General features: G+C 41.2%; 1 protein-coding gene across 1 annotated transcript; it reads left to right on the forward strand.

Moving 5' to 3' along the window:
• The first annotated feature begins 2690 nt into the window (after positions 1 to 2690).
• On the forward strand, positions 2691 to 57229 carry TRIM24 (tripartite motif containing 24). The gene is made up of 19 exons (XM_066549721.1): positions 2691 to 3084; positions 23461 to 23579; positions 32223 to 32370; positions 34316 to 34448; positions 35751 to 35867; positions 36879 to 36993; positions 37625 to 37771; positions 40344 to 40461; positions 41726 to 41991; positions 42622 to 42786; positions 44274 to 44453; positions 46170 to 46305; positions 47378 to 47450; positions 48729 to 48897; positions 49446 to 49744; positions 52688 to 52820; positions 53782 to 53856; positions 55062 to 55211; positions 56245 to 57229. Exons 1-19 carry the CDS (start codon positions 2691 to 2693, stop codon positions 56452 to 56454), a joined length of 3147 nt encoding a protein of 1048 aa, XP_066405818.1. The 3' UTR covers positions 56455 to 57229.
• The last annotated feature ends 14860 nt before the right edge of the window (positions 57230 to 72089 follow it).

Below are 72089 nucleotides of genomic sequence, written 5' to 3' on the forward strand. Positions count from 1 at the left end.
CAAACTTTGCAGGAAACATAAATCCTATTATTTTACTAATCTTTGGGATACTGCCTCACCGGGATCATCATTTGCAACAGAGCATCTACTCAGTTCATTCACAGGGTGATCTTTGTACCATTACACAGTATTGCTATTTTCCTATGCTGACATCTGTTAGAGAAATAGTTCATACTAGTTATGGGAACTACCTAGTTTGATGATCTTATGACTTGCTATTACTCCTCACAAATGTATTATTTACTGAGTTTCTGATCATGTTTGCTCTCAATACTAATCAATCAATCTTCAGTTATTGCCTGTTCCTCAACAGACCCTTTCTAATGTCGTTTTTGCTAATTTTCACCTTGCAGAACCTGTACCATCCTCCTTAACTTTAATTCCAGAACCCGTTTCATCATTCATGGCATGCTCTCAGCCTGCAAGCTGCTATCACAGTGGATTGTTAGCACATCATCATAGGATGTTGGATAACCAAACCCGTGGTGGGGAGGAAAGAGGACTACAGGACTCTCCTACCACGTGGTGACTCTTAGTAAAGGGACAGAGGCAGCTGGACTGGGAGGCAGGAGGTGTACTTCAGGAGAGCGCTTCTGGAGGCATTTTTCCCTTGTGTGTTGGCAGATCATGGGTTGAGAATGTATGGCTTGTCCCTTCCATTGATATTCTTAGTCAGGGAATGACATTTATTTACCTCTTAACAATTCCTCATTGTAAAGCCAAATCCGTTCCTCCTCCCCAAAACAACCTGTGGTATTGTTCTCCGGTTACCATGATAAATTATGCATGTGAGACACGCTGAATCATGACAATGCTCCTGTACACAGTTGTTCCTTGTGCTGGAGAAATTAGTATTTTGTCATGTACGGCTTTATCATGGTCCTCTTTATTATGGGACCAATGTTAGGGTTTTGGAGAAATTGCTAGGAAGTGGGAAGTATACTGGCTGCTCTGGGAATTTAGGCACAGACATCTGGAATATTCTGAGAGACATCTGGAATATTCTGAGGAGCTTGGACCTGGTTTATGGTTGATCTAGCAACCAACGTGGTAGATCTAGCTTTGTCTCTGCATACTTCATAGTAGCTCACAGAATCACAGAACAGTTTGGGTTGGAAGAGACCGTAACTATTATCTGCTTCCACCCCACCCTACCATGGGCAGGTCACCGTCCACTACACCAGGTTGCTCAAAGCCCTGTCCTGATAGATAACACAGAGAAGAGAAATTTTCAGTTCTCCTGAAGTTACTGGATAGAGCTTAAAGACAAACTAACAAAAAATGATAAAAGAATGTAAAAGTGTGCACACAGGATGATAAACATAGCTGGAACCAGTAGATAAACAGATAATGAGAATTATAGTGGCTTTTTGGGCCAAGTTATCTAAAAAGAAGCAACAGCGCATGCCCTAAGATAAGTTCAAGGAAATGTCATCTGTAATATGGGGGGCACTTGGTGAGTACAACTACCAAAAACCCCTTCAGACAACCCTCTAGGGACATTAAAAGACTTTGAGTAGGAGGAAGCTGCATGCAAACTAGTTCTTCGAAAAGTGATGTTTATGTATCAGCCAGAAGTACACTGTAATCAATATGTGTATGATCATGATGGAATAAATACCTTGTTCTACCTTCTGGACACGCATCAGATAAACAGAGATATCCTTCTGATGTGTCCAGCACTGTAATAAAGAATGCCTGCTGTCTGATACTCAAAATTGTGTTAGAAAGTTTTGTTGTCTGATTTCAGTATCGGTCCAACATTGCCTTGAACACTTCCAGGGTTGGGGCAGCCGCAGTTCTCTGGGCAGCGTGCTCCAATGTCTCACCAGCACAATACTAAAGTTGTGTCAATAAAATGTTGTGTCTAAACAAGAATTGTTCTTTTCTGTTGTATCTTTTTAATTGTACCAGTCACCAGTTAGCTTCAGTCAGGTAACATGGCTGCATGTGGTAGTATTGCTGTGATCCGCCAAGCCAACAAAACTTACAGACTCTCACCTGCACACAGGGCAGGGAGAAGGGTGACCTCTTTTAAGCCCTGTCCAAGGGACAAAGACCTCTCACACAGTCACAGAACGGGTCAGGTTGGAAGGGACCACAGTGGGTCACCTGGCCCAAGCTCCCTTCTCAAGCATGGTCATTCTAGAGCACATGGCACAGGACTGTGTCCAGATGGTTCTTGAGCATCTCCAGTGAGGGAGATTCCACACCCTCTCTGGGCAACCTGCGCCAGAGCACGGCCACCCACACAGTAAAGTTTTTCCTCATATTCAAGAGGAACTTCCCGTCCTTCCTCTCACCCGGACAGAGCCAGGCAGGCACCCAGCTGGGCGGGAGCGGTCACCGGTACCGGGGAGAGGGCGGGGCTCCGCGGCGGCCGAGCCGGTTCCCGCGGGGCGGGCGGGGCAGCGCTCGCCTCACGTCGCGGGGGCGGGGGCGCGGTCCCGGCGGGGAGGGGCGGGGCACGGGCGGGGCGCTGGGCGGGGCGCGGGGCGGGGCGGGGCGCTGGGCGGGGCGGGGCGGGCCGCGAGCGGCCGTTGGCGGCGCGGCGCGGCGGGGCAGTCGCTGCCGGGGCGGGCGCACGAACGCCCGCGGGGTGGGGGCCGGTAGGCGGCGGCGGCGCGGGCGGGAAGCGGCGGGGCTGCCCCGCCTCCCTTCGGCTCTCCGGCGGCGGCCGGCGTAGGACAATGGAAGAGGCGGCAGCGGCGTTAGCAGCTGCAGCAGCGGCGGCGGCGGGGGGGCCGTGCCCGGCGGACCGACCGGGGGCAGCGGCGGCGGCGCTGAGCGGGGAGAACGAGGCCGAGAGCCGGCAGGGCCCGGCGGAGCGCGACGGGGACGCGGCCCCGCTCAACCTGTTGGACACTTGCGGCGTGTGCGGGCAGCCTATCCAGAGCCGGCGGCCCAAGCTGCTGCCCTGCCTGCACTCGGTGTGCCAGCGCTGCCTGCCGCAGCCGGACCGGTACCTCATGCTGCCCCCCGTCCTGACCTCCGCGGCCGCCGCCGCCCTCAAGGAGCCGCCGCCGGCGGCGCCTCCCTCCTCGCCCGTCTCTTCGCAAGCCTCACCGCTGCACTGCACGCCCAGTAAGTGCCCTTTCTTGCCCGTACCCCCTTTGCCCCTGCCTGGGGATGCTGCCCCCTCCAACGCCGAGGCCCCGTTTGAGGGCACGGGGAGCTGTCGGGACCGGGTGCCGTGGGCCGGTGCGGGTGCCCGGCCGCGGAGCTGCCGGGGCACGGAGCTGTCGGGACGGGAGCTGCTCGCCAGCGCCAAGGCTGGCGGCCGGGTTGTGCTTCGGCTTGGTTTGTTTTAATCGTTATTTTTTTAAATTTCCCACCTCGCAGGGAGGCAGAACTACTGTGCTTTCCCAGGACCTCTGTGTGCGGGTGGAGAGGGGCGGTGAGAGCCGGCCTGCCGCTCCGGGCCGCGGGTGCGGGGCCGGGCAGCCGTTATCGGGGGAGCCGGGAGGCTTTGGCCGCTGGCCGGCGGAAAAGCTGAACGCGGGCTGATAGCAAGGCTCGAAAACGTAGCGAGAGCACAGACTCTTTATGAGCGGTGTTTGGAGTGCGGCCGGAGGGGAGTCCTGCAGGTGTCATCCGCCGCGCCTGGGCGGGGACCGGGGCGGCCCAGCAATAATAACACTTGTCCGGGCCATGGGCAGCCTGCATGGCTCTGCTGATGCGTTCATGCACCACTTACTCGCTAATTACCGCGCCGAAGGAAGAATGCTGCGAGGAAGTTCTGTTAAGCTCATGTACTGACACAATAGCCTCTGTCAATGTGTTTGAAAAGTACATGTCGCTGTAGAAGGTGTGGAATAAACGCCTTCCGCTCGAAACTACTTTCCTAATGTTTTTGGGGTTTTTTTCCCCCTAACCCTCTTAGGCTAGGTCTAATGGATCACTTGGTTTTGTTAAAGGCAGTTTCGTCTGAGAAAAAAGTGCAAACAAACATCCTGTAGTGGTAACTGGTTAAGGTCTTGGTAAAACTCGTATAGGAAAGAGGAAGTGTGATGGAAATTGAGCTAATCCATAGGTATTAGTGGAGGTTGTACTTGCTGGAATGTGTAGCGGGGGCTCAAGTGAAAAGTAGTAGCTCCAGGTTGACGTTTTTAAGTCCTTTAAGTGGACTTATTAAGCTTGACCATCCTGCCAGAGTTCTGACCAAAGATTACCATTTAATTATATAAAGTGTTTGCAGCAATTCGTAAAGGAGACACCCCTCTTCAGAGAGAGAAATATTTGGAACAGCTAGAGATTTGCTTCAGAATATCTGAGAAACTCCCAAGTATGTTAACAGGATGTGCTGAACTCTTCATCTATGTGAATGTCTGTGCTAGTATATTCATTCAGTCTTTAATTGTAGCATGTAAAGTCTGTCGTAGTCAGAGTGCCTAATCAAAAGTTACAGAGTGGGAAAATCTGTAGGACCCAAAGCTTATATACTTAAGCTTGATTGATTCAGGACGTGTTATTGCTCATACATCTATGAGTAGAAAAGGGAAATTCTGCATGGGAGGAACAGAAAAACACAGACTCTGGAGTATGGTGAGATACTTGGAAATAGGAAAGAGGGCATAGATACAAGCTCAGGAATTTGCAAGGTAGTGTAAGAGGCAATACCATCATTGTCTTCTGAGATAAGAAGTCATGAACAGTATAGGTCCATTCCCAGATGTTCTATATAAAAATAGCAGAAACAGGGATCTGTAGCTGAATGAGAAATGAGGTGCATCATAACAATTAAAAGATTAGTGCTGTTCAAACATCTGCCTGATAATGAATCACAGCAACAGTAAGCTTGTAGCTCTGTTCCCTCCTTTTGATTGTGAGTTGGTTCTGTATGAATGGTTTCACAGTACATACTCCTTCTCATTCTGCAGATTTGCAGACATACTGTATTTTTGGTGACAATTATTTTTACCCTCTTGACTTTTCTCCCAAGCTACTTTCATGCTTCCATACTAGAGTTCATTGTCCAGTTGGAAGAAGAAACTCACACTCACCTGGAGGCATTTTTTATATCTTTACTTGTCACGTGTTTGCCCTGGTTAAAATGACAGGGATGTATAGTAGCTAGCTATGGCCAAACTTGGTGAAGTGCATTGTCTACTTTGTTTTCCAACTGGTACAACAAAACCTGTGAATTTGAAGTTAGGATTGGGAAAATACCCACCTGTTATCATCCAAAACTGATTATATAGAGGAAATTTGTTACAACTAGAGGAGTTCTTAAATTCTCACAAGGAAGAAGGACCAAAGTGGTGCAAATCTGTCTCTTCTGGTAATATATTGTGCAAAATGCTTAGGAGGAATGACATGAAGAAATGAACGGAAGAGTATAATCTTAGAAAGCTGGATAACAAATGACTCTTCTGATGTAAATTATGAAATTACTGTGACTAAACTGAAGAAATAAGCATCAAGGAAGCTGTTTGTGCTGGAAGGAATGTCCTAAGTAAGGAACACAATAGAATTGCAAATTTTGAAAATGTCCTGAGAGATAAGCAGACCTATGCTGCTTGCACCTAAGCAGACCTATGCACCTATGCTGAGCACTTGAGTTGCACAAAAAGAAGCCTGAAGAAAGATTGGTACAATTGAGTCTGTCTTGAGCAAAACAGAGGATGTGATTTGAAAAGTGCTTCACCAAACCAGCCTTGTGTGTTGTATGGATACTGAAATTAGCTGAGAAACAGGCAGCTGAAGAGGTTGAGCTTCAAGTATAATCTGGAGAGACTTTTTGTCTCCATCGAACTGTTTCCAAAAAGAAACATTTGTTCACTTTACTGGAATAAAGTGTGCCTTGAACTTCCAGCATACAGACGAGTTTATTTGTTGGCTCTCTTTCTGTGAAGATTCTAACAACTAATTAAGGAGCTGTGAAAGAAAAGACTTCAAGCTTAAAGTGAATTAAGAGTTCTGGAGTTGCTCACTTGAATACAAGATTCAGTATGGATGACAGCAGACGCGTGGCACGACATACAGAGGAGTTTCATGTGAGAAATGTTAACTATTATTCCTCTTGCAAAGGCAAACTAGTGGAGAGGCCAGTTGGCGTGGATATATTCTATACTGCCACATGCACTCAGTTTTGAAGTAGAATAACTTCTACAGAAAAGAAAACTTGGAGTTTCTGATTTCTCTGCCATTCCTGAAGTTGGAGGTGTTGAAGAATCATCAGTGTGTCAGACACCAGTGGTTTTAGCACTGGAGAGTTCACTGCTTTCTGAATGTTCAGTGGTAGTTTATTTGCTATAGGTGATAATTTTGGTGCTGCACTGCCAAAAAATTGGTTGTCAGACAGAACATTATGGACTGCAGGGAGTGCTGCAAAGAGCAGTTCTGTAAAAGTGACACTGGCTTGTGAGCAAGTATCTACAGCCACCTCTACTAACTATTTGGCTGAGTTCATATGGGTTTTCTTTTTGTTCCTCGAATGGCCATTCTTTACTGTCCAGTTGTGTGAGTTACAACTGGAGCATACCCAAAAAATGCTGCTATTAGAAGTCTGCCATTTGCCCAGATTTTGTCTGGGCTGCACTTCAATTAGCAAGCAGTGGCCTGTACGTAAAGGGTAGTGTTTGTAACATGCAGACCCTCGTAGTACTGGGTCATTCTGGAATTTTGGAATGTGAAATAGGTACATGAAAGCTGCGAAGTTAGAGATTGAAATTCTATCCCTTCTCAAAACTTTTAAAGTTGCAAGTAGCCTTGTTTGTTCTTTGTCATTAATCTGTACATGAAATAGTCTTGGAACTGGTGTGGGGGAAATACTTGTGAATGGAAATGGAATGGAATGGCATAGCAAAGTTTTATGCAGCTATCATCATGAAATTTTACTAATGTCAATGCCAAAATAGTAGAGGGAAACTTTTTTTTTTGTGACTAGTCTGTAGCAAACCTGCTAGCAAACAAATTTATATGAAGCTGTTAGAACCATATAGTATTTGGACAATCCCATTATCTAAATTCTTGGGGAGTATCTGGACTAACATTTTAAATATATTCAATACATGCTGTTAAATAAGGAGTAAATACTTCAGAGTTACTAAACAAGGTTTCAGAGGTGTTCATGTTTCAGGTTGTTACTTCCCAGAAATATTTACTTGGCAATACAGTTTGAAATTCTCTAATGATGCTATGAAGACCTTACCCTTGACATCCCCCCAGATATGTGGACGGCATCTGCTTGTTTATGAAGTCCCACAGGCAGTCCTTTTACAGATAGGTTCAAATGCTTTCAACTTCTCATCTGATCTTTACATCTGGACTTTCTGGTGTTATCACTTCATTTGACCTTGAAAATACAGCTTTTGACATGAACTTAAATTTTGTTACTTGTTTCTTTAGTTACTTCACTCCTTTAGCTGGATAGTTATTGGGATTCTTCTTAGTTAGTTTGAAGGATATAATAACTTCATTTGAGGTTCTTGTGGTGAAGTTCAATTTTTCTTCCATGTCTTGGTAGTCTAAGAAGACTTAAGATTCTTTTTCTAAATCTGCTGCTACAAATTATTATTTCCATTTCGTCCTTGATATTGCCACTTACTCTAAGTGGATTCTCTCCATCTTTGCCATTACAAAGAGCCCATATTTTGTTTGTGTACACTCACACTTTCACAAGCATGGTTGCATCCTTTTCACAAGGATCATCTTGTTTTTGCTGTGGTGCATCAAGAGATGAATTGTTTAATCTCCAACATAAGGAGATTTGGGAGTGCTAATATTTGGAAGTAGTGTATGTTATAGGAATATGTATAGGAAAGACATGTCTAGTGTTCATTCTGTTTTGGATTTGTGCTTACTTTGATTTGAAAATTCCCAGAGCCCCAGATATTGCATATGTGAAATGAATTTAGCATTGTTACAGGTGAAATACAATATTATTGTTTTGACAGCCTGTAATAGACGAATCTTTTGGTTAAAAAAACCTAGTAAAAGCTTAAAATATTAATATAAATATTAATGAATAGAGAAAGTTCTTATTTTTCTAGTTATAATATAATACCCTTCTTTTAGAGAAAAGTATGCTCTCGAGATATATACCATGGGATATGATACTTACTGTACAAGTGTAATTTGAAGTAGGGATATATTTGCCAAAAGTTACTGCTTTCTCTTCTACCAGGAATTCCATAAAAATCTGGAGGCATGCCTATACAGCCTTTATTGAGGCAGGCAACTGCATGTTGTGGAAATTAGCTTGAATCATGCTTGCTCTGATATATGATTAATGTAAGTATGTAGTAGATGTTTATTGTTTTATGTATGCAGAGTAGTATTTCTAGGGTAGTTTGGATGCATTTATGTTCTTGCTTCTTTCACCCATAGAAAGTGGGAGATTAAAAAGCTGAAGCCATCAGGAACATCAGATGTGTGGTAAAACAACTGCAGTTACCAAGCTTGTTCCAGTTGGAAGCCTTAGAGAAATTAGGCTGTACAAGTTATCAAAATAGGTGTATCATTGTGTGAAACTTCTTTTCAGACAAAGATTTCTATCCTCAGAGGCCAACCTAGCTCTGTTTCAATACAAAAGCAGCTAATTATGTCTCTGGTAAGCAACTAGTTTTAGCAGTGGAAAGGAATTCTAAATCATAAGGTGAAAGGATCATAAGGAAAGCAAATATATACTAATGTATTAAAAATTCTCAGGTGTGTCTAACTGAAAATGTATTGGGTTGCTTTAATGCTTATAGTAGAGATATCTCTTAAGAAAATATCTTGTCTGAAGAGCAAGGGAAAATAATAGTGCATATGTTCATGAAGAGGCAAGTGGAAGAATGTTTTTGTGGGCGAGCTTATTCCTGGGAAAAGTGTTCTGAAGAACTACTCAGTTATGCAGCAGGTCTGCTGAATTCCATGAGTGCTACAAAGTGACCACATTCTCTCAACTTCACCCAGTTTGTTAAATCTGAGAAAGACATTTTGTTGAAACTTGATTCTGAATGCAGTATTGTTAAAGAAACTTGTCTTTTGTACAGGTAAGTCTTTATGCCAGCATTGTGTGTGTTTGCTGAGGTGCTGTAGGAGGAATTTCCATATTATTTAATGGAATTTCCCAGTAACAGTAAACTTGCAAAGCTGGTATTTTGCCTGTTGCATCTAATCTAAGAACAAGCTAGGGGAAAACCAAAAGGAACTTAGGTGAATTCTAAATAGGACTGTATTTCAGGATGAGTAACTGACTAGATGAAAAAATCCATTATTTCTGAAATTGGAAATTTAGGCTTTTAAAACGTTTTTGCAGTAAAATTATATACTTTACTACAGTAGTACAGTGGTTTGACCTTGGATGGATGCCAGATGCCCACCAATTTGGCAGATTTAAAGGACACAGAAAAAATGGTTTCATAAAAATTCTGGTGATGCTTTTAAAATTTACCTCAGCAATTAGGTAGCTATGGAGTTGTATATGCTTAAAATAGGTGCTTGCAGTTCAAATGTGCTTTGAAGGCATCAGTGCCATAGTTGAACTGACCAAATCTATTTTTTACCTGCTGGCCAGAGAGTATGTGTAAAACTCTTCCTTTGCCATCAAAGAAAGCATGAAACAGTTGTGTAAAGTAAGTAAGAAAATGACACAATTTTTTACCAGGAAACAGTCTTGTAAAACCAGCTATGAAACTGAAGGTTGAGCCAAGGAATGTCCCTAATTACTTGATACTGTGTCTCCAGTGATTCAAGTAAATGCTTATTTGAAGCTTTTATGTGGGACAAAATTGTGTATTACCTTACATACATTACTAACATGATAGAGGACTGATGTGAAACAAGGTTTCTAGTTATTTTTGAAGTTTATCAGTGGGCTATGGGAAAAAGATGACAGTAAGCAAGGCTCAGCTCTTTGAACTGCACTCATGGGTTTTGAGGGCCCTTGGATTTGGGTCATGGAGACATCCTCATTTCAAAAAAGAAATATGTAACTCTGGTGCTAAATCCTCTGTAAATGGGAGTACATGGACAGGGGAGCGAAGCCATTTGCCTTCTGAATGCAGAAAGACTGATTAATAACTAAGTTGCCACAGGCAACTTTCTATTAAAATGGAGAGTTTCCCTTTCAACTGTAGTCCCTCAAGTGAATATAGTCTGAATTTGAATAAAACAAGACTAGTGCAAATACCCTTTGAACTAAAATGATTGCCTAATTTGAAAAGTGACTGTATAATTTTCCCAGTGAGCTAACACATCTGTCTGGACTGTGCTCATAAAAAAGAAACAGGGCTATTTTAACATACATGCTGACTTGGAAACCCCCCTGTATTTTCTAGGATGCCTACATGAGGTCAGAAAGCATTTAATAAAACTTACTTGATTGGCTTCATATGTTTCTAGGCATGTGCTCCAGAGTCTGAGCATGGTCAAGGATGTGTGGAGCTGAAGTTTGCTGAACTAATGCTCTAATCCAGCCCTCACACAAGTTCATGTTGTGAACCTGCCACATCAGGGTACTTGTAACACTGATGCTCTTAGGGGAGGGAATGCTGGCAGCTGCACAGGGAATCAGTAGGTGGAAAGACAGAGGGAGAGAGCTGCAGCACTGCTGGGACTGGAGAATGAGACATTTTAAAGTAGGAGCAAGGTTCTAATTTTAAATGCAAGGTGCAGTGCCTTGACAAAACAGCCCAGCACCAACAAGTCTGTTACTAGAAATAAGCAGTATGCAAAATTGTCCTGAACAGCAGAAGTGTGAATTGAAACACATATTTTTTTTCTATCATGGACTTTGCTTTAAAATGAATAAAGTAGTTGCTGAAGTAATGTAGGAGTGTCAATTACATGCCCTTCTCACCGGTTGGTTTAAGAAGGGGTAGCAGCTTTGAATCTTCTTTGCCTTTGGAAAAACTTTGATGATTTGTAACTATCGTTTCAAGAGTTTTCAAGTAAAAGTTGGAATTCATAGCATTGCCCAGCTGACAGTAGAACAGAAAACCATTTTAGTCTGAGGATAGTAGAACAGAACAGCACAGCCTTGCAGGAATAGGTAAAGGATGTAACTTAGGCAAACAGAAGTCATGCAAAAGGCAAGTAGGATGCCAGCTCAGCTCTGCAAGGCTGACAAAGCAGAAGTTACAGAAAAAAATGATACTGTGCTTACTCAAAAGTGGGGGTCTGTGGCCGCATTTCTCTTCACAGAGAAAAGCAAGGCACGACTTCCCAAGGATATTTCTGGGATTCACATGCTCAGCCATGGCTGCGAACTCCAGCCAGCCCAGGCTATAGCCAACATTGGATTCACCACTTAGAGTAAAAACAGGGCAACCCTGACGAAAGGGAGAAAATGATGAGGAGGACTCCATGGATATCAGAAGGCTAATTAATTACTTTATTATACTATATTATTGTGTACTATACTACACTACGTCTAAACTGAAACTGCACAAGCACTCAACTCAACTGCATGGAATCTCATGACTGTCAGCCAACAGTCCTGACACACACGTACACTCACACACACGTGGATTCAATTGGTCAATGAATCAAAACACTCACACCAGAATCCCATCAAGCAAATTCCTTCAGGTAAATAATCTTCCTCAATGCATTCCACTTGTTCCAAAACACAGGAGCAGTAAATGAGATAAGAGTTGTTTTTTCTTTCTCTGAGGTTCAGAGAATGTGAATCCCAGAAATATCCTTTGGAAGTTGTGCCTTGCTTTTCTCTGTGAAGAGAAATGTGGCTACAGGGGTCAAGGAACAGTCACTTCAAAAGGACACTGGACATTGAGGGCCACTGAAAAAGACCCCCAAAGTGCCCTGTAAGGACTCCCAGTGAGGGGTGGGACTGTGTCAAATAAAGTAATACGTATACATGAAGTAAGGGGGGATAAGTAATGAATATGCCATCAGTGTGTATGATAAAAACCTGTTTGCTCAGGGAACTTGATTAGAGGAAGGATCCTCCAAGGGACCAGCGCACTGCAGTAGAGTGCTGCTTTGTAATACTTAAAACTTGTTAGATAGTTTCTGTGTGTCTGGTTTCAGTATCAGCCCCAAAGTGATAAATTAGGGTAGCAGGCAACTCATCAGTTGGATACTGAGATAAAGACAATCTGTTTAGCAGACAAGCTGTGTTTAAAGAATGTAGAGCTGTATAATGATGGGTAGTGTCCCATAGCAGGACCTCAGAAATGGCTAAGTGTCTGGGAACTTTGAAACCCTGGGGGTATCATGTCTGGATTATATTTATCTCTTTTGTGTGTTTACAGATTCCTACCTTTTCTTGCTTAAGCAGTTGGTTTTCAGCACTCAATAGTTCTGTTCCTTATTTGCTTTTGTCTTGTTTAGGGGCCTTTCACACATTAGCAGCTATTGTTCTCACTTGTTCTAGCTGATGGACTGGTTGTTGAGCTTACTAACTACAGACTACTTGGCCTTCAATAGTTCAGTTTTATCTTCCCTGTGGGAGTAGGGAGAAGGGACTGTGAGGGTATAACCCACTGGTTAGCATATATGGGAAATCACTAAACTTAGAGTACTTAGATTGTTTAGTTTAATCAACTGTTAAAGGAACGTTAGAACTTCTAAAGGAGATAAAGTTTTCTTCAGTCCCTTCTCTATGCAAGAAACTCAAACGTGGTTTCAGAGCTTATGTGTTAAATGTTGTCTGAGTAAGTATTACCTCAAAACAGGCACATGGAATTCTTTACTTGGTTAAACATAGGTGGTGTTCAGATAGAGCTGCTAGCATCTCTTGACTCCCATACAGATAAACTTTCTTCAAATATTGCACTCCAAGTTGTTAAATAGAATGTTTATTTTCTGCTTCATTGCAAAGGCAGAGTCCAGTCTTGTGAAAGAGTGTTCAGAAGTTTCTGGAATGGAACATGTGGGAGGACCTGTGGTCTTCCCTCATCTAGCAGTGAATTTTAAACAAAAAAAGAAAGAAAATACTCTTATGTTTGTCATAACTCCTAGCTGTACCAAAACAATGACTTGCAAGTATTGCTTTTATCACTCAGTAAACAAGTATTTGATATATAGAGTGTTGGCACAGGCACCTTCAGTAAAATTGTGTGCATCTTGATGGATTGTGCAGGGAGACAGTACTCTTGCTTTTTGCTTTTCAGAAATGGCCTTATAGTTAGAAGCAAAGCCATGATTTGTGGTAGTAGCTCATGTGTCTTCTAGATTATTATCACAGCCATTGACACTCAACAGGGCCAAAGAGCTCTCCTCAAAATAATGATTTTAGAAGCTGGTTTGGCAAAATGAAGATGACTTTGTTTATGGGTATCCCAAATGGATTCAGCTGACGGTCCTCTTTGCTGCATTCCACCCTTTGTGCAAGAGCTGAATGTAGTCTGGATTCTTTAAGAAACTAAATGCTAATCTCACATCTTTTAAAAGTCCATTTAGCAACAGCATTATTGTATTGTGTTCCAGTCTGATTGTTTGTATTGTGTGGGCTTTTTTCCTTTTCCCTGCTCCCAGTTCCATTGCGATGAGGTCAGATTTAAAATGGTTCTTTGGCTGCCTTTTTGACTGATCTAAATTTTTGAGACTATGGTGTAGGTGTTGTAAGATGCAGGATGTTTGGCTTCAAACTTCTGCCAGAATTACTGTTGTTCTGGCTTAAAGTTGTGGCTGGTTGGTTTTGTTTTTCATTTCTCATTATGCCAGATAAGTAGATAAGGAACCACAATGCCATGGTGGAACCCTTGTGATTATTCCTTAAAAATAAAGAAGGAATAGAAGTACCATTCTAGTTCATTCTCAAGCTGCTATTGGATGCCAAGTGTAGTATTTCTACAACTTCATTATCAGTCCTTTGAGGCAGTATGGTGCAAGAAGGTGGAAAGAGATTGAGTGAAGAACAGAAGGTATATAAATGGCACTTATGAAGACCAGTTTTGGTAGAAGATGAATTTTCTTAAGCTTTGTTCTTTGTGCCAAGTGCCATGCTGGGAGAGCTCCTTTGAATGAGTTGTTCTTTAGTTCTGAGAAAATAGAGGAAACCATAGGAATACTAGATTTCCTCAGTGGATGTAGATATCCATTCACATCAGCCAACAGGCTCTGGCTCATGGTTCAGTTACCTAGTGCAGATACAGCAACAGGAGATACACCACGGGAACATAAGCAGTATCACTGCTGGCTCTGTAACCTGCTGTTTTCTGAAAGCTGTAGGGTAGCTGTTAGAAATCCCTGTTGTTCTTATTTGACCAATTAGTTCATCTCTTCAACCCAGAAGGAATATGTTTTATTAGTTACATTCAGTAATTTCCGTATTGATGTAGTGTCAGAGGAGATGATAACACTGCTTCTTAATTACTGCTGCTTCTTGCATGCTGCATAGCCATGTGTGAATCCCACAATGCTTATATTGCTCCAAATTGGTACTCTTAAAGCTATGTGGGAGCTGGGAGAAGCTGGGCACCTTGCTTTTTGAACCCTTACAATGGTGCTGTGGCATACTGGGCACATGTAAGAGAAGAATATAAAGTGAGCTGGCTCTTTATTCCTGGCCATCTACACCCAAAAGTGCAATCCCTGTAAGTTGCAGTATACTTGGAGGATATTCTCCTCTTTTAATGACTGGTTTTAGAATATCAGAGGAATTCATGCAATTGAAGTGGATGCCCAGTAGTGGATAAGAATACTACTATAGTTACAGGAAAGAAGTGGATGTTTTTAAGGTGTAATTCATCTGACGAAGTGAAAACATCTGCTTTAACAAGGAGACTACTCATGACCTGTTACCTATGTCTGCAATGAAGGGAACTTCATTTAACGTTTAGATGAATCCTGCTGAAGGTACTAAAACTTGGCAACACTGCAAAGAAACTTTATCCATTTTTCAGGTGTAAAATTCTATTCTGTGGAATAGAATAAATAATATAGCATAATAAATCAGTATTAGTTTTGTGCTGCCATTAAGAGTTGCTTTTTCATAGATGCAAAAATCCTGCCTGCAGACAAGCTTTGTTATTGAACAGCTTTTAAATATAACATGTAGTCAGAATAGGCTGGATTTGGGAGTCTTGGGTTATATTACTTAAATGCATTAAATGGCTTGGAGCTTTACTTTTTTATTCCATTAATAATGCCTTGCAGAGCACTCAAACTTATCTGATATAAACTGTAGGAAATAGGTATCTTTATTTTTTTCTCTTATTAGCGTGGGAATTTTCATCAAATATTTTTTGTACTTTTCATTATCTCTGTCCCTGTCAACAGCAAGCTTTAAAAAAATAAATCTAGAAAATTTTAAAATATTGCCAGGTCAAAGTATTTGTTATAGAACAGATTTAATTGCAGCACAGATTCAAAATGTACCTTTAAAAATACTCTGAATTTATTGAGAAATACATAAATTCCTCTTTTTTGCTGTTGAGTATCTAAGTGTTGGCCAGTGTACTTGGATGATAAGTGTGCTGTTACTGTATTGTCGTTGAAGAATATATTGAAGAGACATTAATTAGTAAAAAAATCTCTTCTTAGTAACAATTAGCCCTTTTTTCCTCTCCACCCTCTCACCAAACAAAAGAACCTAAATAAAGGCAGAGCCCATTATTTTAAACCAACATATTATTTCTATGTAATTTTAAACATCCATTCCCTGCACAAATACTTTACAGATAAAGTTGATGGAATGTTCCATTACATTTTGCATCACTATAATCTGTGTTTTGAGATAGTTTGAAGGAAACATAACAAGAGATCTTGATGACTTCTGAACTCTGTCCTTGAGGAGAACCTCAAAATAAATATCCATGTAGCAGAATATGGACAGATGCCATGAACACTGCAGTTAACAAGTTGATGGCTCTGAATACGGACACTTGAAGATTTTAAACCAAGTTTTCCTTTGGAGCTACAGACTGCAGTTTGGTAGGGTGCAAAGATCTGTGTGCCTCAGTTGTGTTCTCCAGCAGGAACTTAAGATCACAGTATCAAAAATACATGGCATAGAATAGGCGGGTAAACTGCAAGTCAGCTGTCTGAACTAAAATATCTTCTGCCATTGCTGAATTTTTGGGATGCCTGTAATATTTTAAAAATGTCTGGTAAATGTACTGCACAATCCACAGGAACCCTATTTCCTTCTGGAATAGTAGCTGGAAGCCAGGCAGGATATTACCTTCAAATTAGGGATGTCTGTTTAGGCACCTGAATTGCTCCCCTGAGCCTAGTGGTGGGGAAAATGAGGGCCAAGAGGGTAGTTTGCCAAGTCTCTTAGGTAGTTTCCAGTTTCAGAGTGGTGAACACATTGAGAATGGAAGCAGACTGGTGAGGAACAGGTTGCAAGGATGCATCTGAGCACTTGAAGAAGAGAGGGAGTAGTATGAGCTAGTCAAAGGCCTTGAGTTGCATTATCAGTCCTGTTTTAGATGACATTTATAGTGAAAAACTCTGACTAAAGCCTGTTACCTACTGTTGTTTCTACTACCTACTGTTGCTTCTAATTTGGTTCCCTTAATATGATCCAGATTCTTAGTAGTTATTTTTTGAGGCTTTTTTTTACCTTTACATCTGTTCAGCGTTGATGGGAATATTAAGGTAGCTGGGGCTAAATAGAAGAAGTGGGTGAAACCCTCAAGAGTGTCACATGTTGTTTCATCCTTTCAACAAAGAATTAAAAAGAACTAACTCTTCCAGTGCCTGAGAAGGGCTTGGTTCTCTGGGTTGGGACTGGCTCTTACTGTCCAAATTACACTCTGCTAACCTGCTATTTTTATAGCTAGGATTTCTGGGAATAGAGGCATTGTACTGCCACTGCTGAACTAACAGCTGGTGGTAGATGAGAACTCAAAAAGATGAAGGCCAGAGTATGAAATGTAGCGCTCCAAAGAAATGATTATTAGGTGTGTTGTGCTGTAAGGCAGGGTTCATCTTCATACCAGAGATTCTGACAACAAATTTTTTTTATTCCAGTCATTTTTTTTTTTTTAATCAATTATTACCTGTTAACATGCTGCTATTTATGGAGGAAGGTACTAATTTCCTTGTTCCAGAAACACATGGATACAATGGACTTGAGCACTGTTGGCAAGATCCAAGAGTATCTGCAAAATGGTATTTTAGTAAAATGTATAAATCTAAACAGTATTAAGCCCACTTTTAAAATGAAATACTTGGCTGCTCAGAGAAAACGATGCAAGAATATCCCAGAATCTTAAACATGCTTGCATGTTATATGTCTGAATTCATTACATATCATTTGGAAATACTTGATAATTTCAGGACTGGAAAGAATGTATTTTAATTTGGATGAAAGAAATGCTCATCACAGTCAGCAGTGACAATTGGCTTGTTGGCAGATTCTGCATCATGGTTTAAGCACGTTCATTGCAAGACAGTGAGAGTTTTTGTTCATCATCTTGGACTTAAACATTGTCCATCCCACAATAACAATGTTTCCTTTTGTTAGCACTGTGACACTTCTTATAATTGTGTTGAAGAAAATGCCTTGGATGGCTTTGGATGTGGATGTAAACTCTGCCACCAGAATTTCTTAAGGTATTCAGAAGTGGCTGGAGAGTCAATCCTTGCAAAATTTACAATTTTTGAAGTCTAATACACGCTATGTAAAATGTTTGAGGATTGGGCATATATAGCAAAAACAATGAACCATTTCACAGAGCAGCTGAAATATTTTAATTCAGCTCTGCAGTGCTTTCCAAGAAAGTCAATGTACTGCAGCATAAAAACTGGCCTGTAACACTCTTCCACAGGGGGGATTACAGCTAATAGTCTTTGTCTGGTTTTCATTTATTTGCATTTTAAAGGATTTAAAATAATTTAAATTTACAATTAATTAATTATAATTTTAATAAACTTTTTGCTAGATTGGTGGTGGGTTGGAATGTTTATGTCTTGGCAGTAGGTGCCAATTTTCCCTTGAGATGTGCCTCTTATTGGTTTAACCTATCTCCCCTCTACTAGCAGCAGCAGGCTGTCACAACTAGATGGGAGCAGCTTTTTCTGGAACAAACTGGTTTGAAGAAGTTGCCAATTTTGCAGCACCAGTAGTGGCTTAATGAGAAGCAAGAGGAAAGCAGTAATTATTTTAAAAATTGATTCAGACATTATTTCACAAGATACTGCCTCTCAAATTAAGTTTTCTAAGTGTTTGTTCTTAACTGGGAAACATGACCTGTGTAAATATAACCTTCTTACCCTCAAACCCATGCATTTTAATGAAAAGGCTTGCAAGTATTAATGGTATCTATAGAAAGAGCAAGAGGAGAAAAGAATCTGTAGCTCACAGTAAGAACACCCTAATTTTCTGTGTAGTTAAAAATCTTATAGCTGGTGCTGCCTTCAATCTCTGTCATACCTTTTATTAGTTTTAATTAGCATGTCCATGTTTTAAACATTTTAACTGGATGTGTAACTTGCTGCTGATATTTTTTTGTTCTGAAATCTGTATGGTTGGAATTTCAAGCAAAACATCTGTAAAACTGGGAAAGATTGCTGCACAAGACCCTAATTATTTATTCTGTAATGACTATGTCGTTGCAGGTAAAATTGCCAGTTGCTTCTGAGCACTCTATTTAATAAAGAGAGCTCTCTTTCAGAGAACTAGTGGGTTTTTTGACTGATTTAATCTGAAGAAAGGGAACTATTAAATCCTCCTTTTTTTAGTAAAGCACTTTGCATCTACTAACAAAAATACTCTCTTGGATCTACAAATGATCATCCAGTGGCTTTATTAAATTGGCTCTGAAACTTGTTTGCAATAGTGAAGACGCAAATGAGTCAAAATTGGGGCAAAGCAGAGCAGTCTCCTCCTATTGTCTCGGGATGCTTCAGTGGTCTTGAATGTGCTTCCAGGAAATTGAGTTTGGAGTTGGAAATAATACTGTATAACCTATAAATCCATTCCACTGAATGGCATGAGATGCCCTTGTGGATGCAGTGTGTAACTTGTGAAGAAGCCTAAGAATGGGCCATGATTTTTCCTACCTAAAATGCAGTTTAGCATTCCTTTAAAGAGGTGCACGTGTTATGAGCCTGTATACAGTGAGGGGAAAACACTCTTCTCTCCTGGAACAGCCCCATTGAATCAATATTGCAGTCCCTAATCCAGCTCAGTGCATGGCAGCACAAATCTTTTTTGTTGTCACAGGATAGAAATGAATGTGAGGCAACCAGCATTGCTACTCTTGTAGCATTGTGGTGTCCTGGCCTGGTTCAAGCAAAATCTGAATGTGACATTCCACAACTGCTTGGTTTTTCTAAGAATGCTGCTCAGAAGGGTGGAGGTCTTCTCTTTTACTCCTATGTAAGAGCCGCAAGGGCTTGATGCAGCTCCTTTTACAGCTGAAAAAACAATGCTCCTGATGCTAAGATCCAGCTATTGAGATGTGCCTCTGCCCAAATTAGGGGTCAAACAAGATCATACACTGAAGTCCATAATACAGATTTTATTTCATGGACTGTCAGGGAGAAAGGTAGAAAGAAATGGAAAAGAGAGCAGAGAGATCAGATAATCACCACCTATAGATCCAGTGGTGTCTTTTTGATCCTTCTTCACCCTGGGCTTCACTCGTTAGTGGTATTTTCCAGGTCTTTTCACTATTCATACATATTAGCAAAGAAACAAATTACTGCTCATTGGCTACACAGTGCTACTATTCTATTGGTTAATTGATTCCCTTGCTTCTAATGCTAATTAGTCCTTGTACTCCTTGTACTCTTCCTCTTTGTTTGAGTTGGTGGTCGATCTCCCCCTGCTGGAATTGCATTTTACCAAGCCCAAGCTGATTTCAGCACAGTTGCTGAGCTGGCTTTCCTTGTGGCCCGTAAATTCTGCAGTTGTGTGACAAATTCTTCTCCCGCAGCTTTGTTAATCTCCCCCTAGAGCTGAGATAACACTCAGACAACAGCACCCCTTTTATCTTATCTCGGGTTCCTGCTGTGGTGGCTTACCTTACAATCCAAGTTCCAGGTATCCAGGGAGGCATTTTCAGGTGGCCTCAGTGGTTGGTAGTGGTCACAGATTTCAGCTTTTCCAGAACTTGGGGTGATCTTTCTTTGGCCAGTGACATGCATATGAGCAGTTGCTTCTTTACACACATTTCCACAGTGGGAAATTATGTTGGGATGCATTACCCAGAATGAGCTAACCAGGTCTCACCTCTGCCAGGCCTGGAGATAGCACTATCCTGTCACTCTATTCTGTCCTGATCTCATGGCAAAGTCAGCCTGGGGCTGTGCCAATGTTTGAGACAGGCAACTGTGTTAACTCCTTCCACCTGGCACAAAGGAGCAGATAAAAATGTGGGATCTGCTCACTCATCATCCTCACAATTATAATGATGATGATTATGAAACTCCTCCCAACTTAAGTCATATGTTATCACCTTCTTGTGTTTGCTCCATTACAGAGAAATAAGAATCTTATAGAATTACTTTGACTAATAGAAACCCTGATACTTGAGGTTTTTTGGTGAAATTCACCATCCTGAGGTTGACTAAATCTGGGTTAAAATTGATTTGTGTAGCAGTCATCAATTCAGGATTATAACAAAAGCAAGTTTACCCTCACACAGTGGTGGAGGAAACCCCTGACATAAGGCTAGACAGCATAAGGAATTCTAAAGAAGAAAATTCATGAAGACTTCGGGAGTTTTAGGCAATTTTCCCTTTTTTTCCCCTTTTTCCATGTCACACTAGAAATTCTAAGTGATTTCTTGAACAGGTAGTTGGCATACGTTGGCAAGTTCTGTTGGTGAAAAGGCATGTTAAATACTTGGTTTGTCTTGATATGCTTCCTAATTTCTTGCCTCCCCTTCCTTGTCTTCCACATTTTCAACTCAAGCTGACTTACAAACCCTGGTTAATGCTGCTGATCTTGTTCAGTGGCTCCAGGTTTACTCTTCAGTAATGGTGTTGTCCTCTTCCCATATTTGTGCTGCTTCTCATGTTGCTTCACTGTAGTCAGTAGTGCATTTGGGCAGTGAAGCAGAGCAGGGGATGAAAGTAAAGCTTGGGAGAGCAGTAAAAACACATCCATGCCTGAATTGGTTTGCCAGTCTCATTCTATGTCTATACCCATCTCCCAAACACTTGCAAAGACCAACTCAAGACACCTGTGTTGACCTTGATAGAAGGAACAGAACATCATGATGCCTTACATGTCCAAGTAAGGGAACAATGTGTTTTAAAGAAGTAGATTAAATAATGTATAAGTAGGCACACAGGATGCTCCATTTATCCAGTGGATAAATAGATAATGAGGATTACAGTGGGTTTTGTGGTAGCTACGTATCAAGAGGCAACAGTGAATTGTTGAATTCTTAAGAGAAATGCAAGGAAAGGTCACATGTAACACTGGGGGCTGTCAGGGAATACAATCACCAGATACCCCTTCACAGGACCCTGTAGGAACACGAAAGGACTACTCTTCCTAGGAGGTAGATGCATGCAAATTAGGTCTAGAAAAAGTGATGTGTATGTATTAGCCAGGAAGTAGGCTGTAATCAATATTTATGATCATGATGGAATAAATATCTTTTTTGTAAAGTTTCATGACACATCAGAGTAGAGGAAATAACCTGTGTCCAGTGTGCTGCAATAAAGAATGCCTGCTTTTTAGTACTTTAAATTGTGTTAGAAAGTGTCCTCCCTAGCTTATTTTGGTATCAACCCAGAGCACTGTGCTTTGTCAGGATCAAGAATGAGCAGTGAGGGAACCGGGAGAGGGTGGTTTGTAATTGGTGCTGTTGAAAAATGTAAAAAATAGGTTTTTTTGGAGAGTGTGTAGATTGAGTATTAGGAGATGTGTTCACTCTTGACTGTAAATTGATTTGCTTAATTACAGGAGAAATTCAGTACTTGCAGTTCTGCTAGCTACTTGACTTACCAGAACTGAATTTCTCAATTATCCTTGCAGATGATGATATAAAAAATGTTACAAAATTTGTAGCCAAAAAATGGAATTTGTATATCAAAGGAAACTGCACAAATGTGTATTGAAATGCAGACTGGTAAAATGGCACTTAGAGTAAAATCAGGCTTAACATCATAGCTGTTCAAGAGTAAAATCAGGCTTAACATCATAGCTGTTCAGATGAAAGTGAAATGCCTTGATATCAAGTGAAAAACTGGTTGCTGATTTTCCAGAATAAGAATTGCTTTAGTAAAATGGGTGGACTTTTATTAAAGCACTGCTTTATACTGAGTTGCCAGTTAAATCTTGAACATCTGTTGGAAGAATCTTACGAAAAAGTTACCTAAATCTTGTATGAAGCAATTAGAGTAAGGAATTAGGTTCTTCTGCAGAAAGTGAAATATTTAATAGCTTCTGTACTTTTACATTTTATTGTAAAAATAAAACAGAAACTGCTTTAAGCCACGCTGGTTTAGTTAAATATGCAAGTGGTGAGTTATATACTGGTATTGAATTCATTGGGTTAAACAGGTTAAGCAGATCTTTTTTAAGGCCTAAATCTGTGTTTCCTCACAAATGGGAGCTGAAGGTCTAGAATCTATGTCAGTGTAAACTTGCATGACTGTTCTACTGTAGACTTTTTGCATGTGACTTCCATGTCCTAAGTGATTATTTCAGCCTAACTTAATTTCAATTGCTTCCTTTTTTGGTTGTAATGACTACAGTAATTTTCTTCAAGCAAGATATCAGTGCCTAGCATTTTAGAGATTTTTCTTGGACGTTAAAAACAAGCCTCAGTGCTAATAGGACATTCTTATTTTCTGCAGTTAGAAAAGTTTCTGCTTAAAAATGTTTATATGGATCTTTTCCATTTCAACCCAGTCTACTCACAGCTCAACCCCAAGTTTTGAACATTACTTTGTCCTTTCCATTCTGTTGAAAAGACTAATTGTTTAAGCCTTTGTGTTACTGGTTCTCAGCTTTCTTCAACCCGGAGCCTAACTATGTTTCTGTCTGAGAATTGCACCCCATTGTGTCTTGCAGAGGAGAGGAGGGAGAGAGCCCTGCTTATTTATTCCTAAGTTTTTATTACTTTTCCATGCTTAATATGAACATAGTCATGATATTAATACAGGTCAATTCTTCCTTCCTACAAGTCACCTCATTAAATTTGAATGTACTGCATTTGTGCTCTCATGTGACATGGATCAAGGTCAGTCACGTCACGCTGCTGGCGTGTGTGTGTGTGTGTATGTAATACCACTCAGTGTCCCTTGTTAATATTCCACACTAATAAGTGTTTACTTTAATCCATTCTACAGCAACAAATTGTCAATGGGAATATGTTCCCTTTATAGTAAAATAATTATTTCTTTATGAGATTAAGGCAAATTCCTTATGGCATTGAAACAAGAAAATGTTTGACCTTGGATGATAGTATGTCAACGAGTAAATGTTACTTAAGTGATAAATGAGAATTTTCCTTTTCTTGCTCACACCTTATTGACAGGAAAGTAATATAACATCCTTTCAAAATTATTTATCTTTGCAAGTTGTCTTTAAAATTATTTAATATATCTTAGTTTGTGCAAGCATAATCAGATTTTCTTTTTTCCCCCCAGTCGGTGTTATCCGCTGTCCAATTTGTGGTCAGGAATGTGCAGAGAGACACATCATAGATAACTTTTTTGTGAAGGATACCACAGAGGTTCCCAGTAGCACAGTAGAGAAATCAAATCAGGTAAGTGCATTAACATGTAATCAAGTTAACACCTTTTGGACATGTGTGCATATCCTTGGCTTCTTGCTGTGTGGCCTTTTTGCTCTTCATATGCAGACAGAACTTCAACTATTTAGACATCACATGGGGTAGCTACTCTAGAAAATCAGTTGAAATGTATGAAAATACATGTGAAGAAGGTGGTTATGTTACCCTATACTATTTTTAATTGTTGATATAAACTTGCATCTTAATAGCAAAAGATAAAAGTAAGGAATAGGCATTAGAATGGGAATTTCTGTACTTTGGACAGGGTACTTGAAGCACTCTCTGAAGCAAAGATTTGAATAACACTGCACCAGGAGATCTAAATGGACTTTATCACATCACTGACAAAACATGGCATTAAATAGCTGGAGTCCTGTTGCCAAGGAAGAGGCTCAAGATGCTAACGGGGGAGAATGGTATATTGTAGGGGTTTCTTGTTTGTTTTGCTTATGTAGGTTGCCTCTTCTTCCTTTTGCAGTCAAGTAATAGCCATCTCATAAAAGCTGCTTGTCTGAAAGAACAGTAATATTGGGGGGGTTTTCAGAAGGCAAGTACTAGCTAGTGTGGAAGCAATACCAAACAAATAGTCACATCTGTGTAGGATCACAATTGAACAATCTCTGTTAGCAAAACATTGCATGTCTTCATTTTTAGCTAGTAAGGGAGTATCTCATGCATCTCTTCACTCAAGGACATTGTATTAAACTCCAGGTTGCTATATCAATGTGGCTTGCATTCCAACTCATGCCCTAATATTTGGATGGTGGTCTCCTTTTATTTTTGAAAATTCCTCTTTTTCACTTTCCCATTTTAGGGGAGACTGTATCATTGGCTCTTGAGCTGTTTGCTTCAGAGGCAGTGTCTTAGAGGTCCTTTGTTGTGCCTTCTGCTCCTTTCAAGGCTTAGCTGGAATTTGTGCTTGCGTGTGGGAACAGCCACATCTCTTGGGAGCAGATGGCAGGAGCCAGTCAGGTTTGTGATTCCAACTCACTGGCTATTGAAGGCATATGTGGTGTCATCATCTCTGAGGAACTGAACTTGTGTCTTGCAAGCCATGAAACTGTTCAGATTTTAAGGAATTTTGAAACTGGATTTCTGAGAAATGATAGACCTTACCAGAAACTGAGCTGTGAGTTGCTGGAAGTACAAGCTGTCTTTTTGCAATGTAGGACTGTTTGAACTTGGCTTTTTTTTGGATTTGGCAAGGGGAAATGTTTGTTTTTTGTTTGTCCTCTGGGAATTGCAGGATAATATATGAGTTTTGCAGATGGTTGTGAGATTTACACAGGCTTCCAGTACTGTACAGTAAGATTGACAAAATGAGTAGTCCCTGTTGAAAATTTGACCATAACTTTTATAGTGACTTTAAAATTAGGAAGAGAAGCAAGATGGCAAATAATGTTATGCAAAAGCAGTCCTAAATGTTTGGGGTTTTTTTGAGAGGGTGGGACTGTCCCATAGCCTCTGCTTAGTTATATAACAAGTCCTCAAAGTTACTGCTTTGGGGAGTGGTGACAGAAATGGATTTTTTTTTCCCTTGGGAGTAGTAAACAATTTTTTCAAGTCTCTGATGACCCCCTCTTTCCCCTCACAATATTTTTTTTGCTTCCTGTGAAAGGTAAGTGGAGAATTCCGTTCACTGAGTGGTGTGAGCATTTGTCAGGGAGGTTTTTGAAAGCATTTGTGTTTCCTTCAGATCCTTTCTAGACTTTGGTCTTACTCTTCCATTCCATATTTGTTTTTCCCTCTCCCTGACACAAACCAGCAGGTTTGCACTTTGAAAGCAAGTCTGTTCTTCAGCTAAGGTCCTTGGCTGAACTCAGCACACTTTCTGTAGCAGTTGAAGGCAGACCAGCAGACTTTGCTGAACCAGCAGAATAGGACATTCATGTGCTTTTTTTTTGACTTTTTTCTAAAAAAAGGGAGTTAGATGTTTTATTAGATGCCTGCTAAGTGAGTTACCTCTTGGAAACAAATGATGTGCAGTTTTCCTCATTTGAACAGATTTATTTTGGTATGATAATGAAACTTTTTGTACATTCCTTTGTACCTTGACATAAGAAAAAAGCTACACTGTTCTGTAAATGTCTCTTTTGTGGAACAGCAAAGTTAAATCAATAATAGTTAAACTGATTAGTGTACTGCCCAGGGGGGAATATTATGAGGTTTAAGGATGATACAGCTTTCTAATCAGCCTGTCTTCTTTTGCCTTTGAAGGAACAAAGAGAAAAGCAAGAAAATTTGGCATTAGCATAGGCAACAGATCAGAGAAATTAAAGTAGAAAAGATACTGACACTTGCAGGAAGTACTGCATCAGAGATCATCCAAATTCTATCCAAAACTGTGGCTATTTTATAGGACTTTTTCTACTGAGATAGTTGATTTGTCTTAAGTAGTTTTACAGCTTTATTTGATTGATTAAGAAATTAGAATTGGAAGCAAGGCAAGGGTTTTGTGCAAATATTGTTGTGGCTTAGAACCACTGGTCTGTATCTATGATTAGCCTTATATGTGTGTTGGCAGGAAGGACTGTTTTGTTTCAATCCAAAAGAGACTGTAAAAGACCTCTTGCAAATGAAATGTTTGATTGTTTCAGATTCAAAATAGTACTTATGGTAAAGCAGTTTTTAGCATACTGAATTAAAACTGCAGGAGTGAATGGCATATCATGGAGCCTGGCATTGTGGGAAGAGAAAAATAAGTGGAACCCATGAAAGTTCTGTCCATCAATCTATAATCATGTTTATCTTTCCTGAGCCTGATCTGAGAAGTTCAGTACACTACTGGCATAGCTGTGCTTTCTAGCAATATCTGCTGAAAACTTCAGGAGCACAAGAAGTGAGCATGAAGGAAGTAGAGAACTCGAATTCCCTAGAACATGTTCCACAAGAGCTTTCCTGGGTAGCATGAAAGGTTTTTTGCTGGCTATTAGCATAGGAAACTTTGCAAAATAAAAGAAACTCACAGGAAACACAGTAGTTGTGTAGGTTGTGGGCAGCTAGGACATAAATATTTTGGAAGAGCAGATGCTTTATAATTTTTTTTTCACATTGTGATTTATTGAAAGACTTGGCAAAATTATCAGCTTCTAAAGAGAAGTTTGAAAATAAAAAATAATTATACTTCGTTCATAAGAGTGAGCAGAAAGGGGCTTGCTTGAGACCTAAGAGATGTTGCTGAAGCAAGTGTCAGATTTGAATAAGATTAAAGGGTAGACAAGTGAGGGAAATTTAGGGACTTTACCAGAAGAACATGGTGTATGTAAAGCTATGAAAATAAAAATGAGAAATGTGAGATTGATGCAAGAGAGAGGACCTCAGTGATAACGTGGGAATTGGTGTAGCATCCTGAGCTTCTGGAGCATTTTAGTCTAGGTTCTAATTCTCATAGCTTCTGTATCCAAAACAGAATGCGTGTAAGAATATTATTGATGGTAAGAATAACATTCTGTATCTTTATCAGTAACTGACCTGAGAGTTTAAAATATTGTACTAGGAATGAAGAACAGCTGGGTTTTATGTGAATTGTTGGGAATTGTGATAAATGGATATGATCTGTGCTAACTAAATTGTAACTATATCAATATTTTAGAAAATAATTGTTATAAAATAATAAAGGAAAAGTATACGTGATTGGTGTTACAAAGCAGATGGGGCCCTTGGCAGATGTTACATGTGAAAAACAGGATACAGGATGTAGTATTGAGATAAGCAAGATCCCAAAACAGAATTGGCCTTGGGATGAGCAAAGCTGGGACAATTCCAGGTATGGAATCTAAGTTGTGGTTTTATCTATGCAATAATAAGGCTTATTTGGAATATAATGCTTACTTATATAACACAAAGCCTAGTGTGCATGTGCAACCTGCCAGGTTATTCAGAGGACGGCGAGGAAGATGGTGAGCCTTCCTCTGAAAAGACCACCAAAAAGCCAGGAGACCCCCTAGCAACAATGGAGCATGCACTGTGCAATGCAGTGATGTAGAGTTCAAGAATTGAAAATAGGAGGGGACTTAGATAAAATTATTGATGAATATCTATTAGCATACAGTATAGAAGTTTGGATTCCTTTGTTTTCCCATGTGAGGCAGGGTGAGAAGCCCTCCCCATACCCCGACTGGTTTTGCTTATGCTTTATATGAACCTTAATAATACTTAAATAATCACAAATTTTTGTATATGCTTGATTATATTTCATATACTTGACTGTATTCATTTATATAAAATTGCTGTTCAATTAAAACTGCTGCTAAATTCAATTTTGTTGTTTATTAATTAGACATATAGAACTTCATTCATAACAGGAATGTAGTAACAAGGTATCAGCTTAGATCTGATACTAGATCCAGATATTTGGAAAGCACGTCTGACTGCCAGAGCTGATTAATAAGGACAATTTAGAACAATAAGTTTCTTTAAGTGTATATGGTGCCAGAGGAACCACTGTGTGTGTTTATTATGCTTAAACAGTTTATAAAAGCTGTACCTGTGACCAAAGCATCTCTGAAAGCCAGTGGTTTATGGAGGTGGGTGATAGACTCAGGAAGAGTCACAATATGCCCTTGTATGCTTTGAAGTGATGTGGATATTGATGGGATGGTGGGGTAAGAAGGATTTAATGCATTTTGAACTGTCAGTACATGGTTCATATTGGGAATTACATATAGTCTCTGTCTTCAGTGATTTTTTTATGTGCCAGGAGATAGTTGTGTTGCTATTAGCATCAGTGAGGCTTGGATCCAGTGGGGGAAAGCATTGCATCTCATTTACATTGGTGAAGTTTGGAGTTCACTGAATATTCATCTGCACTACTTTGCTCTCTTCCTTTGAAACCTTTGCTTGATTATTTAATCTCTTTAATACTCAAAGTGTGTTTAATTGGAAGAGTGGTTACTTATTACAGGAGCTGAGAAGACAGGTCTACTACCTCAACTCTTGCAAGTAAATGTGTTTTTTCTGCCATAAAAGCTTGTGTATTTTCTTAAAATAGTACTTACCTGCAACATGCTGAGTAATTTCTGCTTTCATTAAATTTGACTGAAGGATGAATGAACACTTCCTGGGGTTATAAATACTAGAACTTGTAACTGAATTAAATGTAATTACAAGGAAAATTCAATTAAAAATAAATGTCTGTCTGACCAGAATAAAGGCTTGTAGGTTAACTAGAGAGAGTTTTCTTTGAAATCACTGAAACACTGCTTGTGTGAGTCACAGAAATGGGTTTTAGGTTTTGTAAGTGCATAACAAATATTTGCAGTAATTATACTTCCATGTGCTTTAGCTATATGGCTTAATGTAATAACTAGGAATTCTCGCAAAGTCCAACCTATATCTGAAAATGCATATTTCAAATCAGGAGTGGATAGGAGCAAATCTGATGCTACCTAGAAGGCATTGCTGTTTTGACAGCCTGAGTTATGATGTCTATGAAAAGCTTTAGAAATCTGTCTCCTGTCCACTTGGTGGATTTGAAGAGTATAAAGGTGGGATATATATTTTTGATACTACAAAGGAGGAGTTTTGATTCTTTTGGCAGCACCTGATTATTGAATCACAATTTTCATCTCATTCCACATACAGCAGGTCAGAGGAGTTAAAAAAACCCAACTAAAGCATATGGAATAAAGAAAATAGATGAAGCTCTTGGAATCTAGGGAGAATTAATAACTTCAAATATTCTTTGAACTTACCTGAATGTCCTGGCATGTTCATCTGCCTGATTTTGCTAAAGGTGATCTGGAAAGGCTGTTGTGGGGAGGTTGGTTGGTTTTGCTTTTAATTTGGTTCCTGCCTTTCTCTCTCTCTCTCTCTCTCTCTCTCTCGCTCTCTCTTTCTTTCTTCCTTTCTTTTTCTTTCTTTTTTTTTTTTCTTTTTGTTTTGCTTCTTTGACTTAGGGAATGCCTGAAAGACCTTTTTGTTCTTTTTCTCTCTGCTTATTTTGTTTTTAGGGCTGTTTGTTTTTTACACTAGAAAACCAAATATCCAGTATGTAACTCTTCACTCTGACTTTCAAGAACATGTCTGGGTATTTGGGGGCACAGCACAATCACACCTCTCTGGCCACAAGACTGATGTGAAAACTTCCTTGTGCTGCCTGCTCAGTTCACTCTCCAGTCAGCATTGCTGATGTAACTGAGCCTTGGGCTACAATGGTGTAATCAGTCCTGGTTTGCATCACAGTCTTGCAGAGAGTTGCACTGGCACAAAAAGGAGGAGACAACTGGCTCAAGAGAAAGGAGGGAGAATATTTTTTTCCCCAAGAATTAAGAACAGTTTTAAATTTTTTGTTTTGTTTTTCAAAATGTCATTGAATTTAAGGGTTAATAACAAGTGTTATGCTTTAACCCCAGCTGGTAACCAAGCACCATGCAGCCTTTCTTACTTCCCCCTTCCAGTTTATCTCCTTCCTCCCTCCTCACCTCCAGTGGGATGAGGAGAGAATCAGGGGAAAAAAAGATAAAACTGTAGGTTGAGCTAAGAACAGCTTAATAAATGAAACAAAGTAATATTAAATAATTATAATAATAGTAGTAATGAGGGGGGGGGGGGGAGGGAGGAGTAAAGCCCAAGACAAACAAATGATGCCAAATAAATTTGCTCACCACCCACTGACTGGTGCCCAGCCTTTCCCTGAACAGAGATTGGTGCCTCCCACCCAACTGCCCATGGTTCCTATGCTGAGCATGATATTCTGTGGTATGGAATATGGTATGGAATATCCCTGTGGGAAGCTCAGGCCAGCTGTGCTGGCCACACTCCCTCCTTGTACATGTGCTGACTGGCAGAGAGCATGGGAAGCTGAAAACTCCTTGAGTTTGTATAAGCACTGCCTAACAAACTGATGTGCTGGTTGTTGCTATCAATGTTATTTTTGTACTAAAAATCTGAAACCACAGCACTGTGCCAGCTAGTGAGGAAAACCCCCACTGTCCCCACTGAAATCAAGACAGAAAGTAACAATTTTCAATTTCCTGATTACAGTTCACTTCCTCTAATTGCTTTATTTCAATTTTCTAGACTTTTTTAATGATGTCCTGACTTTGGTATTTTTCCCTCATCTACTGGTCTGGATAGGAATAAGAATATTTTTTGTTAAGAGAAGAAGGGGAAGAAAAAGAAAAGCCAAGGAGAAGTTAAATTTTTGAGATTATTTTGAAAAAGAAAACTTTCAGGCTTCATTTTTGTAAAGAAACAGAAAAAGGGGCTCAAGCCCATTTTTTCCTCCTTTACAAGTCACCGTTAGTGAAAAGGAACTACTTCAAACTCCAAGTGACAACAAGAGGGGTCAACAGCCCTTGTGTTGTAACTTCATTTCTCAGAAGCTACTTGTTTTGAGAGCTAACATGATCCAGAAGCATAAGCACAGCATTGGGAATCTGGAACTCATGTTGAAATTCCAGCTCTGTCAGTAACTTGCCATGTGGCCTAAGGCAAATTTTGTGCTAATTTTTCTCTTTCCTGAAGGGGAAACTGGAACACAGTTCTATGTATATATCTTTTATCTGCATGAGATATAAATATTTCCTTCCTCTTTAACTTAGGCTATATTTACCTTGTGTGGGTACAGAAGTCGTTTGGTTGAGGTTTTTTAATCAAACTGAAAACAAAACTAAAACCTAAAATGTTCTCCTTGTTGCTCCTGCGAGCAGAAATGTGTCACTGTGATCTGTAGGATGTAGCAATCTCCAGACACCCCAGGCTTTGGTTTGCAGCAGTGCTAAACACTGCCAGAAATGGGTGCTGGTTACCTCCACCACCACTACATAAGCATGTTCTCTATTTTTTACTACCAAAACCCCACTGAAGGTAGGACTACAGAGGCATTGTAAAGGAGGGGTAAAAATGAAATGATATTATGAGTGTGTATAAAATGGTGTTGTCCATCATTCAAAGTTTTCAACCTGTTGTTCAGACTGTGGTACTGTAGCAATTTTTTCTTGGGTATGTATTTACTCTGTGTAGAGAGCTTTTGGTCTACTGACATGTTTGTTTCCCTTAATTATTTCTTCTTCCTGTTGGGTGTAGTCCAAAGAGCCCAGGAGTTAACAGGCCACAGTTTGAGCATTCTTGTGCATTGGTTGCAAATCTGTTCTGGGGTAGCCTTTTTGACAAACTTAACTGGAATACTGTCTTTAAGATGTGAAGCTAAGATTCTTGAGAGGAACCTTGCTGCTCAGCATGGTGTGTTCTTCCTGAAACCAAGCAGGTGTCTGCAAGCTAAAATTAAAGCTGCTGTGTGAACTGAGGGAGGCTTCTAAAATCAGAGTAGTGCTGCTTGTGTTCTGTCTTTAGTAATATTTCACAAAAGCATCTTGTATACAGTAAACATTGTTTGGCTTCTAAGTGTGCAGGGAATGGTAGAAAGTAGTGGTCTGACTTTTTTCATGTCAGGCAAAGATTTTAGGGTAACACTGACAAAATGACCTGTTTCTTTGAAAAGTCACATTCAATTACTTCTGTGCTGTTATTTATAATGTTCTTGTACCTCAGGCAGTTTTCTGTTCTCATTTCACTGTTTTCAGAAGACTATTAAACTGCACTGAAGATGTATGAAAAATAACCTGTGTGTATATTCCAAACTTATTTTAACAGCTACTTTCTTCCTCTTGTCAGGTCTGCACAAGCTGTGAAGACAATGCAGAAGCTCATGGGTTTTGTGTGGAATGTGTAGAGTGGTTGTGCAAGACCTGCATCAGAGCTCACCAGAGGGTTAAATTCACAAAGGATCATACTGTGAGGCAGAAAGAGGAAGTATCTCCAGGTAACATATTTATAATTTCACAAAGAATTTGTGTCTGCATTGGAAAGTTACGTTGGACCAACACACTTTTTTAAAAAAAGTGGTAACTTGAAAGCTGATGTTCTGTCAGTTTTTTGTCTCAGATTAGCTGAATAGTGGTACAGGTCATTTTTATTTTATTTTAATTTTTTTAACATGTTTTAAACCAATAAATACACATAGATTTTGTCTTTCACATGGATTGATTGCAGATTATTGTCTAGACTTTAGAGATCAGCTGCAGAAAATACTTCTTTAGGCATTTGGCTTCTCTAGTTTTACTAGAGGTCTAATAAATGGTTAATATGAGCTTTATTGTATGCAGCAGGAAAAGGAGCACTAATAGATTATATATTTTCAGCATTCTGATAAAAAGCCAGCCAAAATTCATGTTTTAGCTAAGTATCTTCTGAGCTTGAAATGTTTTTCCTTAAAAATATAAGGGAAGTATATTATGAATTGGGGCACTTTTCCTTAGTAGGATCTACAATAATTTGGGCTAGAAGGGACCTCAGGAGATCATGTAGTCCAACCTCCTGCTTCAGGCATTCAGTTCTGAGCTCCAGCTGCTCAGGGCTTTATCCATTTGGGCCCTGGGAACCAGCAATGATGAATGTGGTGTACAGTACAGCCTCTCTTGAGAAATCTTGACTACTCTGTGGTAGAAAAGGTTGTATTTTTCTGTTCATAGAGAACCTTTTTTGTTTGAGTTTTGTCCCCACTGTGTCTTGTCTTGTCGTGTCATTGAAGGAGGATAATAAATGTTACAGGATGCTGACAAACATTCTACTGGTTCTAATACGTCCATTGGACTTGAATGGTTTTTCTTGTAAACACATACTTTTTAGAAATTGTTATATATTATTTTAAATATATGTATTATTAGAATAGGTACTTATTTTTGTTCCACGCTATCTAGTACTATGAGGTAATCTATTGTTCAAAGGGTCTCTTCCACCATGGTACTTCGAAGATATTTGCTGTATTGTGTATCCTACTTTCACCTGTAGTTAATCAAAAGTGAGTACTGAGTGTACTTTCAAGAGAGGACAAAAGTGGGTAGGAGTGGCTGATGGACTGGTAGGCAGAACAGGACTTGGTGGTAGGAATGGTCTCAGTGCACTCAGGCCTCTTTGGGAGGCAGTTTGTTGGTGAGTTGGAAAGAATTTTGACTGAAGGATACAGATCTGAAAATAACTTCTTCCAGATTTTTGGAAAATACATAAATGAATGGATATGGAAAAGAGACCTTATTGATCTGCAGTGAAGGATGGGTTGCAGTGTGAAGCCAGTTTTCATTACAGGCTGGATAATACTTATGAACTCAGTGTCCAACCTAACTCCTAGGAAATCACCCTTTGTCAGTTAAATTGTTTAAAGAAACAGATTCCATTTCTATGATCTGGTGGTGTTTCCTGCTCCCTTTGGTACTGGCTCACTAGAAACTGAATGAGAACTCTCACCCATTTAGAATGGGGTCCTGAAGGGCAGTTCATATCCCTTGGTTGTTACATTCTGTATGTTCTATATTTTGAATGTCCATGTCTTGATATCCTCAAACCCCTTTCCACCAAGTGAGCTGAGAAAGAAGACAGAGCAGAAATTAAGTCAACCATCTCCATTTAAGAAAGGAGCTTGTTGATTTTGCCATGTCTTTTGCAGCTGCAGCAGTACTGGCTACTCCTTTTGTAAATAGTTTTGTGAGGCCAGAAGAGAGAATGTTAAAACAGGTTCTAGACATTTTCCATTAGAAAGGGTGCTAGCTCCATGCTTGAGCAAGAAGAGTGACACATTGCAGTTTGAGCTTATGGCTGTTACAGTCTCAGTGAGGGACCTGATACACACTTGGTCATCTAAGGAAAAGCAGGAGAGTGCAAATCTTGAACCAGTTCAGTAGACTGTCCTAACATCTTCCTTTATTCCACAGAGGCAGTTGGAGTGACCAGTCAGCGACCAGTGTTCTGCCCTTACCACAAAAAGGAGCAGCTGAAGTTGTATTGTGAAACCTGTGACAAGCTGACCTGCAGAGACTGTCAGCTACTAGAGCACAAAGAGCACAGGTATCAAAGCAAAGGGTGTATTTTATCCATCTCGCTTGCTGGAGGGTAGCCTGAAGTAGATTCAGGCAATCTAGTTCTAGCTGTATGGAGCACAGTCAGGTGGAAAAAGTGTAAACTAAAATTTTCTGCTCAGACATGAAACTCACAATAAAACAGAGACTGTATCCCAAAGAATGTGACTGATGAGTGTGTGTTACATTTAGAATAAAACCTAATTCTTCCAGTTGTTAATCTGGTGACTTGAGCACAAGACCTTTTTTACAGTCAAGTTATTTGGTCAGAATTTGTTGCTATGCAGCTCTTCAGAGAGTCCTTAGAAAACACAGGGGCTGTGTTATGCAACTGTACACTTATGTGTAATTCCTCCCTTTGTCCTTCAACAAGATTATATAACAACGTTACCAAACCATTTTGAATGGAGAAAATGGGAATTCTTTTTTCTGTGAAGACCCCTTTCAGAGGAAGAGTTAACCTACAGTTTGGCTAATACTGTACTTTGAAAACACCATAACACTCAAATCTTTGTGTTGCTGTTCTCTTTTGGACATCTCTTACTGGTCACCAAAGCTGAAAGGCAGAATTATATACAACTTCTGAGTACAAGGCAAAAATCTTGCTGGTTAACACATACTGTTGTGTTTTGGGGCAGATGCACTCTGGTTAAATATTAATTGCTTGCTATACCTGATGCAACCACCCAAAGAGCTTGCTTGCCTGACCAGGTGAATGTCAGTAGGTGGAGAAGTGTTGGCCACTCTTGCTCCTTGGAACAGGCTAAACATTGCTCTTGCAGAGTTGCAGTCTTCCTCTTTTATTCTTCTTTTCTTAGGATTTATATCCCTTTTATAATGTGCCACCTCTTTTTTTCCTCAAATTGCTAAAGATTTTGGTTCCTTGATTTAAAATGTTGCCAACTTCTACCAGCTCAGCAATCTCTTTTATTTCTGCATCCTTGTCCTGCATGAAGTAATAGCTTACCTGCATTTTCACATTCAAAGTGATGACTACCACAAAACATTTTTTTTTTGCTAAAATTAGGCTATGGTCACACAATATCCTTTTGTATTTATGAAAATCATAAATTCTTACCCCAGTATGACAGGAAATAGACTGTAAATTAAATGTACTATAAATGAAATATGTAAGCATTTGTTGACATGTGTTTCCATGATGACATTTAAGTTTCAGATTTGAGCAGCCCCTTTCTTTAAATAAAGAGGTATTATTTTGTAAGTCACTCTGCTCTTTAGCAAGTCTATAACACCTTTTATATGTGTAAATCCTCACTGCTTTTTACTACAGGTACCAGTTCATAGAAGAAGCTTTTCAGAACCAGAAAGTTATCATTGAGACACTAATCACCAAATTGATGGAGAAGACAAAGTACATAAAATATACAGGGAAACAGATCCATAACAGGTTTGTATTAGATTGAGGTTAAAACTGACAGAAGGCAACTTTACATACACTGTAGTTTCTTGAAATGTTTAAGTTACTGTATTTTGTACCTCCCTCCTTTTATTCTTCCAGCAAGAGGAATTATAAAGTTCACTGTAGTGGCTTGTTTCCTGCTCAGCATGCTTGGCTGTGTTAGGTAATTCTTCTGCTCAGCCTGTGGACTTAATGGGCAGCAATTGCTTGGGTGCAACAAAACAACTTATGCAATAAAGACTGTAGAAGACAGTCTTAAATGCTTCCCCACCACCAGCACATTAATTTTCTTAGTGTAGATCCCTCATAGAAAGTGAAAGGTTATGACTCATGTTTTCATAATGTTTGTGACATGTATTTGAAGATCTATGTAGTACTTTTATGCTTGGGGCTCTATTCATTGGGTACTACAAACCCAGGAGAAAAATAAATCTGTAAAATGCAATCTGCAGTGAGCCTTTGTGGCTGCTCCTTCAGCAGAGTTCAGGGGCTGCAGTACCCAGGGAGGATCAGCACAGCTGGGGATGCCAAGTGTGACTTGAACCCTTCCTTCATCTTTGCAGTAGAGGTTTCCCCAATATAACATTAAGCTTTGCTGTTAGGAGTTTGAGCACTGTTGCAGAAACAGCTAAATTAGTGCCATTCTACCTGAGATGGAAATTAGATTTAAGCAGTTTTGATTGGCATGGACCATTCCAGAAAAGTGCCAAAACTCTGAAAAATCAGCAATTTCAATTAAAATGAGCATTTAATAGGGGCACATGTCAGAGTTATGACATTAGTGTTTGCCACCAGTTAATGAATTTTGTCATAGGTCACTGTTACTCGCTCTATTTCTCCCAGTAATTTTCCTGGCTATAAGTATCTGATGATACATGTATTAATTGCTGCATATGACAAGAAGTATTGTAGTCTAAGCCACAGATTTTTTGTTAAATACTGTTTAGAGGATGGGTTTATGAGCTAAAGAACATTATTTTCTATACTGTTTACTTACAGAATTCTTGAAGTGAATCAGAATCAAAAGCAGGTGGAACAGGATATTAAAGTTGCCATATTTACACTGATGGTAGAAATAAATAAAAAGGGAAAAGCTCTGCTGCATCAATTGGAGGTAATTTCATTTCTATCATAAGAAAGAAAAACTTTCAATCTTATTTTTTTTTTTTTGATGTATTCATATTACAGTAAATTTCTAGCATGAGTCCTCCTGTGCATGTCCTATCATGATTCCAAAGTGGAGAGATGTCCTATAGAAGTACTTGAGCAAGTGGGGTTTTTGGTGGAGGAAAATTTGGTTTTTGAGGGGTGGCCAGTTTCTTTCTCCATGCTTTTACAATTCATAATTCCACATGTCATGCATGAAAAGTGTTTTATCAGATTTTTTCATAAATTCAGTAATCCAGTAGCAAATCACAGGAGAAAATTCTCTAGAATGGGTACCTGGAAAAATAATATCTCCAATTGTGTTGTAAAAAGAGAGAGTGTGTGTGTGTAGAGATGCACACACATACATATATATATATATAAATATATGTAAAAATGTGTAATTAGCACAGAAAGCCCTGATACCTTGAGTAAATGTGTACTGACTTTTCTGTTTGATAGCTGCTGCATCAGGGGGCAAGAGTCCTTTTTAGAGGAGCTAAGTGAAACCATTGATCATTGTGAATTACCAGTATGAAAGTTAATGCCTTTTAACTGTAAGCTGAACCTTTTGACTGGAACTGCTTTTCTACTTGCAGACTCTGGCAAAAGAGCACAGGATGAAACTTCTGCAGCAACAACAGGAAGTGGCAGGTCTCTCTAAACAGCTGGAACATGTCATGAATTTTTCCAAATGGGCAGTTTCCAGTGGGAGCAGCACAGCACTGTTGTACAGTAAACGTTTGGTAAGGTTAGGAAGACAGCTCTCTCCATTCACCCAGAGATAGGGTTAACTCAGATATGCATGCACATGCTTGTCTGGAGTACTAGGGTATTAGAATTTTTAATGATTATCTACTAATTGGAATATTTATATATGCTTGTCTTGGTTTTCTCTTAAACATAAATACAGAATGTTTCTATAAATTTAGCTCTCTGGTCATCATTCTCTCCTGTTACAATACCATAGAACTGTTGTAGATCTGCAGAAGCAGGAACAACTCCTTTTCTGTGGGTTGAAAACCATGAAGCCATGAAACACTGGCAAAAAATGTTGTGTGGCCTACATCATCATTGTGCTTCTTTACAATATTTGCTACAGCATCTGAGTTCATGAAAAACAGTATTTGTATATGATAGTGTCTGGTATCTAGCATTTTAATGTAAATATTATTGTATGCCTTTGTTCAGTCAGATTCATCTCCCACTGAAAGACTTTCAAAATTGATAAAAATCAAACAAAGGTTTTTGTTTGTCCATACAAGCAATTACAAAGCTAAATATTTCATTGCTATAACGACCCTTGAGGTCTGAGTGCATGTTGTCTCACTAAGCTTAATGTTCATGATAGACAGAAATCCTAGAAAATTTGAAAGAAAAAAAAAAAAAACCCAAAAGTTTACCTTGATTTTTCCAAAGGTTACTAGACTGTACTTGCCTGACAGCAGAAATCTGGGGCAATGTTGAGGAAAGGTGCTAGATGCTTTTTTTTTCCAATTCCTATAAACTGGTTCACAAAGTTTTTTTCTTTATTTTTCTCATTGGTTAGTGGAGAACCTACCAGGGTATTTGGTGGGGTTTGTTTGTTTGGCTTTGAATTTGCTGTTGATTCTTGGTGGTGGTTTTTCTTTATTCTTTTTTCTTTTTTTTTTTTTTTTTGATACCCATTATTGATACTGCAGGCTATAGCAGAATATGACTTGTTTTTATCAACTTCAAGTAGTTAAATTCATTTGATCTGCCTTATACTGCCTCAACCAGTCATTATTTTTAATTGAATAGAGAAAAAGGACATCAAACTGAGTCATATTGTTTATAATTGCTTAGTGTTGCCATCAAGACTCTGCTACATGAGTAAGAAAACAAGTTGTGTTTCAGGCATCTTAATCATATAAACATTAGGCAGCTGAAAGAAAGGATCATCTAGCCCAGAAAGCCTTAGCAAATGAAAAGTATTTTTCAAAAGAACAGATTGAGCTTTAGAAAGTTGGTGCTGCCTGGGAGTTGAGTAGATAACCCATCTGTGGGCATTTGGAAAAATCTATTTCCAAGGAGTTTTGCATGTGAGACTTGTGCTCCAGCACATCCAGGAGAGAGGAAGGAATGCCCATCACACTTAAAGGCAGCATTAGAGCTTGGGGTGCTGTACTCTCAGGCTGTACTGTTCACTACTAACACCAGGCAGGTGTTTATCCACAACACGTGTGCACAATAGTAGGAAAATAGTGGAGCAAACTATGGCAGAACTGTGTGCGACCAGTACTGCTAACAGGACAAAAGCCTGGAATTTCTGTAGTGTCATCTACTCCATTCTGGTAGTGTACACAAAAATCCTAAGGCAATCTCTAACCAAAATAATAATAATAATAATGCACTTAAAGTTTTTTCATGGTCATTTAAAAATCTGGAGTCAAATTTTTTTTGAGTATGGTCTTAAACTGACCTGCCTAAAATAAAAAGAAAAAAAATCTTGTGTCATTTTAAACAGTTAAGATGATTTCGCCAAGTATCTCTTTTCCAGGAAATAATCCATCACTCAAGAAAAACAAGAGTTGAACTCAAGTTGATTTTTTTTTACAGGATCTGCTGTGTGTGATTCTAAAATTAGTGCCTGTTAGATTTTGGTATATCAGTTCCTGACATTTCTAGTGAAACAACTGTGGGACAATATTTTCTTTCTAGGCACTAGATAAATTGTGAGCATTTGGTAGAATATTCTCTTGTGTAATCACAGTCCAGTTCTTTGGAACCAAGGCATTGGGAAAATCTGAAAATATCTGTGAATCTGAGTTTTCAAAGACAGTTTATAAAAATCTGTTCTTTGGCTGTCTGAAGAAAACTTAAATTTAGTACAAAAGAAAATTCCCTGTGATCATACTTGTTGCCAGACAAATGGCATACTTTGAAAGAATGAATGGGCTAAAATAGATTCATGGAGGAAAAACATCAATGGTTATGTAAATCTGAGTAGTTAAAGTCATTGAATATAATGGCCAAGTTTTTAGAAGCATATGTATTCTACAGGGAAGAATTGTTATTTTTGTTTAGGCTGTAGTTAATTCTTTTTAAAACTACGTTAGGAATAAGGGAAGATGTTAAAAATACCCCTTTATTTGTAGCTTGGACAAGTTTCTCTATCTTTAACCTCTATTCTCTAGGGGCTTGTTCAGGGGAGTTTTTGTTAGTGGGTTTTTTTGATTGGTTGCTTTGTTTGGTGTGTGTGGGGGTGTATTTTTGGGTTTCTTGTGCTGTTCAGATACATGGCTCCGGCCCCAGAGGAGGAAAAAACGCAAACCCTTGTTTTTGTTCTTGTTCTAGATTACATATCGACTACGGTATCTCCTCCGAGCAAGGTGTGATCCTTCCCCAGTGACTAACAATACCATCCAGTTCCACTGTGATCCTAGCTTCTGGGCTCAGAATATTTTCAATCTAGGTATGATACATTTTTATTAGCCTTTTGGTGTCTTGATCCTATTTTGAAAGCAGCTTTCTTTTTGTGACGACAGCCTCTGCGCTATTCATTTCTTCATTTACTCTGTTAAATGTATTTCCCTAACTGTGAAAAACATTTAAAGTGCATTGCATGGGGAAAAGTTTTACTTATGAATACTATGATAAAGTATTAACAAACGTATCTTGTTTGAATGGTATATGTGATGGTGAAAATAGCAGCTTTCAGCTTTCTGGTCAATACTTCTAACTTCTGGCTTCTAAAACAAGGAACACAGTTTTTAACCTTATTTCCTATCCAAAGAAAGGTTTCCTGCTGTCAACCAGCACTCCCAGGTCCTTTCCCATGGGACAGCTTTCAGCCACAATGATAAGCACTCTAAGAACTCAACAGCTTGGCAGGACTTAAAGGTTTTAGAGGCCTTTCAGGATTTTGACTGTTGTGCTTCCTTTCTCTCTCCACTGTTATCTTGGTGGGCATTTTTGTTTTTCTGTCATGTGCAGAAGGCTTTGTGAGATTCCTGTGGGACATTTTCTGCCTTTCATCAGAAAGTGCTCTCTCAGTGTACAGGGGTGCAAATGTGTGATTCTCTACAATGTCAGAGGCAAAAAGTGTTATGACACTTCTTCAAGGCAGACAAGCTCCTTTTCCCAGACAAGAGGACACTGGATGGTAGCAAGGAAATTCTCCAAGTTCCTTCTTTATAAATAATTTTCTTAGAGGCAGGAATTGAAAGTGTAACATATTTCCAGAAACCAGCTGTCAGGTTGTGTGGTGATAACTCTGAATTGCTGCTCAGCTGAGATGTTTGTCATGAGCTGACTTTTTCCTGTGTTTGGTGGACTCTTTTTCTTGTGTATATTTATTTCATGAACCTCTGAAGTACAGTCCCTTGTGTTCTGAAAAGTGCTACAATAGAAATGGCACCTGTATAGACCAGCACTGGGGTTCTTGTAAGACTTTAAGTGACAGATAAAACCAAATAATGTTTATCTATTTAGTTTCAGAAATCACAGCCTTCAGGCCATTTTGTTTATGATCAGACAGATCAGACATGTTCAGTTTCTGTAGATAAGCTAGATATAAGAACCAGTGAAGAAAAATAAAATAAAGTCTGAGTAAAGAAACAAATTACTTCAGAAATGGTTTTTGAGTTCTAGTCAGGCTGCATGTCACTGACAGTGTGATGGCATTTCTGCTAACTGCCATACCTCAGTACTGATTTTATTTCTTTTGATTAAAATAGGTTCTTTAGTAATTGAAGATAAGGAAACTCCACCACATATGCCCAAGAGCCCTGTGATGGAAGCAAACTTGCAGCCACCAGGCAGCTTACCTCCCAACCAGCTCTCCAAGTTCCCAACCCAGATCAGCTTGGCTCAGCTGCGCCTGCAGCACATGCAGCAGCAGGTCATGGCTCAGCGGCAGCAAGCTCAGCGCAGAGCAGGACCTGCAGTTCTGCCAAACACAAGAGTGCCAGGAGCCATGCAACAACCTCCTGCTTCTCATCAGGTAAGCCAGCACTCTTTTCAGTCTCTCTTTTTTCCATGGCACTGAAGGAGAAAATAAAGATATGAAAAAAAGGAAAGCAATTAAACCTAGATACATAAGTTCAGCTGTCCTCATCTTCAGCATGCAGCTGTGTAGATGCTTTAGAGGACATTTTCTTTACTGAGAAATGAGTGGGCATTTTAAACTTGCCTTGCAAAATGCGTGGTAGCACCCAGCCTGTATTTATTCTTGGAAAAAAATAAAACCTTATTGTATCCAGCCATATACAGTGCTTAGCAACATTTTTGTGGTTTTGTCAAGTGATCAAAAAGTTAATGTCATTAATTTTTTTTGCTAAATCTATTTTGCATACCATCCAATGATTGTCTCATGTATCTTTCAAAGCTGGAAACAATCTCACTGGCTCTTGTTATGTCTCTTCATATAATAAAATAATTCAAAACTCTCTACTAGGTTTTAACATTGAAATTCAATGCTTTTGATCATTCAGATAAATGGTGTGGTAGTATTTATTTGCAAATAATTTATGAGGAGTTTCAGAAGTTTGAAAGGACCATTTAGTAAAAAATGTGTGGAATATAGAACAGACCTCAGCTAACTTGCAGAACTGCTTTCATTGTTTTTATGCAGGCACCGCCACGCTTGATTCATTTTCAGAATCATAGTCCCAAGCCCAATGGTTCAGCTCTTCCTGCACAACAGATGCGATTTCCCCAGAATCAGAACCTACCAAGGCCAGCAGTGAAGCCCAACCCATTGCAAATGGCATTCTTGGCACAGCAAGCTATAAAACAGGTAAAGTGTCTTTCCCTTTTCACTTTCCATTTAGAAATTAAACATCAAATGTGCCTTATATCATCTTTTATCCTACACTTCTAGAGTGCTTTTCAATTAAAACAGAGATTACATTATTTTTCTATGACAAGATACCCATAATTTTCTTCATGAGGTAATGTCAAGTTGCTTTCATTTGGACAGTTCTAAGCAGCTGAAGCATTAGGGAGGTGAGCCCCTGTGTGGGCTGTGCAGGTGTTTCATTCTCTTACTTGCTGTTGCTGTGGTTTCTGACCATTTATGCAAAACTTAGCATGGCTATGGTCTGTACACTGCAGTCAGTGAGAAGACAAATCAGAAAATCCCAGTTTATGTTGATGATAGTGACTTCACCAGGAGCCAGGTAAAACCTTGACTGAAAAGCTAGAGCTGCCATGGTTCCCCAGGGGATGGCAAATCTGAACCCTTACAGGTGAGGGAAGAAAAGAGAGTCCACAATTGTGGGACCTCTGCTGAGTGAGACTGATCAATGCCCAGCTGATCAGCAGCTGAACTGGGGCAGAAGCAAACACATTGGTGTTTAGGAAGGCTCATCTTTATTAAAAACCATATTGTTTCCACATGAGTTGCTGGGTGCAGGTAAGCAGGAAAGAATCAAACAAATCTGTCACCTGAAAAGTGGGGTAATATCAGTTATGTTTGCAATGTTTATGATGTCAGAGAACTAATTCAATTAAATGGAAGAAAGCTGAACAATATCTAAGAGAACTTGTGAGAATAAAAAGTAAGTCATTTCTATTCTGTGCTTCTGAAAAGAAGGCTGGCCTGTCTACAAGCCTTTCTTTCAAGATACCTCATAATTCAGTAATGTCTTTCTGAAACTAGAGGCCAGTAAATAAAATGACTGACTAAAAGGAAATTGAGCATAGTCAGATTTTGCCCACAGTTGCCAGGAAATTCCATTAAAGTCATTGAAAACTGCATATATCTAGATGAGAAAGAAATTTGGTCTGACTTGACTGTGCACTTCATATCATGGTGTTAAATGTATATATGGATGGAGATCCAGTCAGCATTTCAAATTCTTAATGACTTTATGTTGTTAAGGGAACATCAAAGACTTCAAGGCATGCAGGTTTATTTGGTAAAGCACTGGAGCAGTTGTGCCTTCAGCCTATTACCTGTAATGCTTTTATTTAACAAAAACTATTACTTTTCTTCCACAACACTGTCAATGCAGCATGAAATATTAATAGGTACTTAACACTGAGGTATAGCTTTGAATTTAAGAATTTGCATTCATTTCTTCTATTCATAGTTTTCAACTACTTGTCATCTTTCTGTGAGATTGGTTCATGAAATGACATAAGTTCAGAGTAAATCAGGATTTTATGTTTGAAGTCAGCTTCCTGAGCTAAGCTGCTGGTTCTATCAGTATATTCAGTTAGATGTGACCTGTTGCAAAGCAAAAAAATGCTGAATTGTGGATTTTTGTCTCTTCTCTTTAGTGGCAGATCAGTAGTGGACAAGCTTCATCCACCCCTTCAACTGCAAGCAGCTCCACATCGACTCCATCCAGCCCCACAGTCACCAGTGCTGCTGGGTGTGATGGGAAGAATTACGGCCCCCCCGTGATAGATTTGAGTTCCCCAGTGGGCAGCTCCTATAATCTGCCATCCCTCCCTGATGTGAGTGTGACACAGAGGCAATGTTTTACTGATTCTATTTTGAAGCCTAATGTTTCTGAGAAATAGAAACCTTTTAGACTGAAATTCTGTTTGTCAAAATGAAACAGTTCTAGGAAATAAACATTGCAGAGTTGCCTGCACATTGCTGGAAATACTCAGAACCATTCTGGGAGACAGCTGTTAGGACAACTAAGAAAGAAGAAAAGTAGGATTACAAGTTGTAATTGGACATGTTTATTTGTATGCTGGATATTTGTCTGCAGCCCTCATAATGATCCTTACAAAATTCTTACAAAAATATGTTAGCTTAGCTTTTGTTGATCAGTGTCCATAGATAGCAGTGGTTTGCTGATGGCATTTCTGGTAGATTTTTAACATTTTTAAAATCTATTTTTCACTTATTAAAGGAGCTATCTTAGGTAGGTATTATTTGTCAGCATACTGGATATATTCCTTATGTCTTTTCCTTTTGGTACTTCTTTTCTTCATATATTCTCTAATGTGCCTCTGAGCTGGTGATAGAAAGAGCATAGTAAGGTCATAATTTCTTAACCTTCTAAGCTTCTCTTTTATAATATCTTCTGAATGGTGCATGTTTGCCAGAGGTCCATGTTGGAGTTCTTGAGTCTTAGGTGGTTTTATTTTTCCACATAAGTACCTAACCTGTTTTTTGTGGTCTAAGGTTTGTAGATATCTGAAGTGTCATGGTTTTCTAGTCATAGCTTGCTGTTACTTCCTTTATCCCCCATCTATGCTTTGTTTTTACCTACATACTGTGTGCACTCTTTATTAAAATGGAGTACCTAGGCTACAGAATCACAGTATCTGTCAGACTTCGAGGGGGAGCTACACAACACAGTCATTAAACCACTGAGTCTGTGAGACATTTTAGCATATTTGTTTCTGTGACAGTATTATGAACTCTTCTGCTTGTGTGTGATGGAGTTCATGCTTTCAAGACACATGGCCCAAATCGCTGTAAATATTCTCACCTTGCCAAGGCTGCTGCATCCACTTTGGATACATCTTATCAAACATTATCTTACATACTGGGAGAAACCAAACATTTCAAAAAGTCATTCCCCTCATCAAACCAGAATGTGTAGCTTTTATGGAAAGTTAGAATGCTGCATTGGGAGCCCCTGGAATAAAGTTCAGTTGTCTGGCCTGAGCCATGGTGGAAAGAGCAAGTGTTGGCTTGCTGTTTCCATTTTGAGTCAATATGCATGGCTCCTGTCCAGAGGGTATGTGGGACAGATGGGATTGAGTGTCCTTTGAGTTTCTTCCAGTCCTGTTCAACACCCATGGATTAAGGGGTAGTTTGTGTATAGCATATTATCTTTTTGAGAGTATTTAATGTGAGCAAGTCCAAAGAAGGTATGGAGATAAACTTACTTCAGTGTTTGAAAGCTCCATGTTTGCTTTAAGCCTTCTCTGTAGCCTGTGGAGAAAAATTGGCATGTACAGAATTATCTGCTCTTAAAATGAAGCACTGTCTGGATTTGGCTATTTCTTTTTAGGGAAAGCAAGATTACATGTTTAAAAGTAACCATCTCACTTTTGGACGGGTAAACTTTGGTGAAATGCATTTTGGTCTTTGCTTTCAAAATAACAGCATGGCAGAGGCTTTTTGGTTTTGTTTTGTTTTTGTTGTTTTGAAGGGGTTTTTTTCCCTTCCCAACACTAACTGCTTCCCTTTGCTTCCCCACCTTTTAGATTGATTGTTCAGGAAACATCACACTGGATAATGCTGTAAGGAAGGATGGCACTGTAGAGCAGAATCAACCAAAACCCCCTTCAAACAGGACTGTGCAGTCACCAAATTCCTCAGTACCATCACCAGGCCTCTCAGGTAATTGAATGTGGTGCAGTTTTCTATTTAAGTGGTGCAATTAAAAAATCAAATGTGGCAATGTTAACACTGACATCAGAATTAATTCTGTTTTATAATAAACATAAGAAATAAGAAAATGAACACAAAGTTGTAGAAAAACCCTGGTAGGCGGTAGAGTTGAGATAATGTTTTAGCACTGTGATCCAAAGCATCCAGATCTTAAAAACAGGGAGGAAAAAAAAAGGGTAGATTTTAGCAAATTGACTAGAAATATATAGGAAAGTGACACTCTCAGGTGTACACCAGATTAAAACCTAGCAGCTGTGGTAAGAGACAAGTATTTGAGAAGGTGAGAGAGGGTGTAACAGCACACTAGAAATGGTGCCTTGGGTGGGTAGTGCAGCACTGACACAGGATGACCAGAGAAGTTACTGTGATGGGTGGCTGAATGTGGTAGAGCTGGAAGATCCAGGGGATTCCTGTCACCATGCTGGTGGCCCACCATGCTGGTGGCAGCTGTTCCTTGCTCCCATTTTCTGACCTGAGCTGTGGGAATGCTGTGAGTGGGAATTCCCAGGGAGCACTCGTGCAGCGTTCATGCGCTGGTGTGGTGCTCCCACATTGCTGCAGGACAGCAGAGACAGCGGCTGGTGCATTCACAGGCAGCACTAACAGCCCGCTCAGCCTTCTCAGGGCTGCTGCTCAGCAGTCTGCCTCACAAGGCTTTTGGCTCTCTGGGCCCCAGACCTTTGGTCTCTCTCATATCTGTCCCCCAGACTGCTTCCTGCTCGCAGCTCCAAGTTTCCTGGCAGTTCTCCTGAGATCTGCTTGAATTTAGTAAGACAGAACAGCCTGCAGGGATCAGGTGGAGAGGTCAGCCAGGCGAGGTACTCACCCATCAGCCTCCTTGCATGCATGGGCCCTTTCTTAGTCCTCTTTCCCTCTGTTAGCTCATGCCTCTCATCCTTTCATGAAAATGTATTAAATGAGATATTTCTCACTGCAGGAGAAATTTTCCCCAAAACGTGTGCATTGCTCTGAGTCACATCTCAGGCCTGTGTTCTGTTCTAATCTGATCCTTCTGTCCTAGGAGGAATCAGTGTGACAAACGTACACCCTCCAATTCGTTCACCCAGTGCCTCCAGTGTTGGGAGCAGAGAGAGGTAAGGAAAGTGTGAGAGAAGGAAATGTAACTTCCACCTGACAGAGCATGCCTGAGTCTCTTCTCTCTTTAATGCATAAAGATGTCAATTTGTCTCACCTTCTCTGTTAACAGGTCAGGCCAGATGGTTGTTAGAACACTCTTTGCATTCTAAAAACAGTAATTTCATTTGTAATGCATTAATAGAACATCTAATGATGTATTGACTCTGCAAATGATGGTTAGGTTGGCATTATTGAAAGAATACCATTTATAAATTAGGTTTTAAGTTCAGAAAAATCAGCTAAAGGAAAAAGCTGCATATTGAAGGCCCTTGTGGAACTATAAATTACTCCAGAATTGAGGAACTGATGTTACAAAGAGGGTTATTAACCATTTTCTTCTGCAATACAGTTAAATGAGCACTAGATATCTACTGAGAGTCTACACAAATGTTTTTATCCCTAACTGATGGAATATTAATGAACAAATATATTTACACAGCGTTGTTTAAAGAGTGCAGATCTGTTAATGCGTTGCAATAAATTAGAGCATGCATCTGACATGAGATTAATTTTTCATGCAGAGAAAAATCAGATGACATTCATCCTACTTGAGTTGGAAATGCAGGTGCTTTTTAATCTGGAATACCTTTTGCTCTATTCCATTTACATGGTAAATTCTGTGAAGGACTCTTATGAACAGTTTAAATGGTTGTTTGAAGAGTCTTTACTTGCATTTAAAAATGTGATTTCATATGCTGCTGCTTGAATTAATTTTGTTAGATTTAAATTCTTCACTTTTATTTAAAAAGATGAGCAGGTATTTTAAAGTTTGATTGTCCATTCTCATCTTGTTAGGACTAAATACATGAAAAAAGACAGGGTCCAAGTTTTGGTGGAGCTGCAAGGCTCTAAGAAAGTTTCCCAAGATAATATAAATATCTATTTTATCTGCTTTATTTGGTTGTGTAGTTTACAATGTCCAGTGAAAGTGCTTTTTTGTGCATGATTTGAAAGAAACTGAACTTTGCAAATTTTGCACTAACGGGTCAAACCATGAGTAATTCTCAAATTTTAATGGTGGAGCCATTAAAATTTTCCCATTTGGTAATGCTTTTTCAGTATACATCAAAGGAAATAAGCTTGGATGTTGCATTCCATAAAGAGAATACTACTCAGGATTCAAAGAAACAAAGTGGATTCACATCCTGAGGTCTTGGAAAGCATCAGTGTACAAAAGGTGTCCAGTTCTCACTCCCAATTTCCTTTTTTTTCCTGCCTCTTCCTGTCATTTACAGTTCTGGCTCCTCCAGCAGGCCCCCAGGAGCTGATTCCACACACAAAGTCCCTGTTGTTATGTTGGAGCCCATCAGAATTAAGCAGGAGTCAAGTCCATCAGAGGAGACCTTTGATTTCCCCATCGTTGTCGTGAAGGAAGAGACGGAGGAGGAGCCCCGGCCTCGGAATGTAATGTTTGCAGCTGGAAAGAGCTCCTTTCTCTTTGGAGGGTATTTTGTATTTATGGGGACTAAAATAATTTACTTGTATTCTGCTGGGAACTGTTTTAGGGGAAAACTAAAATGCTAAGTAAAAGGAAGAGATGAAATTCAAAATCAAACTAGCCCTACTGCCAGTTAAATTAAATGGTGTGATCAGATTGTTTTTATCCATTGAAAACCTGGGAAATCCAGGAATAACTTGCAGAGATGACATTTTTTTCAGGTGCTGCTAGGAAATGTTTCTAGGCATAGTGCAGAAATATCCCTTAACAAGATATTATTTTTTTGGGCCATCAGAGGTTAGTTTTTTATTGGTGGAGCAGTAAATAGCCTTTCATAGCTAATTTATTTTGTTCATTTGCCTGTGTTATAGAGTGTTACTAATTTCTGCATGCATGTAGCAAGTTGTATGGCTGCTGGTATAGAAATCTGTTATTCAGGTCAGTTAGCACGTTTTTAGGGTCATGTAAATTCACATAAATACTGTAATCTGACCTCCTTTGTTTCTTCCTGCAGTCCATACTTACTTCCTTGCTGCTGGATACCAGTCACAATTCCACTTCTGAGGAAGCCATGCTAAGAACAGATGCACCAGACAGCACAGATGACCAGCCAGGGGCACTGCAGGAGAGCACCTTCCCTGGGAAAACAGGATGGATGGGATCCTCCCATGCTGGTGAGGGCAGAAAAGAGGATGATCCCAATGAAGATTGGTGTGCTGTATGTCAAAATGGAGGGAAGCTCCTCTGCTGTGAGAAGTGTCCCAAAGTATTCCATCTTTCCTGTCATGTCCCTACATTGATGAGCTTTCCAAGGTAATTGACTTTTTAGATTCCATCTAAAATTGCACTAGAAGACATTTGATTTCTATTGTGAAACCCAGGGTAAAAAGTTCCAGTCTCAGAAGAAGAGCAGTGCTTTCTTTAAAGTCTTTTATCCAGGAGTTTTATTACTTGGAGAAAATCTGAATTTTCATGAAACTTCAGCTTAATTGTATATTTTTCTACAAAATCTGGTAAAACTCTTCACTTATTTGACAATTAAGCAAGCTCACATCTAGGGCATCTATTATTAAAGCTGGGACACAGAATTAGCAATCTGTCATAAAATGTTTTAAGGGTGACTGAAATTAGTTAAATTTCTTCATAATAAGGATTTTAAAAAAAATTAAGACATGTCTACAGGAAAAATCTGAATTAATATAGTATTAAATATATTACCTCAGTGCTAAACATGGCTACACTCCAAGCATGGGATGTGTCGTGACTGACATATTTTATAACAGCCAGTATTGAAACAAGCATTGGGCTTTCTTGGTTGGCTGTTACAAAACCATTGCTCAGTTTCTTGACTTTCAAAATCAAGCCTTAAGTAGATTATTGTTATAAGCATTACTGGCATTTGCTTCTGGAATTTGTGTCTTTGATTGAAATAAAGGGCATTTGTTAATGCCCCAGCTTGGAAATGTCATGCTATGAGCTTGTTTGCATTAAAGGATAAAAACAGTGGTCATGACATGCTCATTGGTTAATGCTCTTATAAATATTAGGTTTTCTGATTAAATATCAGCATAGTTTACTGGTGTAAAACATTTGCACAGCAACTTAGATTAGCAGGTTGATCATCTCTGTGCTACTCTGAACAGGCATACTTCTGGAAGTATGTCTTAAATGTCAGTTGAAATGACACATAAAAATGTTTCTCTTACTTTTTGAAACTTCAATTTCCAGGGGTTTTTTAATTAAAACAATGCTACATTACAGTTTTATGCCATAAGGAAAACCCAGTAAGGTTACAGTAAGCACTTACATTAATAAATATTCTTTCTGGCAAGGAAACGAAATAATAATCCTGAAGCAGGTAGATAACTATCCATTACAAGACTTTGTTTCTATTAAAATTAAATATTCAATAGCAAGTCTTTAAAATGCTTTATTTTTACTGGATCATTCAGTGGAAACTGAGGTAATGATGTCTGAGGGCAAGAGAGCCAAAAACCACTCTGGTGGCAGGTGTTCAGATCTCTAAAGGTGCATATTGCTACAGGTGCATTGTGTTCCTGGGCTCCAGAGCAGTTAGGTGAAGTTTCCGCCTGACTTCTGATGTATCAGGTTTTTGTTCTCATCTTTGTGGGGTTGCTTGCTTTTTTTCCTCCCAGCTCTAAATCTGCCAAACAAACTTTAGTCTCTTAGCATTAGTTCCTTCAAACACACAAAATAATTCTGTTATTATTGTGTCAGGGGTGGCAGTCTGCTGCTTTCGTGGTTGCTTTTTTTTCCTGTTTCAAGTGGATAGAGTAATTTCATAGGTTCAAAGAGTCACGGGGTATTTTGGGTTGGAGGGACCTTTAAAGACCCTCTAATTTTAACCTCCCTGCAACACTCAGGGACATCTTCAACTAGACAAGGTTGCTCAGAGCCCCATCCAACCTGGCCTTGAATGTTTCCAGGTATAAGGCATCCACCACCTCTCTGGGCAACCTGTGCCAGTGTTTCACAGTCCTCACTGTAAAAAACTTTTTCCTTGTATCCAGTCTGAATCTGCCCTCTTTCAGTTTAAAACATGTTCCCACATAGATTCATAGGGCCACAGCATCTTATTTCTTTCACTCGAACCTACAACATTCTTTCTGATTCTTGGATATTTTAATACATGATTTCTTGTATCTCAAGATCTCTAGGTCATAGCCTGTATTAAATTTTGTGTGTCTGCCGCATCATTTCTGTGAGGCTTGTCCAGGCACAGAGGTGACACTGTCATAAATCACTCTGTGAAGTTAAGACAGTTAAGACAGCAAAACTTCTTGTTGAAGCAAAATGCCCATCATTCACCACTGCATGCTAAAAACTGGCAGATGGTGAAAATCTTTGGATCTCTCTGAATAGAAAACAGTAAGATGAATTCTTCTGCCTTACTATTGAAATGAAATAAAGGGTGCTGCAAAAACTATTTCCCATTTATGAAGACTTTGTTTAACATGCCTCTGGGTAAATGTATGCATTTGGTCTCATAACTGGTTATTGCTGGATTCTCTCTATTGTGTGATGATTCAGCCCTCTGGTGGTTATCTGCAAGCATGCAGTTTCTCTTTTTGTAGAGAACTATAGTGAAAAAATAGACTCTTCAGAGTTTTTTTTCAAAACTTTCAAGTTCACAAATAGTGTTCAACAATCAGTAGACATAGCTTGCAGAACTAATTTTCTTATAATCTTATGCTGATCTTTAAATCTCCAGTACTGTCTTATGCAAACTGGTAAAATCATTAATACCTCAAAGTTTTAAGGAGTGAAATATTTTCAGTTTCACAAAGAATCCTGTCTATGGTAATCTCTGTAGATTAGTAATGTGCTGTAGGATCAAGCTTGTAGAGGGTATGTAGTTCTCACCATATAATACTAACACTTTTCCTTCTCTTCAGCCCATATGACTTCTTCAGTCTCTCTGTAGTTATGGCTGTACAGGGCTTTCATAGTGCTGTCCTTAAATGCTCAAGTGAAAAAACTCAGGATTGACAAAGGTAGAGACCATCTGTCTGTCTTTCTGCTAGGACACCATTAATGGCACCAGTGACACTAAAAGGAAACAAAGCTGTAGTAAAGCATTTTTGCCAGCAGCCTTTTGTACCACCACCAAGAATACAACAGAGATGCAGAGGAAACCCACCCCACAGATGAGGGATTTACCCAGAAATATGTGGAAAGCCTTCCACAAAGGAGTGCTCCCTCACTGAGCTCAATGTGTCTGTTTGTCTTCTTTAGTGGAGAGTGGATCTGTACATTCTGTCGGGATTTGTCCAAGCCAGAAGTTGAATATGACTGTGATAAACCTGCTCACAGCTCTGAAAAAAGAAAATTGGAAGACACCGTGGGTTTGGCACCCATAGACCGCAGGGTAAGGATAAAATTACTATTTAAAACCTTAAAGCTGAAGCAATTTTGAACTGTGTTAGAAAATTTTGTCAGTGTTTAGCTGTTTTCTGTTGGCAACTTGTGTATGAATATTTCATTTGGGGTCTTAGTCTACACGTAGAAAGAACCATGGAGACTCCCAGGCTCACAATGTATGGCACTGATTATGTGGGTGGTTGTGATGAGATTTTTTGTAACACAGGATCTAAATGTTGCCAATGCAGTGTGTAATATAAGCCGGTCTGAAGGGCTGTAACATAGGGTCAGTTGAAAACATGCCGGTTTGTACAAAGCACAATTGCAAAGCAGCAAAGCACCCATGGAGCTACATCAGGATTTTATCTCCACCTGTTACTCCCCTGTCCTAACCTGAGCGTTCCCATCCTCGGGCTGGGTGTGCCCTGCAGGTGTCCCAGGGGTGGGATGCACCTGGCAGCTGCCCTGCAGCCTCGGGAGGTCACTTTGCCATTTGGCCCAGGCTCCAGGAGCATTCTGTGCCCTTTGAGGGCCCATGTGCACCAAGATCAGTCACAGCCATCACCACTCCCCCACCCATGGAATGCATTAATTATGCAAGCATCCAGAGAGTTCCTCCTGCAATTCCCACCTGGTGTTCTTATCTTAGGACAGATCACATTGCCCATCAATTGTGTGTGTGTGGAGGACAGACTTTGTCACACCATTATTTACATGTGCTCTATTTGTATTTTGCATTAAATGTAAGTTATAAGCCCTGTAAAGATGCTAATATGGAATCATCGAGCATAAAATCACACAGAAGTATTTTTTAGAATCTCTTTCAAGGCTCAAGATCCAGTTTATTATATTTGAATACACAAAGAAAAAGGGGGAATACTGAGTTCTGTATTTTCTGTAGTTTGTGATTTTAAAATAAGCTGTGTAGGATTCCTGAATTACTTGGGTATCTGTTTTTCTTGGCACAGAAGTGTGAAAGACTGCTGCTATACCTCTACTGTCATGAAATGAGCCCTGCCTTTCAAGATCCAGTTCCTCCCACAGTATGTACCTCACTTCTATTTTATGGTAGCAGCATATTTGCCATGTTTCTAGTGGCATTCTAAAGTCCATTATCATAAGTCAAATTCCACAGACGTTCAATGTATTAAACATGTTTAGTTTTATTGAAACTGTCTGAAGGGGGAAGTTAAAAGTTGAAGCATTGGGTTGGCAGGGGATTTACAAGTAAAATTCCACAATAACTGATTTTACTTAACACTTCAAAAGTAGTTTTGAAAAGTAATTTCTAACACTGCTGACTTCATACCCTGAGTTACATCGCTGAGAAGGTAAATTGGGATATATTTGGGGGTTTTAAACATAACCTGATTTTGAGAATTGGGATACTCCATAGTACTTACACAAAATTGAATTTCTTATTGACTTGAAATTTGTTAGTTTAAAATGGTAAACAGTACCTGGGTGCAGTAGAAGTCCAGAGCTACAAAGAGCTACCACTGTGATCAGATGAAAAGATGTTCTTCATGACAAGGCAGTGGGGAAGGACAAGTCAATGGGGAAAGAGTTCATCAAAAAGTAGTATGTTCCTAGGCAGCCTTTCCTCCATTTGAATAAGAATTCTGAAGAACATTCCACAGAGTTTAATAATAAGAAATGGCACAAGAGATTAACTGATTATTCATATTATGGTTATGTGTTACTAAATTCAGGTATTAAAAGCATGAGTCCAATTAAGAGAATGTAGAAAAAAATAAAAATATATTACTACTGATTTTCATTCTTATTTACTTTCTTATTCCTTCTAAAGAAAAAAAACCTCTTGATCCTACAGCCACAGTTTGGGTATGAAAACCACTGATGTCTCTGAAATTTGCCATAATTTCAAAGGACTTATTTCATATGGTGGTCTTGAGAGTGAAACTAATAGAGAGCTTATTTGACTACACCTAAAAATAACATCCAAACCAACTCATTTGCTCTATTATATGTCCTTAGTGGAGTTTTTAATGTATTTCTCCTTGATTTTAAAATAGGCATTGGAAAGACTATACTTTAGCCAACAAATTGTCATACATCACTGTTAATCCAGAAACTGTCTGCATGTATGTTAGAAGTGCAATTCTTGTATCTTTGAGTTGTACTTTGAAGATGAGACTAAATCTTGCCTGCTCCCTCAAATCTAAGTGTTTATGAAACAATAAATGATGAACATGATTGCATTTTGGACTTTTTTCCCACCACTTAGGTCCCTGATTACTACAGAATAATCAAGAAGCCTATGGACTTGTCAACCATCAAGAGAAGACTTGAAGTGACCAATTCATTCTACACAAAGCCAGAAGATTTTGTGGCTGATTTCAGACTGATTTTCCAAAACTGTGCTGAATTTAATGAGGTTAGGAAAGTAGATACTTTATCAGCTTTGTTGGCTTAGTTGTTTTCAGCATAACTGTAATGGGGGTACAACTTACAACACAAGAATTTATTGTATTAAACTTACTTTGATTATGAAAAAAACAGTGAAAACATAGATCAGATTTGACACTGCTGTGATAACTCTGCAGTGGAGATCTTTCCAGAAAAGGGAGGAGGGTGGTAGCAAACACAGCTGAATGGCCTGACAGCAGCTAAAGAAAAGGACAATGTTTGTCATACAGGTTAATGGTGGGCATTATGATCTAAAAATTGGTTTAGTCCTGCTTGTGTCAGATCTTAAATTCAGTGGGGTTTTCATTCTGGAATCCCTTATGATTTCAAGTTGCATTTAATAGTTATTATCCCCTACTGCACATAAGAGAATATGTGGTGAAATAGGATGCAGGTTCTGAGTAGGCCACAAAATGAGAGAGAATTACAGTGGGAAAAAAGGCTTTTCCATGTGGCTTCTGTGGGGTTCTCATCCAGTCACCCTGAGAGCTAGGACTTACTCCTACTCTGGTGATATCTGCTTCAAGAAACTGGTAGCTGTGGTGGCTGATGACTTTAGGACTGCTCAGTCTTCCATGTTACACTCATCATCTACCAAGTAATATTTTCTTTGTTTCTAAAAAGATATGTAAGCTAGAGAAGTTTCTAACACCCTGAGGGCATATCTGTGTTTCACAACACAACACAACTCTGTCCCCCTGCTCCCACCCCAGTCAGGATTTAAGAGTTTTTAGAATCTTTATACAGCTTTGAAGTACCCAGGCAGTGTGGCTTTTGTGAGAGGCTTCTGTGGTCACCTGTTAGAGAAAAAAAATCATTGGTGGTTGTTGGCTGGAAGATTGCCCTCACTCTGTATTTTTGTGCTCTTTGGGGCCCTGTGCTCCATAGCCATTCCTGCTGATGAGTGATAATTTTTTTTGGTAGTTTGTACCTAAAAGACCTAATGTGATCTAAGTCCAAAGCTATTTCACAGTGCACTGATGTTGTTCATTCACCCACAGCCCGATTCAGAAGTGGCTGATGCCGGCATGAAACTTGAAGCCTACTTTGAAGACCTTCTAAGGAACCTTTATCCTGAGAGAAAGTTCCCTGTACAGCCAAGCAGCCAGAGTGAAAAACATAACCCAGAACTTACCGATGACTCGGATGATGACTTTGTACAGCCCCGGAAAAAACGCCTCAAAGGAGAAGAGCGTCAGTTCCTTAAATGAGCCACATGTGTTACTACAGAAAGTTTTTTAAAAACTGAAAATATTTATCACTGGTATCACTGTTTTGACTTGTAGGTTTGTGAATATTTACTAGACTTTCTACCCCCTGTCTGAAACACAAATCTAATGGAGATCAAGGCATGTGAAGAGCTTCTCTGAAGTTCAAACCTTTCATCTCTTTTCTGGAGCAGCTCAGAATTTGCCATTTGCGTGGGGTGACAGCTGTTTAACTTTGCTTTGAAGAAGTTTGTACAGAATTGAACTTCAAAACATGACATGAGTTCAACATGTGGCTTTCTGAGTTTAAAGAAAATGTGATCTCACCAGACTTTTAATTTTACCAAAGGCATGTGGCTGGCCATAATTTGATCTCTCTGTACTGTATTTAACACAAGCCATGAAAAAAGATGGTGTAACGTTGTTGTCCTGCAGTACTGGTTGGTATAATGAAAGTGTAGTTGCCCCCAAAGAAGTTACTGGAAATTTTTAAATGTAAGGGAGAGGGTAGTAAAAATAACTTAAAAAAAACCCAAAAATAACGAAGAGGAATTTGTGTGAGAGTTTCTAGTGGAGGAAGTAAAGAACAGAATATTTTGTTTTGCGCCATGTTTCTCACCACCAGCAGGAGCCAATGGTATTTCTGTACTATTTTAACAGGTGTCTCAAGTGTGATGTACCTCTGTTTAATGAAGTTGGTGGGAAAGTCTTAAGTGGAAAAATGTTTGTTTCCAAAACCAGTCATTTTTGTGAATTTTTAAAGAGGGGAGAAAAAGCATCCTTTCTGTGCACAATCTCTTGTTCTTTTCCCACATTTCTAAATGTCAGAATGCAACCAGTATTCACTAGCGAGTACACAAGTTTGAAGAGAAAGGTATTGCTCTTCAGCCCTCCATCTGTCCTTGATCACCAGAAAATGAAGATGAATTGCCTTATTTTGTTCCATCTGCTTTCCAGAAGCTCTGACAACAACCTTGGGATTGCTTCTGCCCTCAGAGCACACCTCCAGTGGGACCCACCTGTGAAAGCTTTCCTTGAGTTCTGTGGTTCCCGCTGGCTCCCTGAAAAACTCCAAACTTCATCCAAACAAAACTTTATCGCATTTGAACCTTTTATTTTAAGGCATCTCGAAGGGCATTGCTTGGGGTATCATTTCTCTGAGGGAAGATTCCCTTGACTTTAACACTGCTGATGGATGATGTCCCCAGGCTGGAAGGGAAGGGGTTTGGGGGGCTGGGACATACCTGGGGGTGTGCGGGAGCTCCGGGAGGTTGGCACCAGGAATTGCTGTCTGAGCCTCTCCACAAATGGCCCGTGCTGACATTCCCAGGTAATGCCAGCTCCTCCTCGGGATAATTTTGGGGTGTCAGGGGGTCTGTCCAGGCTGAAGCAGCTCTGGGTGTCTGTCAGAGCAGCCCCTGGCCAAGGAGCCGTGGGCAGCCCTTTATCCACGTCCATCCCAGCACCCATCCCTGGGGTGCGTGTGTGGCACGGGCAGGACACTGCAGGCACAGCTCCTCCCCTGCAGGTACCGAGGACAAGAGGGGCTGGTTCCCTTCCTGGGGCTCCCGGCCTCCTCCTGCCCCGCATTCCCAGCCAGCTGGGACACACTGAGGAAACACCACGGAACGTTCCTGGCAGGGAGTGGGAGTCACCAAGGCCTCCATGCAGCTCTGGGCCAGGAAAGTGGCCCCAGCCTCAGCACCTGCAGTGATTTTGGGCTGTGAACACTCACCTGCAGGAAATGCCTCTCTGCAGCTGGGACCAGCCCTGACACTCTCCAGAACTTTGGCCATGGACCAAGTGAATGCTCAGGGCTTGTCCTGCTCATTTCTCCCTGGAAAGGGGCATGGAATGAGCACCTTTACAGCTGTTGGGTAAATCCTGGAAAGGGCAGGAAACAAGGGTTATTTTCCAGTAACAATAGAGTTTTGTGCTGTTGTGTCAGGTACCAGCCAGTTCTACTCTAGAGCCAGTCTAGGTGCTGGTGTGTAAAGCAGCATTAACAGGAAAGAAGGAGCTACATTTGCATAGGAATTCCCTTGCTGGCAGCGGCCATCCCCATCCCAGGCAGGACATTCCTCGTGAGCCTGAGACTGGCTCAGGTGCTTGGAGCAGGGTGCTGACAAGGCCAAGATCCTGAATTCAATCCCTACATGGATCAATCACTTATCACTGTTTGACTTGATGATCCTCGTGGCTCTTTCCAATCCAGAATCTCCAGTGCTCCAGAAATAAAGAGCAAACAGTTTCCACTGGCTTTTTAAACCCACGGCTTTTTCTATCGAGGAGTGCGAGCCGCAGAGAAAGTGGGGGAGAGGCGGGAGAGCATCAAGTCTCACCCGGCAGGTGTCGGATGAGCGGCTGGAGCAGGACCGAGCTCCGGCGGGGTCCCGGTCCCACACCGGGCACAGTCCGGACCCGGCCCCAGCGCCCGTCCCGGAGCGGCTCCTGCCGCCCGGGGCGATCCAGCGCCGCTCGTTCCGCGGGAGCCCCGGGGGTTCGGGCACGGGCACGGGTTCGGAGGGCGCTGCCCTGCCCGGGGGTGCGGTGCCCTCGGGGTTCCGGGCCGGGGCCGCACCGGGGCCGCGGGGGCGCTGAGGGAGCGGCGGCGGCCGGAGGGTCCCGGGGCCCCGCCCGCTCCCAGCCGCGATCCAGCGCCCGCTCCGGGAAGCGCCGCCCTCCTCCCGGGCCCGGCACCGGCACGGCCCCGGCTCCCCGGAACCCCGAGGGATGCACCTGCACCGTACCCGGAGCCGCGGCGGGACCCCAGCCCCGCGCCGGCCGAGCGGGAGCGAAGCGGCAGCGCCGGGCTCGGTCCCAGCGCCCGTCCCGGAGCGGCTCCTGCCGCCCGCGGCGATCCCGGTCCTCAGCCCAGCCCAAATCCCGCACCCCGCCCGCCGAGGGAGAAGCGGCTCCGCCCGGGACCCCCAGCAGACACCGGCAGGTGCTTTTCCCCAAGGTAGCATCTCCCCAGACAGTAGCCAGTGTAAGCACAGTTCACAGGAGATATCTCTAGTGAAAAACGCCAATCACTTGTTTTTAGAATTTTAAACGTTTACTAGTAATAAAATGGTTATAAAAATAGTAATATAATGAGAGTAATAAAAATTTGGACAATTAGGATTTAGGACAATACAAGACAATAAAAACAAAGAGTTACAGACAGTCTGGACAGTCCAGGTACCTCTTTCTGGGCAGCACGAGCCCGAAAAAGGACACACGGACACATGAAAAAGGACACACGGACACCCGTTAACAGAGGCTTAACCCTTAAAAGCAACAGCCTGTTGCATATTCATACACCTCATACATGATGCATAAATTCCATTCAAACACAGGATTCAGTCTGGTCAGTCTCAGCTTCTTCCTCATAATGCTAACGGCACCTTCAGGACTGAGCAAGGCAGGAAGAAGTTTGTTTCTTTTGATAAGAGAGCAATAAATTCTTTTTCTCTGAAAGATTTAGGTGTCCTGTGGCTGCTATCTCAATGCAAGTCCTTTCTTTAGAAACTATGCTATGTGGGGTACTTTTTTTATTTTAATATTTTGTTATAACCTAAAGCGATATTTAACACACTATTTAAGAAAATTAATACAGCATTACTTTCTAACATGGCACATATAATATTCATTTTGATATTTGCAAAAAGCCAATCATAAAACACGTATTTTTCACATCTCTTCTCCTGGGATAGATGTTGTCCCTGTTTCCCTGCCTTTCACATTGTCCACAGCAAATTTTCCTTATGGGTAACATGTAAGGAAAGAAAAATTCCAAGTGAAATTTGCCAGGATGACAGCCCTGGGACAGACATTGTCCCTGCTGTGCTCCTGCTCTTTTCAGAGTAGCCAGGAGCCCCCAAATTAGCACAAAGAGCCACCCTCAGAACTACAGTTATTGACACCTTAGCTCCTGGCTGCAGGGAAGTGTGCTGGAAGCCCAGCAGGAGCACAACCCTCAGCACAGAGTCCAGGTGCACACAAAGCACACACTCAAACTCCTCCCTCCAAACTCAGGTACCTTCTGGATGCCACAAAAGAAGGAATTCCAACCCAGCTGGGATTTCCTCCCCCTCCCGGCCTGCAGGGCACTGCTGGACAAGGGCAGCACTCCCTCCCTGTCCTGCTGGATTCAGTCTGACTGCTCCAAGCTCTCCCCCACTGTAGAATTACAGCTGAAATATTACACATGCAGCAAACCCTTCTTGAATTAAAAAGACTTCACTCGGCTGGAGAAAAAAGTGAGCTCTGCTATATTTCCCTAAGCCAGGCAACACAATTCAAGACAAAAAAGCCTTTTCAGTTTGGGTCAAAAAAGAACTTTTTTCACTTTTTCACCATTTTCAACAATCTACCATATTAATTTTGTCTCTCTTCAAACAAAAAGCCAACTCAGCTTTGAGAACCGTATATTCTGGTGTCCCAAGCTACCACATGAATGCATTTCTCTTCCCCTGTGCCCCAAATATACCCTAAACTAGAACCATCCAAGCTCACTTTTCCTGGGAACCTGCAGAATTCTGTGTCAGCAGCTCAGCATTGCCTGATGAAAATCACACAGACTTCTAGTGGGTTCTGTCTGCCTGGATTTTCAATTCCTTTTTCCCAACTCCCCCCTGCCCTGGCATCTGGGGCAGTTGTTTCCACTGGGCAGGACAGGGAGGGTTCACACCTCATGTCTCCCTGAGCTGCCATCAGAGCCTTTGGGAGCTGCTGTGTCAGCCCCAGGCCCTAAAGCAGCATTTCCTTCCTTCCACCCTTCCAGAGCTGTCCCACAGCACCCAGGAATGCCCCTTACCAAACCCCACAGCTCTGGTTTGCTGGCTTGTTCCCAGCCCTAAGGGATTTCACTGAAACAAGGGCTGAAAGCCTTCCTCAGAAGGAGGAAGAACATGTAAGTGTGTCTGAGCAATCCCTCACTCCATCCCTTTCTGTCCCTTCCTTTTGCTCATCTCCTGCCTCACACACAGTGCCCACCTGGCCAGTTCCTTCAGGTGGCTCCACAGAATTCCCAGCAAACAGGAGATCCACATCTCCCTCACTCTGCTCGTGCTCTGGGGGTCACAGAGCAGGAGACAGCATACCTGGAATGCTCAAAAACTGCTCAGCTTTGCTGCTTCCAGGACTTTCACACCCAGAGAACTGAGCCGTCCCAGATATAAACACCGCATTTGATACAAATCTGACAGAGATTTGATTTGGCTGCCAGCGCTGTGGCTGGTTCCACACAGACACACGAGGCTGCTGCCAGCTGCCATTTCAGCAGCTCCCGGGGACATGAACACCCCCCACACCTCCCAGCTCCCCGGCCCGAGTCCGCCCAGCACTCCCAGGGAGCGGCTGGCAGCGGGAATTCTCCCTGCTGGCCCTGCCTGGCAAACCCTGCCTCCAGCTCCGGCCGCCACCTCGCACCTCCTGCGAGAGAGGAGCTGCATCCTGCTGCCTGCTCCCGGCGCCGCTGGCCAACGGCCCGTGTCCCTACAGAGCCCGTGTCCCTACAGAGCCCGTGTCCCCACAGAGCCCGTGTCCCACCGCCCGTGTCCCTACAGAGCCCGTGTCGCCGCAGCCCGCGTCCCCACAGAGCCCGTGTCCCTGCACGCCGCTGGCCCACAGCCCGTGTCCCCACACCGGGAAATGCCGTGGAAAATCGCGCTGGAAGCGCTGGGTCGGCGTCGGGATCGCGTTCAGGCAGCCGAATAGATGGAGGAGTTTTTTTCCGGGCCGCCATATTTTACCTTGTCAAAGCGCATGCGCACGATACCGCCACATTTGGAAGTGCACTCAGCAGCGTGCCGGACCGCCATCTTTGGTGCAGCATCACATGGCTTCCACCCTTCGTCGCCACCTTGGGTGCTGGCGGAAGCCATCTCCGGCTAAGCCGCCATATTTGGTGTGGTACGATTAAGGCCCCCCGCTCCTCGCGAGGGCGTCTGTCTTTTCGGCTGCCTGAAATCCCCACACTCCGACGCCGACCCAGCGCTTTCAGAGCGATTTTTCGCGGTGTTTCCTGGTGTGAGGATACGGGTAGTTGGTGACAGCGGGAGCTAGCGGGAGCTGCGCGAACGGCAGCAGGCAGAGACAGGGATATCTCTGTCCCGGTCCCGCCACACCCGCCATTTTGAGTGTGGCTCAACGCCGACCGGCCATCTGTCGTGCCCTGTCACGTGATTTTTTTGCCGCTTCCGCCATCTTGGGAGTGGCGAACTGCCGCGTTCTTTCCGCGCCGCCATGTTGAGAGTGGCACACGGGCAGCTCTAGCCTCACCGTGCCCGCCCGGTGTCCCCGGCCCGTGTCGCGGTGCGGCCCCGCCTCTGCCGCCCGGAACCACCGGCGCCACGGCTGTCATTCTTCTCAGCCACCGCCCTGCACTCCTTCTATCGCCTGGCCCCGCTCGTGGTTCTGTTTGCTCTCCTAACTCTCCCTCCCCCCTCCACTCTATTTCCAGACGTTGCCTCGCTCTGTCCCGGCTCTTGCGCTTCCCATGCTCGGCAGCCACGCCAGTGTCCCGTGTCACCCAGCCGGGGACAGCCGGGGACAGCAGGGACGGTCAGGGCGCTGTGCCGGGGGTGGCGGTGCCGCTCTCTGCCGCCAGGCGGCAGCACCACCGCACAGCTCAGCCGGGGCTGCGGCAGTGCGGAGTGAGGGGGAACGGGGAGGAAAGTTGGGTTCAAGCCCTTTAGCTTTCCTTCAGCCCGAGCATCTTATGTTTTCAGGCACTTGATTGTTTCATTTATATATAAAAACGTTATGTCATTACTTTCAAACCCTACAGATCTCTACTCAGAGTTTCTTACATTCTTGTATATGATAAGTAGGTAGGTTTTATTTTGTAATGAATTTACATATAAATAAGTATTACTTGTCAATATATGAAAAATGAAAACTTGACAGGTTTTAGTATTCTATACACACGCCCTTCCTGTGAATTTTCTGGCAGTTTTGGGTCCCTCTGGGGGAGGGCACCCAGCATGACCCCCCCCCCCCCCCCCCTCATTCCCCACTCAGCTGCTCCTCCACAGCATCGTGGCTCTCCCGGGGACCTCTCATTGGGGTGCCCCAAATGACATCGGAGCCCCCGAGTCCCCACCCCCAAAGAAGAGTGAGTCAAAACGAGTCAAACTGCCCTGGAGAGCAGCACAGTTGCTCTAAAAGTTTACATGTGTACATGCCCCCAAAAGGGCTCTCTCTGCTGGAATAATAAAGAGGGTCAGCCCTCAGAAGGGTTGAAGTTCCTCCCCAGCTCCGGTGTCACAGACTGGTGGCTGTCCCACCTGAGTGGGCAGGGAAAGCCTGGACTGCCTTGGTTCAAATCAAACCAAATTCAGTCCCTGTGCTCTCAAGGGGTAGAGAAGTTTCCCCACTACGGACAACAGGTTGATCTCCACTCAAGAATTAATGCATCACCTGCTGCTGGCTGTGTTCCTTGCCTGTCATACAGGCATTTTCATTGGTCATGAACAAATTCATTTCAAGAGTTTTAACTATTACTGACCAAGTTGTTGTTGTTATTTTTTAAAAACAACCAAGAAAATACCATGGACATGAGACAATTCCATCTGAACAGTCTCTGAATTTCCAGTATTTGAAAAGAAAACTAATAGTGTAAGTGCAGGAGTATATAGCCATTACCAATAGGGTAAGTGCATGAGTATCATGCAATAGAATCATTAAGTTTCCCAATATTACTTTTGGTATTTCCTGGAAAAAACTCATTCATCCAAGATTTCTCATCCTTACCTCCTTTCCCTAACAAACACAATTTCACAATAAAATAGCTCGATCTGGGTCAGTTTCCCTTAATTTGCACCTGTGTCCACAATCCTGGCAGGAGCTTGGGGAGCAGCAGAGTCCCTGTGTGACTCTGCTGAGTTCAGCTGTATAAATCAGGCTGGTCCCCCTGCCAGCTCACAGGCGGGAGCTCCGGCCTCCCTTGCCCCTGCAGGGACTCCTCCCCTGGGCTGTGAAGCTGCACCTCCAGCAGAGACAGAAGGATCCACCCAATGCCGTGCTGGGGAAGCCGAGACTGTGGAGAAGCATGACAGAGTCAGCCCTTGAGGTTAAAAATAAGGAAAACAACGTGAGGAAATGACAAAAAAGTCCAATTTGACTTCGGCGCCTTCAGGTGGCATTTCATGGTTCTGCAGTGTGTACTTCCTCTGAGTTAAAAAATAATCCCCTCACAGGACTGCTAACTTCTCCATTTAACCTCCTTTGTTATTAAGATTTAGGGATTTATTACATCCAGGTTTAGTTCCTGTAACCTTCCCAGTTACTCCTCTGTTTAAAAAAAAGGGGTGATAAATAGAGACCAACTCAATTATAACCATTTCCTTGCTTTTCAGTATTTCCTAAAATCAAGCACCTTGCAATGGAGAAGAAAGAATAGGTTGTTTCTATACATCCAAATTCCTTTGAGTTCTAGTATCATCTCTTTCCTTGTAATGATGAGAAGTGTTTTGTACAGCACAATGAATAAAATGGTCACATTTTCAGAAGCCACAATTGCAAGAGGACAGACAGCAAAACTGCCTCCAGAGTCAATTTGGGCACACATTTCCCTTTTTGCACCCTGAGCTTTCTTTTGTGTCACACCTGAAATTCTGAGTTTTTAGTACTCTGCCCCAGTCCTTGCCTCTCCTGTCAGTGCTGCTGTCATGTAAAAAGAGAGAAATTTTCTTTAGCACTGGATTCAGCCTTAACACCCCAGGAAGTGGTTCAGCAGGCAAGAAACCTGCCTGCTGCTTCCACGACTGCTGAGGGCAAGGATGCCATCTCAGTGAGAGAGGTGCCACGTCCTTCCTTTGCTCAGAGCTTGCAGTGGGACAAGCAGCACAAAACCCAGCAGATCAGGGCCACCTATACACAAAACTTTCCAGTGTGAACCATTCCAAACAAAAGAGCGTGCCCTAAAGCCCACAGCACACAACATCCCAAATTATAATTCAGAATTGTTCTGTGCAACACTCACCCTTTACAAAATGAGACACAGCCCCGTGCCAGGGGCTCAGGTACCTGGCAAACTGACACCATGGGCCCCTCTCTGTAAGGACACCTCACCTTTGCAGGCACCTGCCTTGTGTGACACCACTCCCAGCAGACTGGGGATACGCCCCTGTCCCCTCAGCCCTCCCTGCCCTGGCTGGAGTACAAAGTATCCCCCACACCCTCGTCTGGCTGGGACAAACACACGAACACCTGCATTCAACAGCGACTGATCTCCTTCACACCTCCTGCCAGGAGACTGAGCCAGCACACTGATGGGTTTCAATCCTAATTGAGGTTCTCTACATTCTTTCTCTGCCCCTTCTCTACAACCTTTTCCTTCAATTTTCTCTTCCCCTAGTTCTGCGTGAAACAATGCATCTAAACAATAGTACAGATAATATATCAAGTTCAGATAAAGTCACTGAAATCAGCAGTTCTGATGTTACAACCTTCTTATAGATAACAGAAGTTTCCTAAGAACTCTACTGGAACAGGGAAAGAGAAGAAACCACATAGACTTTCAATGCAGTACTCTAAAACCAGCAAGATATTTAGTCTTCTATATTAAATGTTTAAAAATCACATGCATAATTATGGAATACTTTATTGTTAAAACAATATTTCAAAACCCAACCCTGACAGTTTACCTTCAACTGCTATAAAATATTTACTTTATATCTATCTATCTATCTATCTATCTATCTATCTATCTATCTATCTATCTATCTATCTATCTATGTCTATCCATCCACACATGATGATTTTCTATAATCTTCTTACAGGCATTTTAAGTCTGCTTTGCTTCACAAGTGCTTTTCTGCCAAAGGCATTTCCATCTTTTTTGATCCTAAATAAAGCTTTGGAAAGCTGAGTTTCCTGAGAACTGATTCATATTTTGATTATTCTTAACTTGGAGTTTCCCTTGAAACAAAATCAGTGGGTAAACCCAACATGGCCTTGAAGGGCCATAAGAGCCCAGATATCCAAGCCCCAGTTCTCTCAGGATTTGTTCATTGAAGCTTTTCAGGGTTAATTTAGCAAACTTAAGGTTTTGGTGATGTCATGATCAAAACAACAAGAAATCTGTGAAAAAGAAACTTAACTAAGGCTGGCTAAAAGTGGTCCCTGCTGATGACTAATTGATACAACTCATTTAAGAGGGGGCAGGATTGGTTCAATACTCACAAACCCATCTTGCCAAGATCAGAGTTCTCTGCCCACCGAGGACCCAGCAACCAGCAGGGACGTTTCTCCCATTCTCCAGCAGAGACCTCCTCCCTCCACATCCAGGGAGCTGCAGCAATGCAGGGAACACCAACTTAGTCCTGGACTGGGAACAAGAGAGGGACAAGGAATATTTTAAAGTCATTCCAACCTCAGCGGTGTCCAGATCTGGGAGAAAGCACTTCCCACACCACTCTTGGAATTTTCTTCCCTGTCCCTTCCAGCTTTGGAAGATTTCTGTGGGACCCTGACTCTACTTGTGCAGTTCAGAAACTGCACATCCCTAAAGCATTCCCTTGGGATCATGAAGCTTCCCTCATGCATTTCATTTCTTTATCCCAAATATTCTCCCCAAATACCCACAATCTAGAAAGAAAAGAAGGAGAGCCAATTAATTCTGACATAAGGAATGTTGATTATCCCAACACACTTCCAGGCAAAAAAACATTTCTGCCACTCTAACAGATCCATTTTATAGTGTCTCAATTAAATATTAATCACTTAAATATTGTATTAAGAATCTTAGGGACACAACACTTGGAATTCTCAAAAATGGCTCAGCTTTGCTACTTGAAGGACTTTCACACCCAGGGAATGGAGTGGTCCCAGATATAAACACCACATTTGATACAAATCTGATATAAATTTGATATTGTTTGGCTACTAAGCTTTTCCAAAAGCTGGAAAATCCTTGCTGAGGATTTTCCATGTCACATCTGGACTTACCCTGGGGAAAACCCTGGTCTGAGGACTTGGCTTTAAAGAGGTTGCACTTGATATTACAGACACAGAATTTCTTTGTGATTTGATTTTTCCTGCACCTCCAAACACATTAAAAGAATGAAGTGCAGAGTCCTAAGGCTCAATTATTCCCATTCTCCTCATATCCCTCTTCTCAGCTCCATGTGGATTTTGGCCTCCTCTGAAGGTCTGGAAAGGAATTGGGAATCCCCTTCAGTTGGTTTGGTTTCCAGCTTTTCCTCTGAGGTGGCCCAAAAGGCAAAAAAAGAAAAAAAAAAAAGCCCAGAACAGCACAAAATCCCAGCCCCTCCCAAGATGCAGTTCCTCACACCAAACCTTGGGAGAACCCATGGTGGTTTTAACACTGCTCCAATCCTACCTGGAGCTGAGCTTCCAAGGTGCTCTGCCTAATACACATCCAAGACTGGATAGCCAAAAGCCTACAGGAAAAGAGGAGGCAAAGTGAAGAGGAGAGGGGAATGTATGAAGTTCTGTAAGGGTGGGATGGAGAGGTTTTGTGGAAAAGAAGTACCAAAGGCTACTTAATTCCCAGCAATTAGTGCTGCTGAGGTTGAATACAAGAGAACAAAGCCACTGGGATCAAACAAGAGGGGCTGACACGATGGGTTACGACACGGACCTTCAAAGCTGGAGCCTTCTTTCTTCTCTAGGGCTCTCCCAGAAATTCTCCATGTCCAGATGTAGTCCTGGTCTCCCCACTGGGGAGGATGGCTTTGGATATCCCAGGTTACCGGTTAGGCTAAACCAATAAAGTTATGCAAAGTGATTTTCCCAAGGAAATTACATATTCTCTGAAACTGGGATAACCTATCCCATGGCTTTCTCCAGGAAGGGTGACAGCTGGATATGGTTTCCCATAAAGGATTCCATATGGGCTCACCTTTCTCTTGGAGCTTGCCTGAATTCCTCAGCAATGCCAGGGAATGTGGCCATTTGAGGGTTTTGGCAGATTTGGCTCATTTGCCTTTTTAGGCTTTGTTTCCTTCTCTCAGCTTTCCCACTGGATTGTGGTCTCCAAGGAATATGTCAATCCAATTTGATTCCTGTTCTTTTGGATAATTTTTGCACAATTCCTATACAAAACAAGTCCCCCTAATAGGACGATTTTCCCTACCATTCCCTAGCAGTTTTATCTGCTAGTCATTTCCCTACATTACTTGGGGTCTTCCCAGATTCCTGAACTTCAAAAGACAGGAGATTGACTTGCCTTGGGAACTAAACACTCCTGAGTAATTATCTGATAACATCTCCATGTTTGACATCTGATCCTTGTGCTGTCAGACAATTCCAAGGCTCACTGTTCCCATCTGGGAACAGTCCCCAGATCTGGATCTTCCCATGGAGTTTCCCTGCTGGGATCCTGCTCAGGAATCCATGTGGTACAAATTCAGCAATCAATTCTTCTCACCCCTGCCTAATTCTAATTCCAAAGGATTTGGTGTCTGCCTTACCCAGCTGGAGTCTGGTTCCAGCTCTGTTCTTCCTGCTTCTGCTGCTTTCCATTTCCCAGGAATTCCACCAACAGAGCGACAGTGTTTTCCACCTCCTCCAGGATTCCTTCTGTTGGGTTTGGTTGCTGGAAGAATATCAAAACCTGGGCCCCCAGGGCTTTACTATCAGGAATTACATCCCTGGATTTGTTCAGTTCCAAATATTATCTCTTCCCAACAAGGCACTAGGCATCTAAGGAATAAAGAAATGGATGTGCTAACCACTGGTTACCCCTCTGGAATGTCAGAGCTTGGAGAGAAGGGCAGTTGGGGCTTTTTCTGCTGGTACCCGTGATGTGTACTTTACCTAAGAGCCCTTTCCCACATCTTCCCCTGTATCCATCAAAAATCCACCTGTTTGTTCCCCAGCTTCTTCCTCCGTCTTTTCCAACAGAAATTTAGATGGTGAATATTCCCCTCTGGAACAGCACCTTTCATTCCAGATCCAGTAACAAATGAATCATTTCCTTTGACCTTCATTACTAGGATTTCATGAAGAGCTGGTGGATGGAGAATGATCCTCTCCTGGCCCCTGCTGGATTCCTGGATTACTGGCCCTTGATAGAGCCTATCAAGTAGCAGTAACCATCACTTATGAAGTGACATCTGTCCTAAACAGGAAAAAAAGGTGAGCTTTAGTGGCATGATGATGAACACCCCTAATCATCATTCATTTTTGTATTCAAGTAATTTCTGCCACTGGTGGGGCTAATTACTATCATTGACAGCATTATCTCTGAGATGAATATCTCACTGATCCAAGACCAATCAGAATTTCACCTGGTACTCACACAGAGGTTCTTAACATGGAAAGAGCCTTTGTGCCAAGAGACAGAGATGTGGATAAGGAATAATTATGCATCTCCATTTTATTTTTTCCTGAGACTGATTTAGGAATCTCATCCACTCCAATTCTCGAGCTGCTTTCAAAAACACCCTGGAAGGTGTTCATTCAGCATTGAAAAGCACATGGGTGATGGAAATTCAGGACAACCATCTGCTGAGGGGCAGAGTTTCCAACAATGCAGCAGATCACCAGGAGGATTCAGTGTCTGTGGTGAACATATTAAGTGTGGATGCCACCAGCTTTTCACTAGAACACAGAAACCACTGCAAATCCAAAGGAGCCAAAGGGCACAGAGGGTGAGGCCAGTACTTGAAGGCAAGTGAGAGTTAGAAGATGTTTCCTTTTATCCCAACAGACTCTGTAACCTTGTCATTGCAATGGCACATACGGAGTCTAATGAAAAATCAGATGGCCCTGACCCATGTTTTGCTGTTCTTGGAAAGCCTGGTCATAAATCTCTTGGAATGGGTACAAATAAAGATAAAAATAGTCCATCAGCAAATGTTACTTGTGTTAATATGAAAAAGACTAAATACTTAAGACTAAAATATGGAAGAGACTCCACCTTCCAAAAAAACTTTTTTATAAAGCAATAAACCAGTCTGTCAAAAGAAATTAGCTTTTCTACAAGAGAAGAGTAGGACAACTAGAGAAGGAAAAGTGCTGTCACAAATATGTTTTGGCCAAGACTAATTTTGCAAATAATTTAAGCAAAGATATACTAATTTATACACTCACAGTGGTCTCATGGAAGAACCACAAGGTCAGGAAAGACTCAATTAAAGTTTGTATTGTGCTGAAAACTCATTACTAGGGCTGTAGTTTCAGACCCCTGTACTAAAAACTTATGTGACATAGCAGAAAAGCTCTTGATTAATTCAGATTTTGTTCCTTCAGCAAAGCAAATTCCGTTCCTCCCAGGCAATTGTAAGGCTGCAGAAACTACAAGCAATGATGCATCATTTCCATTCTACCTTGACAGAGAAATACCTGAAGGAGATAACACCTATCATTTCTCTGTAAAAACAGGTTCAAGAACTGATGCAAAGGCTGAGAACTGAGGTCTGCAGCAATAAGGACTGAAATGTTGCCAAGAGAAAAAAAATGAGCTGCGCAGATGCAGTGGCAACTACATTATTAATCAAGGGTTTAAACACCAAAAGAAATGCACAGAGCGCTCAAAATCACAAGCAAGAAGGGAACTAAAAAAAGATCACCCAAGAACGTGCCCTGGAGTTCAGAAATTTGGGATGTAGCCATATTGTTACCAGGCTTAATTGTGACTGCATTATTGCTCATAGATTGTCAACTAATGTAGCAGAAGAGCACCAGCAAGGAAGTATCAGAAAGTGGCAATGCTGGCAAAGCAGGTCCCACTGCCTTTGGGCTGTCTCTTCAGGGGTCCCATGATAGCACTTTCCAGACATTTTCCAAAAGATGTCAATATCCACCAAAAAAAAAGCTGAAGAACCAGATTCATGCAAATCAGAGCCTTAAAGGCAGAATCCCAGAAATGACATATTCAGTGTTGCAGTAATGCTAATGTGGAAGTTAATAAAAATAGAGATTTTTTTTCTTTGCAAAGCAGAAGGTCTGGAAATCCAATTGCTGATGAAACAAACCAAAATACTGGCAAAAACCTGCTAGGGAACACACTGGGTTATCTGAGTAATTCTAGGAAGAATCATAGAATATCTTGAGTTAGAAGGGACTGTCAGGACCATTAAGTCCAACTCCTGGCCTTGCACAGACACTCCAACAACCCCACCCTGTGCCTGAGAGCATTGTCCAAACACTCCTTGGGCTCTCATGGCCTTGTGGCTGTGACCATTTCACTGGGAAGCCTGTTCCAGTGCCCTTTTCCTAATATCTACCTTAACTAACAGGAATAAAGAAACATCCATCACTTTAGCCTAGCACAAAGGTGGTGGAAAATTATTTTATATTGTGTATCCCCAAAAATTCACTGGGTCTAATTTTAAAGGTAATAAATATATTTGCTTTTAACATTTATTTCAATAATTAAGATGTTTACATCCAGAAATGTTTCTGAAACATTCTAAGAGCAGTGCCATGTAACAAAGAAATATTTACACTATAAATATTATGAGTTGTTCATAAACATTTTTACCCATATTGCTGATTTGCTATGTGTTCCAAGTACAGAACTCATACACTCATAGAATCACAAAGATTACTCCTTGAACAGTAAATCTAGTGCAAGAAACTACTTTACCAGAAATACCGAAACAATTAATTTAGAAGACATGATAGAGGTCTACAGGATATGATTTTTTGAATGAAAAACATAACTACAGACTACAAGT

The sequence above is a fragment of the Molothrus aeneus genome, chromosome 5, assembly GCF_037042795.1.
Source record: "Molothrus aeneus isolate 106 chromosome 5, BPBGC_Maene_1.0, whole genome shotgun sequence".
In the NCBI taxonomy this organism is placed as follows: domain Eukaryota; kingdom Metazoa; phylum Chordata; class Aves; order Passeriformes; family Icteridae; genus Molothrus; species Molothrus aeneus.

Excerpts from the sequence above, each read along its gene's own strand:
- TRIM24 (XM_066549721.1), top strand. The coding sequence starts at position 2,691 with ATGGAAGAGGCGGCAGCGGCGTTAGCAGCTGCAGCAGCGGCGGCGGCG. Across the intron at positions 40,462-41,725 it reads TCAGAATATTTTCAATCTAG|GTTCTTTAGTAATTGAAGAT; the intron begins GTATGATACATT and ends TGATTAAAATAG. Across the intron at positions 46,306-47,377 it reads ACCATCACCAGGCCTCTCAG|GAGGAATCAGTGTGACAAAC; the intron begins GTAATTGAATGT and ends CTTCTGTCCTAG.